The sequence below is a fragment of the Chanodichthys erythropterus genome, chromosome 11 (assembly GCF_024489055.1).
Source record: "Chanodichthys erythropterus isolate Z2021 chromosome 11, ASM2448905v1, whole genome shotgun sequence".
Classification (NCBI taxonomy): Eukaryota; Metazoa; Chordata; class Actinopteri; order Cypriniformes; family Xenocyprididae; genus Chanodichthys; species Chanodichthys erythropterus.
The window spans coordinates 22109060-22181148 of NC_090231.1; the positions used below are offsets into that span (position 1 = coordinate 22109060).

Below are 72089 nucleotides of genomic sequence, written 5' to 3' on the forward strand. Positions count from 1 at the left end.
ACGTGACCGCACGTCACTCACGGATAACTGAAAATGGGCAAAGAGTAGTTGGAGCCCATGCGACTTGTTGCTGAAACCACGCCCGCCCTAGCTATCTATCTTACATACAATCTAAAATATTAATAAAGATAGCAATATCACTAGAAAGTACTAAAGGATTACTGTCAATCTACGGTGATTTTTTTACGATAACGTTATAGATGCTCCAACACCAATAGGCTAATTAATATGTGTGGGGTTTGCAAATAACACAAATCAAATGGGATCAATAGAGATCGCGAGATGAATCCAATCCGTGGCACTTGGGTAAAATATATATATATGTATGTATATATATATATATATATATATATGTACCAGATGTATATCTCTCAAATGTTCTCTCAAACTAATGAGCACGTATCCAAAGTATAATTTTTCAAAATAGTGCAGCAGTTTTAGTTATATCCAAGCAGTGCTGTCGGAGTTGTATATCCTCCTGGTATTGTCATTGTAGTAAATCTCAGGAACAAACTTTTAGCCGATGCCACGACGATCCAACAACGTGTGTCCCGCATGCGAGCACATGTACACAGACTGACATCTGTCTCGAGTGTGCAGCAAGCCATATATTGTATAAAATAATCCAGAAAAAAGGCACAAATACGGCTGAGATGCCAAATTCAGCGGCTGAAATGAGCTGCTGAGGTAACATGACACTCACAGACAGCAGCGGCATACCTGTCACTCAAGTGACCACGCCCTTAATTATGCAGAACTTTAAGGCTTAATATAATTTAAACAGATGAGCTATAAAAAAATTCACCCCCCTCAGAGTTGTCATGAAGGGCAAAATTAGCAGTATAGACCAAAACCACAATATGAACCAGACTGTAAACATGATTTTTTCAGCTGTAAACTTGACTAATTTAACATGATGGTCAATGAGATTCTGCTCACTTTTGCAGCCTGTCCCTAGCGGCCAGTCGATGAATTGCAGTTTAATTCACTTCCGTATTGGCTTCACCAGAAACAGGGGGAGGTTGCCGCTTGGTAATACTAACTGCCCTTGTGTTATACCTCAATCATGGGCTGGCATTATGCAAATATTGGGGGCGTATACCCCGACTGTTACGTAACAGTCGGTGTTATGTTGAGATTTGCCTGTTTTCCGGAGGTCTTTTAAACAAATGAGATTTATATAAGAAGGAGGAAACAATGGAGTTTGAAACTTACTGTATGTCTTTTCCATGTACTGAACTCTTGTTATATAACTATGCCAATACAAATTCAATTTTTAATTCTAGGGCACCTTTAAAATAAAAATAAAAATATTTTTTCTCATATTTTGATGGATTAAGCAAAATTGTTTGCGATTAACAAGAAACTCTTGTTTGTATTCACTCGTGTGTGCTGTATGTTCATTTTTTTGTGCTTCCTTGTCATTAGTTTATCATCTGCGTTTTATTTTTCGTGTAGCATTTTGTTTCACGTCAGCTGTGATAAACAGACACCCACTCTCATTATGAGTGTAACAGTGGCTAGAAAGTGAGAGTTTTGCAGGTAAACTACTGCACACTGACACTCGCTAGAGAATGAGGTGTTTAACATCATTGATAGTGCATTCGCTTCACATGCCAGCAGCGATCGGGCCGGGGTTCTAGACTGACTCAGAGCAGGGTGGCGACTCAGAGGTTAGGATTGGAGTGTGAGTTTTGGAGGTGGCGCAATGAAGGGAAGGGTGGGTTTGTTTGGGTTGATTTCAAATATCATCAGTGTTTAACAACGAATTTGAGAAATCGCATACAGCACCTTTAAATGTATTAAAATGCATTAAACATTAATTATTGTTTAAGTAATATTTATTACATTTATTACATTTATTTAAAGTTATTACATTTGAAGACTTCAGATGCAAAAGCCTCTAAGTGCCATCTGAAATTTTCTTCTAAAATGAGCATTTTTATCAAGCTCGTATGTTTAGGTTCAGAAATTTCAATTAAATGGCAATTAATATGTCATTTTCATTGCCATTAAAGTGAAATAACTGAACATAAACATACGAGCTTGATAAAAATGCTCATTTTAGAAGAAAATTTCAGATGGCACTAAGAGGCTTTTGCATCTGAAGTCTTCATTTTTTATTAGGTCAGTTACAAAAAGAATTGACAATCAAGTTTATATAATTGTATCAACTCCATGTCATCATAAAACTCCAATATAGCATATCTTCATTGGAAAGTGTGCATCTCCTCTTCTTTGTTGCCATCTTGTTACTCTTAACTAGGTTAAGAGACCTCTACAGCTCTCTTAAATAATTTAAGAGCTAAGATCTAGTCTTGACACTTAGGAACCTTTATGAATCACACTTATTCTTAAGTCTAAGAATAAGAGTAAAATTATGTCATTCTTAGAATTTTGACACACTTAAGACTAAAATTTTACTCTGAGTAGCTTTATACATACAGGCCCTGGACATTTTTTACGTTCCCAGAACCAACACTGAATATATGTTCTTATAACAAAATTCTGTTAGATGGGCAATGTGGTGTAATCTCAAACCAAAGATCTCCGAACAGAAATCTTGTCCATCCTCTTTTTTTTTTTTTTTATTCTCTCCTCACACACACACTGTTTTTAGCATGGGTGAAAATCACACTATGAAATTATTAGAATTGTGATACAGTACATATAGCTTAAGGTTCTATTGGGGAATAAAAGTGCAATCAAGCTAGATCTGGGCCCGTATTTACCAAGCCTCTGAGAATTACTCATAAGACTTACTCATAATTACTCACCTCCCTATATGTAGCCTAGATTTTATGATATAATCAGCCACCATGGATTCCGAAAGAAAACTGAACTAGCGCAAGGACGAAGCGCTACTGCTTGCTGAATTAGTCGAACAATTCAGCCCAACATTAATCAGCGCTGTCAAAGATGATGCCTGCTCTGTCCAAACGATACAGTTTGATTAACTGCTCATCGTCAAACATTTCAAAACCATTCTTGCTCCCCTGAAAGATTTGTGCACGTCTCTGTCTCCTCACTGCCATCACAAGCCCTTACTGGCAACTCCTGACCTCTTGAGTCTTAAAAAACTGGGAGAGTAAGAGTGATTCTTAGCTTTAAGAAATTTGATAAGCTTTTATATTTAAGTTTGAAAGTAGGAGTAAATTTCATGAATTCTCAGCACTTAAGACACTTATTGCACTTTGAGAAACTTGATAAATACAGGCCCTGGACAAACCTTGATAGATTTGCCAAAGTCATCTTGCTTTATTATGCTGAAGATTATGAACTACTGAGAGACTTTACATTAATATTAGCATGCTACAGTATACCGTAGAAGGTCCTCTGTGTTCTATTATTATGCCAAACAGAAAGCCAGGAGAGGAAACTCAAAGGAAACTTATAGTTAACAACCCCAAGTTCACCTTTGCCAAGAGCACGGCCCTTAAAGTGCTGCCATTTTGAGGGCAGTGCTCTTGGCAAAGGTGAATTTGTGGTTCACCTCTGAATTGAGAGTCTTGAGAGTTCCTGAATTAATAAATGACAATACTAGAGGTATCAGCAATCATATAATATTCTGCAATATGTGAAGCTCTTTAAAATATGTCTGCTATGGAAAAAAGCAGTTTGGCTGAAAAGGAACTGAGCATCCTCTTTCACATATTTACAACCAGACAGTTTCATGCTATTAGCCATTAATGGACCACTCTAATTGCAATTAGAGGCCTCGTGCAGCAGCTTCTAGTAGGTCAGACTTCGGATATAACCTTTCGTATTTCTGTGGTGCATCCAGAACTTTGAAAGGATTTTTTTTTTCCCCTATAGGCACAGCAGGGGACAGGTTCTTTTAATGTGGGGGATATTGCTTTCAGCATGGCCTAATTGGCTAAATGAATAATGGGCCTGCTCTCCCTTTCACTGTCAGAGGAACAAATGAATTTGAGATGCTCTCTAAAGAATTGAATCACTGACCGGCCATCTTAGGGAGCACTTATTATTTTGCATTCATTTTTTAAATTACAGAGTTACAAGGTCACCTCCGTGCATGCACCAGTGAGTGGAGTCCTGTGCTGTTCACAACATCACCGTCTAATCAATACAGGTGGGACAAATCTGCCCACTTTATTCTCCCCAGCCAATTAAGGTCACCGGGTCAGCTTGCATCACAGTTATGGCTCATACCTAATCTACAATCAAGGGTTTGCCATTTCCTCTGCATAATGCAAATTATAAAATCATTCATCATCTGTCGGATTGCATCTGCAAATGCCACAGACACGCTTCAATTATTCTCTTTTGTTTGTGTGTTGGCTGTAAAAAAGTTTATTTGCTGAACAGCTGCTTTGTCTAATGCACCAATTTCCATCTACAAATCCATTTAGACATCCCCAATTACATGCAAACAGATAAAATATTTGAAAAATTTGACAAGCAATCATAAAAATTGTCGCATTCATTGGCATTGTAAAATTTTAGGAGGGGAAATAATGCACTGGCATTTACTACTATTGAGATTACAATGTGTTTTCAGGTTAGTAAACGTTTGTTTAAATAAAAGACAAATGACTGCATTGAAGTGTTTTATTTTTTCTGTAACTGCTGACTTGAGAAATTGAAGTGTCGTTGAAAAGCATAGAACTCAACCAAATACATATAAAAAAAAAGAAATCATTTGCAACACTGTTGTTGTGTTTCAGATGTTGAGCTCTGTGTGTATAAATAACACTGCCATTGTTAACTTTTCATTTAAACATATTTTGTGACATTTATACACTCACAGACATCAACATTTTGCATATGAAACACAACAATGGTGATGTGCTTTATGCCAGCATACAAAACACATTCATGTCTCTCAGCATGCATTGCAGCATGAATAAATTATGCAGCTGAATATTTTTTTTTTTTTTTTTTTTTTTTAAGTGTGTCATATTTAACTTCCAAATAGTTTTGGACAATCTTACATACACCACTTCAGTGTTACAAATGATTTTTATCACATAATTTGAGTTTATTACTTGTTTTTCATATAATATTTTAATAAAGAAAAACAAAACTATATAATAGAAAAGGTATTTATTTAATGTAGTCATTTATATGTTAAAACAGACATGAAGAGCTGCTTTATCCATGCAGAAGCATTTTCTGAAAACACCTTCAATTGCAGAAAAAGAAACAACTCAACAAAAGTCAAGGGTCAAGAGCCTAACTAAAGCAAACATTGATCTCCATGACGGTGACCTCAAATGAAACATTTTCAATAAGACATCAACATCTAAACCTCTGTTAATTCTCAATAAGAACTGTGACAGAAATAAAGTCAGTCTGGTTAGTAATAAGTGAAGCTGGTAATGCTGTTTGTGGAGTTTTTTTAATCAGATCTTCAAAGATTTAATGTTTTCTATATTCAGTTGATTTCATGTAAGGCTGTGGCTGAAGAAAGTCATAGTTTGTATTCTATTAACATTAAGGAAACCGGTTATTTTTATGTTCTTGGAATGTTACAAATCAACATTCCAAGAATGTTAAATTTTTCAATCAAAATTAAGTTGAAAGAACGTTTAAGGAACATCATACCTTATAAAAACATTCCTCTAACATCAAGAAAACTGGAAATTTTTTACATTCCCAGAACCAACACTGAATATTTGGAGAACGTCTTGTCTTATCTTTTAAAATTTGCGCTCAGCACTGCCGCTCCCTACTGCGAGTGCGCATGATTGCAAAAGTAAAATGCTAGTGCACATTCAAAAGCGATTTCAATACCCTGAATTTTGAAAGCGAGTCCCTGATGAATGCAACTATCTCCCAATATGAAAGCTATCTTAGGCTAAGCTGTGTAGTTGTAAGTTGTAACCATCTCTTAGCTCTTTATCATGCTTATAAAAAAAAATTGGTCTATTTGCACTTTGGATATTGAGAGAGTAAGCCTACTTTAATTATGGTTGCACTTATTGTTTACACTTAGTAAGACTAAGAGAAAACTGTTATTCATTTTTATGTATACTGTTTTTATTTCTATGATTAATTTGTGGAAAGGAGTTGAGTTAGGAGGTAAAAAGTTGTAGAAGTTCATGTACAGTTGAGTTTGTGGCAAAACCTTTTACAGTCCTTGAGTATTGTCGTCTTTTACTGCATAATTCATACTGAATTGACATTCATTACAAGATTACTTAAAACATTTCAAATGCACCTGCGTCATTGAGGATTTCTTAAAAATACTGTGTAAAAATCTTGTCTCGTCTCGTTCTCGTGAACTCAGTCTGGTGTCTTGTCTCATGAGCTACCAAAATTAGTAAGATTTTTTTTTATACAGAAGTATGCCAGTTTTTTCTTTCCATTCCAAACTATTGCTGTCAGTAGAATAAAATAAATCACAATTAATCTCATGATTTCTCACCATAGCCTTTGAAAACAAATAGAAATGGGTATATAACCAAAAATGACATTTTAAAATCAAATCCCAGTTTGAAAGCCTTTACTCCAAGTAACAGCAGAGTAAGGCAAGATTATTGTTAGGAGAGAAGTAAAAAGTTGAGTTTTGTGAGGTGTGAACAATTAGCGAGTCACATTCCAAACCTGCAGCGGGAACGAGCACGATGGGTTGAGTTAATCCATCAGATCCCCTTTAATTGCTTCACTGCTGTTTTTATAATGGGGGCCCATTAAGTTGTCACCCAGGGATAACACGTATGACCCTGGGGCAAGAAATGAGACTAAGCTTCACTGGTGTCCCACCCTCACACTCACTCTCACACTCTCTCACCTCCTGTCATTCTTTCAGCAGGGCCGTGCAGAGAGTGACTGAAGAGCACTCTGGCCAGAGAGGACAGGTGTCTTTAAGCTGAGCAATGATGCCGGGTGTGAGGACACAGCGATGGTGATTCATTTCACATTGTCGTCAAGGACAACAGCTTCTAGGGTCGCTTCTTTTTGTGTGTTTTAAATGTCACTATGAGTTTTATAACACTGATTGATTGTGACTAATTAAGGATGAATCTTAATTGTGCTGTTCACCTTGACTGTAGAATTCATCAAGCAAGCCTTAATTTTAATCTTCCTCATAATTCATAATGCTTTATCCAAGCACTCTGATGCTGGATCGATTTTGCGGAAACGTTGCAGTAGTGGCACATATGCTTGTAAACTTTCAGAGTGAATGGTTCCTCCTCTCAAGAATGATGAATTTCATATTTCTGTTTAGCTAAAAGTGACAAGCAAAGGGGAATTGTCCGAAGGAATATTCAATTTCATTCTTTTATTAAGATGGCTGTCTGCTTTGCTTTTACAGAGTACGATTTCAATTAACTGTTTATTGACTGAAACATTCACCATAAAAAAAAAAAATTCTGCTCTGTGATAAATTTTAATCTGTCCATTTAGATAATGAAAAAGAAGAGGCAGTTAATCCAAATCCATAAATATAGATCTTAATTTGGCACAGGCATGAGGATATTAGATAGAAGCTTGTTAGTCTTGTTATTGCATATAATATCTATTGAAAAAGAATGTCAACACAAAAAATCTTTTTTTTTTTTTTTGTTAATTTATTCCACACATATTCACTGTAAGCAATCAAGTTATCATAACTTAAAATGCTATGTTTTGGAATCAAATGTATGTTTAATTATTTGTCAGCGGAAACTTTCAAATGAATTTACATTGATTTAAAATATTTGCTCTTTCTCTGTATAATCATGCTTGAAGCTCTGCCAGACAACCACGCTGATTGGTAGGTAACACAAGGCAGTAGTCAGCATACAGAAGGAGACAACACAGGTAACTCAATCGAGCAGGTATTTGCAGGATGCAGATAGCAAGCAGGAGAAACAGGCGAGTGAAGCCGACTTAGCTTTAAAAGTAATTGTCTCTTTGTCTTTGCAGGTGAAGGAATGGCTTGAGGCTTTACAGAAGACGGCAGAGGATAAATTCTGAAGACAACAGGAGTCCATAGAGGTAAGTAGCTTTGGTGAGTAGTCAAGTTGAACATTGTGAACAACAAGACCAGACAATGATGGTGCGGTAGAAGACTGCTTATATACTGTGAGTGTGACAGGTGTGTTGAATTAGAATTCCGGTGAGGCTGATCGAGTGGGTGGAGCCGAAGGGTCGGGTTAATGATGGCGCTGATTCCGTGACAGCAGTAAATATTTGTTGGTCTGAAATATTGTTAACATTGGTATGTTCAATGCATTTTTTTTTTGATAGAAGAAAAGAGGATGCATGTCTAGTTTTATCATTTATTTGTTTTTTATTCCTCTTAAAATACAAAAAGTATCAGCTGTATGCAAAGTGACCCACATTTGGTTTTTGACCACTAAAAATGTTTAGAATTTACTCATGGAGCCACACTGAGATCCCCATATCTCTGGGAATTAACCATATAGGGTCTTGAAGACACAGCAAAATCCCCAGTTAAATCAACTCTGCTCAGAGTACATATGGTCCCTCTCTAAGTAGTGTTAAAATAACACTGAAGCAGAGATAATGTAATGAGATAATTAAGCAGTTAATAAGGCTGTGACTTAAGTCACTTGTAGTTCTTGTGTTTTTTCTTTTTTCTTCAGTGATTCTGCTTGTTAACAGCAGGTGTTCATCACTAATGCACAATCATTACTTAATTAAATGCTTAATTATCTCATTAAATTTAACTCTGCTCCAGTGTTATTTTAACACTATTTAGAGAGGGACCATATGTACTCCGAGCAGAGTTGATTTAACACTGGGGATTTTGCTGTGGATGAAGATTTTTTAATAGCTCTTGAGTTATGGGCATGCAAACTTTGAAAAAAAAAAAAAAAAAAAAAAAAAATGCTTTTCCCCATTTTTAACTGTCACCACTGGCATATAATGCAACAAGGATTGCTAAAGTCAACAGATTTTCCTAACAGGCATACCAACTGTATAATTCGGCTCCAAATCTCAGGCAAAAATTGACAATCTGACTCACCTCAACAAATTATTACATTACTCAGTAAATATTCATCCATATTGATTGTGGTGACTCATATGTTGCAGAGCATCCTCTCAAAGCTGTCCATAATTCTGTAGACACAGTGGGCAGCTCAAAGTAGTCATTCTCTTCTGAGCTTCTTCTTCCTGTGTATATCATCATTATAAGAAAGGCTGTAGAACGGTTTTCACGTGACAATGTAGTATCTGTACTGTTTAAGAACTGTAGGTTTTGGTTTACTAGTTTAGGAGAATATATTTACTGTTAAAAATAAATAAATGACTAAATCAAGGCAGCAGCCTTTTTATATTATTTATTATAATAAAAAGAGCTGCTGCCATAAGATTTTGAAGCTGCATTCCGCAACTTTTTTTGTGTTAAAAATTTTCAAAAATTAAATAATGAGAATATACAACATGAATCCTTTTTCCAAACCGTGATTTTGTCTTATCCTGAATCATTATGGTACACTTATAATAAGTGTTTATATTCAGACTATTTCAGACCAGACTGGTAGGACTTGCCGCAGAGTATCAGAGTAACTTCGTGACTCGCCATAGACGTACATGGAGAAAAGTAGCTCTGGCTACAATGTTCCTCCACAAGACGCGTGCAGTTCTGTTTATTAACCGCTAGAGGGCCAAAAATCGCGGACAGCAGCTTTAAGTTGGCTGTATTTCATTTAAACTTAAACTAAATTAAACTAATTTAAACTGACTTAAATGTTGAATCTTCTGTAACTTCTGTAAGGAAAAAAAAGTTTAAAATTGCTTAATTTATTTTGATGATTTAAAGTAATGCAAAAACAAATGCTGTCATGACTTACTGATCATATTTCACAGCCTAGCTTGTTGTAACTACTGGTTAGCTTGGAACTAACTTTGTAGCACTGCTTGCACCCTTTGTTCTTATAGTTGCTGTTTCACACTTATTTCGCCTCAATGTCAATGCAAATGCAGTTTCCATTAAATTGATTAATAAATCATAAGTTCTTTATATATATATATATATATATATATATATATATATATATATATATATATATATATATAATATTATAATCTAAAATGACTGTTTAGTAAAAAAAAATGGATGCAATTCATTTGCTTTGCTCTTTTATGCTGTTGCTTCTGTTTGGAGGCATTCATAAATATTTTGTTCATACGTTTACATTTAAACTATGTTTAATGGTGCAATTCTCAAATATTTAGTAGTACAAAACTTTTGTTTACTTTGTTTTCATGTCTTGTGGCCTGATAGAGAACAGTCATTGTTTAACAACCCCGCCTCTGATCTAAATCGATATCACTGCCATGCCTCCAAATGATGACATGCTCCCAATGTAAAAGATTATATTTTTCAAAATTAACGTATTTTTTGACAGGTTATTACCATGCATGTTAGTGTAGCGAATTAACTCAAAGGGGAAATATTAATAATTATTCATAACTCATTATGATTATTAATTATGATTAATTATGAATATGCAAATCCGTTAATCAGATTAACTGGACATAGCTACATTAAAATTAATATTACAATCAGTTAACCTGTTCGTCCAGTGAACGCTCAGTGTTGATTGTTTATTAATTCTAAGAAATGTTAATTTCCAAGTTATGGAAAAATAATATTTCTTATTGTACTGTACTACTCAGAGCAGGTAGTCCGGATCTATCACTTAAGCGGCAATTCATTAGCAGACGGAGTCAGAACCAAACATGTCCTGTGCACAATATTTATTAACTAACTCACAAACACATAACTAAACTAACAAACACATAACATAACATACACAAAGGGACACACACACATACACAAGGCAGAATGAGTAATGATAGAGTTGAACCGGAAGAGATGCTGTTACTAGAGCTACATGAAATGTCAAAGGCAATCTGGAAAGGAATCATCAGTTTCTTCAGGAATAGCAACGGTACATCTTACAAATTAATACTAAATTGCTATTTAGTGTTAAAATGTACGATACTTGCAAGGTGCTCTTAGGCTGAGGAGCATCGGCTCTGCCATCTGAGGAGAGGTCTTGAGGATTCAGTTCGGAGTTTTTATCAGTCTTTTCCATGTTGGCTGAGGAGCACATGGCTCGTTTGTAGGCCGAGGCCTACAGGCCTTGCAGGCCTCGCCTAGGCCGGCCGCAAGGACAGTCCTTTCGGTCGTTCAGGAGCAAGGAGAAAGAGAGAGGGAGTGGCCCTTTTCAATCGTTTTTAACCTCTGGTCAAAGCCAACCTCTTAGGAATGATGGGGGCCAATGAGGTCGTTGTATTTCCGGGTGACACACACCTCCCTTTGGTGGGGCTTTTATGACCGAGCAAGATTATACTGGTTGAGCTTTGAAGAAGTACTATTAAAGATTCTTATAACACTTATGTGTTGTGCAGGTATGGACATACCGCATACACAAACATTTAAATCTGCTCTACACGAATGCATAGACACCAAACATGGCATAATTGAAGTGACCGTGCAGGTCATAACATTTAACAATCATCAAACATGTAAATACAATGAGTACAATACAACAACAGTAATAATGGATACCATTTCCTGAGAAGGATTCATATATAGCACTGTCTGTCTATACATTAATGCCATAGAGTCTGTGTTCTATGTGGAAAATGCAGGGAAGATGCAGATTTTCTGTGTCTCTCCTCTGCTCTCCATGCGGCAACCACATTCCTCAGTGCAATAAACTTGTAACTGAAAACTTCCCGGGGGATGGGGACAGTCAAATCCCAGAGTGAGCTTAAAACTATTGGTGAACTAACAAATAATGGTGTCTGATTTGTCTCAGTCATTACATTAGCATTACTCCCACCTCCTCCCTTCTCAAACAAGTTGAATTTTGTTTAAGCTAATTATACAACACTTTTTCAGAGGCAGGACTTTTGCAAAGTTAATCAGCAGCATTAGAATGGCCAATATTGGTAAAATAAATCCATATATTTGCTCCCCTTCACTGTTGTAAAGATGGCGATCGAGACGAAAGGGTGGTAGATCCAAAAGCAAGCTTTATTAAAATAAAGCAAAGTCAAACAGGCAGGATGTCAAACACCAGCAAACAGAAGAGGCAAGGCAAGGAGTAGTCAAAAATACAGGCAATGCTCAGGGCAGGCAGCAAACGAGCAAAAACAAGGAGTGAGTCCAGGGTCAAAAACACAGATAGGCAAGGCAGAACATGGAAAGACACAGGATCCAAATGAAAGCCAAAACAATACTCAGCAACGTGTGTCTGAGGGAGTGCAGCTTATAAAGGGTTATAAATTTACTACCCAGAACAAAGGACTGGACAGACAGCCAGGTAGACGGGCTCAAGAAAACCCCACAGTGGAGTAGATGACCACCATATCAGATGGGCTCGAGAAAACCCCACAGTGGAGCAAACCCCTACGGCGAGGTGTGGCTCTGGAAGATCTGACGAGACGAGACGAGACGTGGCTCTGGAAGATCTGACGAGACGAGACGAGACGTGGCTCTGGAAGATCTGACGAGACGAGACGAGACGTGGCTCTGGAAGATCTGACGAGACGAGACGTGGCTCTGGAAGATCTGACGAGACGAGACGAGGCTCTTGAAGATCTGACGAGACGAGACGTGGCTCTGGAAGATCTGACGAGACGAGACGAGACGTGACTCTGGAAGATCTGACGAGACGAGACGTGGCTCTGGAAGATCTGACGAGACGAGACGAGACGTGGCTCTTGAAGATCTGACGAGACGAGGCTCTTGAAGATCTGACGAGACGAGACGTGGCTCTGGAAGATCTGACGAGACGTGGCTCTGGAAGATCTGACGAGACGACACGTGGCTCTGGAAGATCTGACGAGACGAGATGTGGCTCTGGAAGATCTGACGAGACGAGATGTGGCTCTGGAAGATCTGACGAGACGAGACGAGACGTGGCTCTGGAAGATCTGACGAGACGAGACGAGACGTGGCTCTTGAAGATCTGACGAGACGAGACGAGACGTGGCTCTGGAAGATCTGGCGAGACGAGACGTGGCTCTGGAAGATCTGACGAGACGAGACGAGACGTGGCTCTTGAAGATCTGACGAGACGAGACGAGACGAGACGTGGCTCTGGAAGATCTGACGAGACGAGACATGGCTCTTGAAGATCTGACGAGACGAGACGTGGCTCTGGAAGATCTGACGAGATGAGACGAGACGTGGCTCTGGAAGATCTGACGAGACGAGACGAGAGGAGACGTGGCTCTGGAAGATCTGACGAGACGAGACGAGACGTGGCTCTGGAAGATCTGACGAGACGAGACGTGGCTCTGGAAGAGCTGACGAGACGAGAAGAGACGTGGCTCTTGAAGATCTGACGAGACGAGACGAGACATGGCTCTGGAAGATCTGACGAGACGAGACGAGACGTGGCTCTGGAAGATCTGACGAGACGAGACGTGGCTCTTGAAGATCTGACGAGACGAGACGTGGCTCTGGAAGATCTGACGAGACGAGATGAGACGTGGCTCTGGAAGATCTGACGAGACGAGAGGAGACGTGGCTCTGGAAGATCTGACGAGACGAGACGAGACGTGGCTCTTGAAGATCTGACGAGACGAGACGAGACGTGGCTCTGGAAGATCTGACGAGACGAGACGAGACGTGGCTCTGGAAGATCTGATGAGACGAGACGAGACGTGGCTCTGGAAGATCTGACGAGACGAGACGAGACGTGGCTCTTGAAGATCTGACGAGACGAGACGTGGCTCTTGAAGATCTGACGAGACGAGACGAGACGTGGCTCTGGAAGATCTGACGAGACAAGACGTGGCTCTGGAAGATCTGACGAGACGAGACGTGGCTCTGGAAGATCTGACGAGACGAGACGAGACGTGGCTCTGGAAGATCTGACGAGACGAGATGTGGCTCTGGAAGATCTGACGAGACGAGACGAGATGTGGCTCTGGAAGATCTGACGAGACGAGACGAGACGAGACGTGGCTCTGGAAGATCTGACGAGACGAGACGAGACGTGGCTCTGGAAGATCTGACGAGACGAGACATGGCTCTTGAAGATCTGACGAGACGAGACGTGGCTCTGGAAGATCTGACGAGACGAGACGAGACGTGGCTCTGGAAGATCTGACGAGACGAGACGAGAGGAGACGTTTGTAGGACTGGAACAAACTCTGGACTGGACTCATAGATTAAGGCAAGGTCAGGAGCAGATTCAAGGGCTAGAGCAGGCTCTGAAGTGGACTCATGGTCTGGAACGGGCTCTGGAGCAGACTCAAGGACTGGAGTGGGCTGGGGGACTGGAGTTGATGTGTGCGTAGCCCATACACATTCAATAGCGGTGGCAATAATGGCCAACGCTGCAATCTCTGAGGGCTCAGGCGTGGCAGCCATCTCGGCTGAGGGCTCTGAGATAACTCTAGGATATCTGCTGAGACGTAACGAGGCTCTGGAATGATTGCAAAAACAGGAACGGAATCCGATGCGGCCACCATTCTGTTACCAGGATCTGTTGAGGGAATTTCGGGATTTGGAAATACAGAGAGTATATCCTGGAAGGCATAGAAATTTGTGATGGTATAAGCTCTGCTGCTGTCGGAGCTTCCTCCACAGTAAACGGTGAACCACACAACAGTAAAGCATAGTCCATAAAGTCTCTCAGAGTGGAACTTAATTTTCCCTCAGGAGACCAGGATCTTAACGGTTCATTAAGTCCAAAATTAAAAATGTCCTTCAAAAACACAACAAAAGGAACCAGAAAATACAACACAGAATTGATGGACATAATCATCAACTGATAGATCTCCCTGTTGAAGATCCAGTAGCTGGTTGACTGGATCCATAATAGAACTGGGAAAGCTCAAAAAGCCGCTGGATCTTGACGGAGGCTGAGTATTCTGTAACGATGGTGATCGAGACGAAAGGGTGGTAGATCCAAAATTAACCTTTATTAAAAGAGAGCGAAGTCAAACAGGCAGGATGTCAAACACCAGCAAACAGAATCAGAAGAGGCAAGGCAAGGAGTAGTCAAAAATACAGGCAATGGTCAGGGCAGGCAGCAAACGAACAAAAACAAGGAGTGAGTCCAGGGTCAAAAACTAGTGATGGCCGATTTCGAAACACATGCTTCATGAAGCTCCGAAGCTTCATGAATCATTTGTTTCGAATCAGTGATTCGGAGCGTGTATCAAACTGCCAAAGTCACGTGATTTTAGTAAACGAGGCTTCATTACGTCCTCACTGTTTCGAAACATTTCAAAACAGTTCGAAATTTCAGTGGTTCACCGGTAGAGGGCGATGATAAAGTTAACCCATGAATCATGCAGATTCACTGAGAAGCATTGAACAAGTGTCTATGGGTTTTACCTGATCTCTGATCAGTTTTATACATTTGTAGATGTTTTAATTAGACATTAGACATTAAAATGAATAATGGCAGTTATTAATCCCTTACTGGCCTGTTTAGCTTGAGCCATGGAACAGAGAAAGTTGATAAAAGAACAGATATACAGTCACTCTATATGTAGCCTAATCTTATTAGAGAATTAGTTAATTGCATTTAATAGATTTTACTTTCAATAAAACATTTGCAATATATTTGTAAAAGGTGTTTTTACTGCATGTTTAGTTTGAGTTTTGTTGCATTTACACTCTTTTGACCACTAGGGGTCACCGTGGAGTCAAGTGTCAGATTGTTTCAAAGCCTCGAATCATCACGGCACATTTGATTCAACTGCTTCAGTGTTTCACGAAGCCTCGATCTGCTCATCACTATCAAAAACACAGATAGGCAAGCCAGAACACGGAAAGGCATTTACTAGGAAATTAACCAACAACTAGGAAAAACACAGGATACAAACAAAAGCCAAAACAATACTCAGCAACCTGTGTCTGAGGGAGTGCATCTTATAAAGGGTTCCTGATGGGAAACAGGTGTGAGTGTGATCAGTGCCTAGCTGGGGGATTGTGGGAAATGTAGTCCAGAGTGAAGTGACTGTGTGTGTGTGTGTGTGTGTGTGTGTGTGTGTGTGTGTGTGTGTGTGTGTGTGTGTGTGTGTGTGTGTGTGTGCAATGAAAAAGTCTTAATGGTGAAACGGAGACCTCTAGTGGGGAGTGGAAGGATGAAGCAGTGGGTGGAAATGTGACAACTGTACTATTTTACTGTATTTATTTACATATTTGTACATTTCTGTCCTCACTATTGCCTGTTATTAATGATCTTGTTTTGCATTTGGTATGTACAAAATGCAATGAAATATAGTGGTTCCTTAAATTTGGAAGCATGAAGCTTAAAGTGTGTACTTGAACGTGCATCAGTGACCTATTTGCTGAGGGAAGCAGCATGAGGTGTAATTAATTTGAACACCTTGACAAAGCAGCCTCGACTTAAAGAATTACCTCTCATGAATAAGAGCCCTGCTTCTCATAAACCCCATGTCCGGCCTTGGTGAGCTCAAAGGCACAAAGTATTCTCATCAGGCTTGTTGGATTTGAATTTGGGTTGCTTGACTTACCATTTATACTGTTTTCTAAGGATTTAAGGATTTCTTAAGTGTATGTGCCAGAGAAACAAGAAGAATTTTGTCTTTTTTGAACTTCCGTTTGTGCGGTAGCTCTGTATATTTACTTACTGTAGAGTTAATGAAAGTTATCATGAGCATTGTAATTTTTCAAGTGGATGTCATAACAAATGTCAGTAGAATGGGAAGAAAACAATAAATCCTTAAGATCTGACTTTCATGCTGTGGAAATACCGGAAGACAGAACATTCATTGCTCAGCTCAGTGCTGAAAAGGGGCAGAGCAAGGTCTTGGTTCTAAACCAGACAGCCTGGGCAGCGTTTCCCAAAAGCATCGTAAGCCTAAGTTGATCGTAGCTCCATTGGTTTCAATGGAGGTACGATCAACTTAAGCTTACGATGCTTTTGGGAAACGCTGCCCAGGTCTTTAATTTTACTTCAGACATCTTGTTTGTAGCAAATTAGCTCAAAAGGAAATATGAAAAATTAATTATAAATATTTTGATCACTTAATAGGATTGATTTGATGTATAGTAGAATTAATATTACAACAATCAGCTAACCTGTTTGTCCATCAAACATTTAATTGTCTTTAATACCTTCAGAAATACTTTAGTAACCTTCAGAAAGTGGCCATAGAAAAATAACTATTTCTTATTGGGTATATTGCTACTCAAGTGCAGCTGTGATCACATCATTAAAGGGACTTTGCTTTGCAAACAGTGACCACAGAATCATCACTCATGTGAATGTGCACAAAGGTTTTATTTAACTAAATCACAAACACATAACTCTTCTAAACAAACACGTACAGAATCACAAATCCATGGGTAAAACAGAAAGAGAATGAATGAAAATGAAACAGAAACATGACTATGGAAGAAAGTTATGGAGTTATGGAGTCAGTAAACCACCTGAACAAACCGTCAGTTTCTAAATATAAAGCACCTTGCTATCAAGGGGTCTACAGCTTATACTAAACCACCTTTTAGGTGAGATGGTCCGCACTGCAGAACACCAGATCCAGGTGGCGAGGTTGGATCCAGATCCAACTCCTCCCACTTTATATATCCCTAAACTTACCCGTCTCTGCCCTCTGGATCTGGATCCAACTCTTCCCACTTTATACATCCAGTTTTGTGTCTCTTTATACTCTGCATATACTATGCACAAATGCCTAGGAAACTAAACGAGGATTATTTTGATATTAAGCATAATAACATTAAGGTTACATTATCTAGTAGTTCTATCCTGAGGCATGCGTAAAACAGTATGCAATACAAAAAGACAAGTAATAATACATGCAGTGTCCTTGGGATATGCATGTTCATTCATAGAAGTCAGTTTTATGGGCATAATGTGTCTTTTTCAATAGGTCATGCAGTTGGGGGCAAACTCTCCTGACATTCCTTTGGGTCATAAAGCACTTTGGGTCATTATCTTTGCTGGTTTGCCTATGTTGGCATGGTAACTATAGCCTGTTCTGCCTTTTTGGGGGGTTGTCACAGGCACCTTGGCAACTGGTTTTGTTGTTGGGTGAGGGGTCTGTTGGGTTATTCATTAAATATAACAAATAATTTTCTGATTGGTCCAGCTGCTAAATGTTTCATGTGACAGGTGCATGTGATGTGATTTAGAGAATAGTTTTATTATTGTATAATTGGAGGATGACAGCAGTATGTTGTCTTTTGCATTTTCTATCTAAATGCATCTACATCTCTCTCTCACACCTGCCTGGGCTTAAAATGATAATAGATTCCTCAGCTTTAAAAGCTATGCCCTAAACCATTTGTCATCGTTTCCCTGTTGTGGAAAGACACAGCCATTTGGAGACAGGTGGTTCTCTCATCGATGAAGACATGCACTGAGACTATATAATTCATGTGCAGCCTCATCTTTCAGATATTTACCGAGCCCAAATGAACAAAACATTTTAATAACAAATGCAGCATTTTCCTACTACCATATGTTCAGGTATTCTCTAGACTGTCTGATCAGTCTCATGTCCGTTGGAGTGTGGAGCTTGAAATGGTAAATACAGAGGGTATACAAGGTAAAAGAGGTTTAAAAGCACAGACAGACATGCTTTTTATACTCGTGAGCTGCACAGGCTTTAGTTTAGCCATCTGTAAGGCCACAATAAGGGTGAGATAGCAAAATGCAATCTGTCCTGCTGAGAAAGATGTACCTTTTTTTTTTTTTATCTTTGCAATTGGAAGGGAGTGGTGGTGGTGAGGATATAACATATTTCTATCAAACATGCATGGAATGAATAGTTGTCTCTGGTGCATGTTAAACAATCTGTTATGCATGTTCACTACATATATCACAGCTGGAGGTTTCCATTAATGTTTCTTTTAAAATGATAAATAGGACATTGGTTTGGTAATATATCATGTGTAATGCAATTTGTAATGCACTGATATATAGAGATACTTTTATTTCAAAGGCAATAACCACCCATGCTGCACACACACATATACTTCTATAGTATGACCATAAAGCAACAATAGATTCATTAAAAAAAAAAAAAAAATCTTTAGTCTTTGTCCTAGTCAGTGGTGTTCAGTGTTGTTTTGGACCCCAATTACTGTTTTTTCCAAACAATGAAAGTCAATAGAGTCCAAAAACACATTTTACCCCACTGACCGAAACAAAAAAATAAAAATAAAAAAAAAATACATTTTTCAGATTATCTTTTTCAGTGTACCATAGAAGCATTAAAGTCATGCAGGTTTGGAACGACATGAGGGTGAGTAAATGCTGCCAGAATTTTTATTTTTGATTGAATGATCCCTTTATGAGCTGTGAGGGGAATCTGCTTGGTGGGTCTCAGAGGATAACAATGTTAAAATGGAACAATTTAAAACTTTGACTTGGTTAGACAAATGTTCTTCTCTCACCCACCTCTTTTTCTGTGCCTCTGTTAGAGTGATGCTCTGAGCCGGTGGTCTAGACACATTATTCCAAATTCTCTATTTCCCCTGCTGCTGGTTTCTAAACCTCACAGCCTCACATTAGGTGATCATTCACCCAAAGAAAGTAATGAATTGGTGAACTGTGTAATTACCTCATGCACAATACAGGTCACTTTAATTAGCAACCCATGTGATATGTGTGGTGGTCTGATGGCCCAGAGCGGCTGATGAATGCTACAAGATATAATTTATGAGATAATGTGGCATGATCACTTCTTTATGCATCCTTGACTTCAGGTTTTGACTTGACTTCATTACAGGCCCAGTCTCTTTTATGTCAAGCTACAATTTGCAAATAAGCTGCTACATTTAGTTTAATGCAAATGACCCCCTCTAATGATCACATTAGGGATTTTTCAACTCCGTTTAGGAAATGATTAGTATAAATAGACATGCCCATGTTTGAATTTTAATGACACACATTGTCTTGTCGCTGCACAGAACATTGTTCAGATGTCCCGATGTTATGTTGCCATAACCGGAGAGATTCATTCCTCCATAATGACCTGACAATTAAGAGAAGTTCTGTGCAATGGCCGAGCAATTATTGTTTAGCTGCTTTGTCTCACAGACTTAGTGAAGGTTATTGTCATTGCGTGCCTTTGCTTTCTCCATAGTCCTTGTTTACTACTGTTTACCAGTTGGTAAGTCTAAAATTGGGTCCATTAGGTTTTCTGCCCTGAATTTTGAACCTTTAATGGTCGTCAGCTTTTTGTTGCACAAACATATTACAACCCCAGTTAGTTTCTAGTTCATGGGTTTTAGTTAACCATTATGTTGTGCGTATGCATTATGTGCATTTTCTGTCTTTTACTTATTTAGAATATTGAAAAAGCTTCTCCAGGCAGCCCTTTACAATCAAGACTGTTGAGTATACATTTATTGTATGAGATGTTTTTGTACTAGCACAAGAGGGAATAATGTTCCGTTTTAGAGGGAAAAATAGTAAAACAGCTGTTCAGCGAAACATCAGAACATTATGTGCTTTCCTAGCCCTCCCTCTTGCCACAGCCAAGGCCTGTCATTATGACCAGCTGGCCTATAGAGTTGATTTATGACTGAATCTGTTTTGTGTTTTACTGTGGTCCACTTCTGCCAATACAACAACCTGTATGCAGGTGGTTCATGTGATTTGAGCACATGAGATGAAAAAAAAAAAAAGAGAGTACTAGACAGCAGGTGTTTTATTAGCTGTTACATTGATAGAAATGTAACCTCATGTCCTGATATATTCATTTAGTACCCCACTGTTGGTGCCTGACAGTATAGTAATGCTCTCTCTACCAAATTTTGTGTTTAGTATTAGCAGGAAAAATAGTAGCAGTCTAAATATAATATCATTTTGGAACGGGATGAATGACTGTATATCACGCCTAAAGCTGTACTGATACATTTGAAAATCACATGTGTTTAGTTCCGTTTACCTTTTTCGCCAGATGAATAGTAGCTCCTCAGAGCCTGATGTGATTCTTTAAAGTGGTTCTTGGTTTTCTTTTTCCTTTTTTTAAATCTCAAGTTGTTTTTCTCCAATTTCTTCACTTATAACTGAAAGCATTTTAGATAAGTTTCAGTCTGACTTTAGCTGACTGAGCTTAAATCACAGAATGAACCCTTCTAAAATTACAGTTGATTTGCTGTTGACTTGGAATTAGATGTGCAATCATAATTTTGCCCGAATACCTTGTTGATTTCGACACAGTGACAGTGATTCATACTTCTCAGCTTTTGAGTTTGTGTGATAGTTCTTTGTTTGTTGGTTGTTTCATGGGTTTTTCTTCATTTGGTTATTCATCTTTGGTGTCTTTAGTTTATTCTGTTAATTGTATTATTGTCACATACAAGTAGCTACCTATTCAGAGAGTATTTCAGATGCAGCCATCGACTACATACACAGTATAATAAGACAAGACACAGGTGCAAACAGTCGGGGGTTAACAAGAGCAACAGGAAGCTGGAATAACAAATGACAAGACTGCATTACAAAACAATGGCACACAGAATACATAATTTTTTAAATTGTTTTAATTTTACATGTAATGCATGTGCTTTTAATGAATTTCAGTTTACTGAACCCCCTTTCTTGTAATCCTGTTCCTTGAGATCTACCTACCTGCAGAGTTCAGTTCCAACACACCTGTTTGTAATCATTGAGTGCCCCTTAAGGTCTTAATTAGCTGGTTTAGTTGCATTTGATCAAGACTGGAGCTGAACTTTGCAAGAAGGTAGATCACCAGGAACTAGGCAGCTCTGCCTTGTGACATGAAGCTATTGGTGGAAGGTGTGGTGTGTGTGTGTGTGTGTGTGTGTGTGTGTGTGTGTGTGTGTGTGTGTGTGTGTGTGTGTGTGTGTGTACACACCATGTAGTGCAGAGCAAAGGTCCAGCAACATCTCTAAATCGATGGCCAATGTCGTTATTGTAACTCATGAGAGATGACATGGCCAGTTTATTCTCTTTTGTTATCTGTCCTCAGGTAGAGATACATGCCTGGATGTGTCAAACACAGAGATTGGAAGACAATTTAATGGCCAATGATTGTTTGGACATTGGATGGTAAAACAGTAATAGAGGGAACTGATGTCATATTACCAAGCTTTCTGGGTCAGTGGAGACTGCTGACCCATTTAGCTCACAGTAATAATATTGCCTGCCTCATGAGAAAACTCTGCCAACAGAAAACTGAGTTGTTATTAATGTTTATTGAGGAGAATTAGAAAATACATGAACTGTCAGTCATTCCTTCACTCCATTTATTATAATTTTTTTTTTTCGCTTGTTCCTATAATTTAATTGATCAATTTACCTTGTTATTTTTCTGAGTCAAAATATATGTTGCTTTTAAGCCTTAAGTTTCATTCAGAGTATCTTTGCCAAAAGTAAACTAATGGAAAACAGAGTATACTAATGTAGCATTTTAGTACTTAAAGTAGGCCTATTGAAATAAGATTTTGTTAGCTAATCATTCAATTATCGAAACAGAGTCAAACAAATTCTCTATGTCCAAATGTCCAGACTTTGGGATCCAACTATTAGTTTTTAATTTTGTCGTGGCAATACAAATTACCCAAATACTTAAGTCTAATGTGATCCCTATAAAGAAATTAGTTTTGTGCAGAATCTTACCACTTTTATCTTGCCCCAAACGTGCTGGTCAGAAAATCCTATGTGCAGATTTTGTGATTCATTTTGAATTGTCTTTGAGTTGCAAACCCTGCTTTTATTTAAAGTTAAGATGTCTGTAAATAATGCATAGGTATTCAAAATTATTATTTTACTTTTTTACATTTATCTTCATTTCATTGTAGTTTTTATCTTTATCCTGGTCTTTATTCTGTGTTGAATGTTCTATACAACTTGCTCATTTATTTGGTAGTAGAATCTACTCTTCTTTAATAGAATATAGAAGTCTCAGATTATGCTTTCATTATAAATAATTTACTACAAATATTACTTCAAGGAGAAGCGATTTACTCCACTCGGCTACATGAGGTGGCCTGAGGTGATGACCCTCCTTTGTGTGTATGAATCTGATATAGACAAAGCATGCAGTGAGATGTAAGTTTGTGACATTCTGGGTGATATAAATTTAGTTTAAGCAGTAGAATTCATTATTGCAGAATGCATTCATAGAGACATTTCAGTTGGTACAATATCTGAGATTGAGTAATTTTTTTTTTTTTAGATTGTGACAAATTGCTGGATATCAGTTAAAGCTTTTTTCCATTTTCCAGTTGGAAAATAGGCCTGCATTACATAATGCCACTCACAATTCTGCTTTCTTACAGGGTCACAGCAACCTTTCTAAAAAACTCGTTTACTGTGCAGCTGAATTACTATAAGGGTGGAAGTGTTATCTGTCAGTTGTGTGGGCCTGTGGGATTGTTCTGTCTGTAAATGTCGACTCATGATTGGCAGCTGGTCCATTGAGCTTCAGTGCAGTTGTATTAATTTTTCAGCACAGGGAGATGCTTAGAAAAGCGTACCTTCTAGGGTGAAAAAAAGAGAAAAAAATCAGGTAGAAGAGTGGGTGGAACTTAAGCACAATCCCATAAAACGTCTGCAGATCAACAAGTGCAAGTTTCAGGGCCAGCCAATATATGAAATATGTTTAGAAGTAATATCCATCAGTTGTGTGGGCCTGTGGATTGTTCTGTCTGTAAATGTGGACTCGAGATTGGCAGCTGGTCCATTGAGCCTCAGTACGGTCCTATTGATTTTTCAATAATCGGCCACAATTTAGCCAGGTGTTTAGTGATGACGAGTATGGATTTGTACTCTAGAGTGACATGCTGCTCTCTAAGATTACTAAAACTCGATGCTAGTGTATTGAGCATGCTGGACAGACTAATCAGTAAAAGAATATGCACCTTATGTAAGTCATTCATAAAGGTCACCTGAAGGATTACGGTCGTCTTGTAGTAATCCATTCAGCCTTTAATTGATTGTATATACAGTGAGTTCCAGTTTTCACCACTAATGCTCAACAAAATTGGCCTTTTAAATCAATATACTATTTTTAAAAAATCCTACTAAAGAGAATCTGAGCCATAATGACATTCCCTTCGACTTGCAGTAGTCATATGTCAGACTTATTAATAGTCTGGGAACGCCTCTGCAGTGCTAGCTCCTCTTTAATCATCTCCTCCATCAGCACAGCAACAACGAGGGCCTGACTTCATAACATCCTACATCTGACATTGTGCTGGAGATATTCGCTTTTCCTCTCTTATCTGCCTGAGTCTTATGCAAACTGATAAGTTTTTGAAATGAGTGGATGAGATTAAAGGAGAACCTAAAAATTCCAATTGTGTTTTTGAACTGAATCAGTTGCATTTGGATGAGTAAGTAACACCTAGTATAATAATCCACTCAGACAGAAAAAGAACTAACACATTTTGTAATAAATGACATGCCAATCACTTAGTTAATGACTAAACATGCATTAACTGTGTTTAAAGTTAAGATGGAACTGAAGCAGCGACAGAACTTTTCTTCCATATTGTGATGTACATTGAAGGGAAATGGATTATCGAAATAGTATTAAATATGACTTGGTTCTATGAGTTGTTGCTTGAATGGCAAATCTAAATGTGAGTTTGCAGTCAATTGTTAAAAGGGCTGGTGGTTTTTAGTGGACTGAATAATTATAGATATCATAATTCAAAGGATTCAAATGAATATTGTGCCAGACATTTCATTCCATTTCATGTCGATTCTAAGCATTTGTTGTATTGATTTTCTTGTAATTAAAACCTACATAATGCTGGTTTCTATAGTCTATTTGAGGGTCATTCAACATCTTGAAACATGTAAATACAATGCAAGAGAGTGTACATACTAAATGCATAGAAGAGTACAATATTACAATACTAAAAGTCATTCTGGTATCAAGTTTCACTTTTTCTTCTGTATGACCTTAAAAGTTGTTGTGATTACTCTAGACAGAGTTATTATTGTTAGGGATGTCCTCTATGGTTTTGCTAATAAATTTTAGATGACTAATAGCTGAAGAAGACTAAGAACTGACCCCACTGTGCAGTCTCAGTGATGAATATGTATTATAATTGGAAGGTCAAGCCCAAAGTCCTGGAACTGGTGTACGAATACCAGTTGTTTACCCAACTCTGTTTACCAAACTGGATCTTAGCTCAGTGCTGAGAGTGGTAAAAGTTTTTTGATTTGTACATTTTCAAAAATCTCTCTATTCTTATTAGATTTGTAGCATATCAGTATTGTCTGACTTTTATTGATTGCTTTATTAATTTAGCTCTTTTCAATATGAAAAATGGTTCAGAATTTGATTCAGAAAAGCTTGTGTTAACAATCTGTTAGGTATAACTCTTAACTTACTGAGGGTAAGCAAGAAATCCTTCAAGAATCAATACTGCACCTCTCCTCCAGGTCTGCCTCTAACATCATGGGAATTCAAAGGATTCTAGTTAATTAACCAGGAATCATTGAACTGCATTCTTAATTTTTCAGTTAATTCTTAATTTTTTGTTCAGTTCTGCATTTTTAAAGTCTTCAGGAAATATTGTTGCACTCACTACTTGTTGACAAAGGATGGTGTGAAAGTTGTGAAGTTGAGAGAGGAACAAAAGCATTAGATCTTAAATTTAGCCACAAAGTATTATTTGTGGGCAGGAGGTTTGTGCTGTATGCTAAAATAAATAAAAATGTACAGTATCAGAATTGCACAATTTTCAGTATCTGATGACAGTGTGTTCAGTCAGCCTAAATACATAGGTTGAATTTAATCAACAAATACACTTCACTAATTACTGAATAAAATACTCAGTTGATATATATATATATATATATATAACACTTTTAAAATTTATATTCAAAGAACTGTTTCTGCAAAAATACTAAGCAGTGCAATCGTTTTCTGACGATCAAATCAGCATATGATTTCTGAAAGATCATGTGACACTAAAGACTGGACAAATGGCTGCTGCTATGAGACTTCAAAAACAAAAAAAATAAAAACAACTTTTGAATGTAGTGACTGTTGAAATGCTCTAAAAACACCTGACAACTTACAGAAAAGTTCTACCTGTAAACATTACACAGTGTGTAAAGGAGTTTGGGCTTTAAGGGATAGCTGGCTTTAGTCCAGCAGGGATGTCAACAAGAACACAGGGTCCAGTACAGTTCCATATGACCACTTTTATTATTCCATTGGAGCAGACAGAACAAAGATGAGCAGGGAGCACATCATATGATTAGGAGTACGGGGTAGGGGTAGGTATGGTTATTTGTGTGTGTGTCTCTTAACAAGAACAGAAATACAAACACTTAAATGAAGACAAGCTACACAAATTAACAATCAAATACAATATATGAAACCCAAAAAAAAAAAAAAAAACTTACATTGCTCACAAATACACACACGTTATGAGCATCAGACAGCTCCAAAGACTCACAATCGATCATGCTTCACTACAGGGATTTATAAATCAGTACTGATTAGTACATGGCTTTAGTGATTGGCTAGTTAACAGAGGGCGTATACTAGTCAATGAGCAACTAATTAGGGAGGAGCCAGGATTGATCAAGAAAGGTTGGGGCATATTAAGAAAACAAACAAGATAGCAGACCAAAAATAAACTTCCAAATAAAGACAAAATAATCTTTAATACACAGTGTGTTTAATAAAATAATTTTGTTTTTACATCATCAGTGAAGATGTTGCCTAGGATATCAATTTATGGATTTATTTTTTTTTTCTTTTCAGTTTTTAATACCAAGGTTCTGGCACTTGATATCATACTGAAGTCAAACTTTTGCTATTGATTCAACCTTAGTGGGCTGCAGGAGTGGGGGAATGATTGGTTTTAACACTGTCAAGAAAAAAATTGTAGCAGTAAGAGAGAACACAAAATAAAACATGATGCAATTAGTTTTGAAACTTGCCCATCAGTGGAAACAAAGCAAATAGTTATTGGATCATGTTAAATAAAAACCAAGGCTCTGCAAAGTTCTCCCCCACTCATTTGTTGATCTTTGAAAATATGCCTTTGAACACCAGTGCTTTTAAATTCATCCACTGTAGCCTACGGTTGAATACAGAGGCAATGTGTTCTTTTAATCAGCTTTCTGTTTGATATGTGTACAATTTGGGAGAGAAGGGGTGGACACATTGCACCCTCCTTCATGTTACAATCTAGCAGGATAACCTGCAGATGCCCTGCAAAGAAACTTAAAAATTCAGCCCCGTGAAGTTCAACCGAGGGGAGCAGAGAGGAGCACACAGGTCTTATTGTGTTGGGAATTGAGCCAAAGCCTGAGTGGTTTTACAGCACATACAGAGTGAAGGCATTGGTTATCACGGCAGACATCCCTTAACTAAAGCTGAAAGGAGAGGTGCTTGTTGTGGCAGTGAGGTTGTCATCCCACAGATAGGTTTGTAATGCTCAGGAGAGTGGAGCGAGAGGAGCGAGTGCGTGTGTGTTTGCGGGGGGAGCGCCAAGTAGTGCTGCTACATCTCATGTTGTCATTTCACTTATTTCATTTTTTATTTCTTTTCTAACCAGCTTTGAAAAGTATGAGATGAGCACCATGTTGATGGCTGCTGAAATGGTAAATACGGTGGGCGCAGAAAGATTCATTCCACTTCTGTAATTTGCAGGAAAATTACTTTACTCCCCCGATGCTGCTTCTATTTATCTTTCGCTGGCTACATATGTAGGAACAAAAATGCGCTGAGACAAAGGAGGCAAGGTCCCGCATCTAACTGACGGATGGTGTCTGGACTGGAGTCCCACAAGCACATTAGCTCTATCATAATTAATGTGCCATAATGGCCATACGACTTATTGTTGTGGTTGTTTACTGTGTTGCCCATTAGCAGGATCCACTTTTGTCAGAAATGGACAATATGTCCCTAGGAAGTTTCAATGACCATGGCTTGCCTTCACGAGGTTTCTAAAGAAAGATCCATTACTGCAGACCTCCAGCCATGCGGAACCAAGTCATGTCTTCAGATTATGTGTCCATTGGAAAGGAGATCACATGGTTTTTGGCTTATGCTAATAAAATGTTATGTTTTTATAATATAATGCCTAGTCACTGTTTGGTCCCTGATCAACCAATCACAATGAAGATATGACCCCCTAACTTTAACTTTACAGTATACATGCATACATAGATTCACTCAATGCAAGCAAAAAATCAATCAATCAATCAATCAATCAATCAATCAATCAATAAAAAGACTCAAACAAGACTTCAGCCGTATAGTTGTTGGCTGCCTCTTAAACTAATAGCCATGCAATCTCCTAAAAGTTTGAAAATACCTCACAATAGAAAAATGATTAAATCATGATGGAATTTTAGAAGGAAATGAATGATGGAATCATTACCAGTTGTAGCATCTACAGTTGCAGGTAATTGGACCCTTTGCAAATCACATTCAAGACTGGGATTGGCAATCCTAAAACAAAACATACGGCTGTCATTTCCTTCTCAGGATCACTGTTTGTTCAGCCCTCCTCTCCCAGCTGAGAGAGACAGTGTCTTGCGTCTTCTAGCTCCCACGCCATCTGGAATGTTAAATGACAGACTCACCCAGAAAAGGACAGCAGTGACGAACAGAAAAAAAAAAAAAAAGGTAAAATGGAAGTTGGTAAAATGGAAGTTGGTAAAATGGAAGGTCACTACATTAAGGAAACTAAGGTAATAGATTATCAAATACTTACATTAAGTTTATCCATCTGTATTTGTCTCTGTCCTTCAAATGCATTATGGCAATTGTTTAACATTTACATCAAAACATGGTGAATCAAAGTCATCTCAGAACACTTTGGCCAGTATCTCCATCACTTACTGAACTCTTGATACATCTTGACATACAGGGATATATTGTAGCACATATATATATATATATATATATATATATATATATATATATATATATATATATATATATATATATATATATATATATATATATATATATATATTGAGATCAAATCAGGCCAGAAGACAAAAAAACACTTGAATATGAACCTCAAAGTAAATCTTTATTTTTTTATTTATATTTCTAATATAAAGTTCAACTTTGCTTTACTTTCACAAAGATTTAATCCCAAACTTTTGAATGGTAGTGTATTCCTACTCTTGGTTGAACTTCAATGAAAGCGTTGTTTGCTATGGCTATATGAGTTAACTAGTGGATCTCAGTCATTCTACAGTAGCTGTCCATACACTAATTCATTTAACACACACACACACACACACACACACACACACACTTCAGCTTATATACCCTCACAATAGGCATGAGCGGGCATGCTCAGGCACACAAGCGCACAGCAGCAGAATTCAATCACATAACCTTTGATTGTTTTGGTTTTCTGCTCCAACTCCTTCAACTCAAATAGAAAACAATAAAAAAAGTGTTTTCTTTTTTTTTTTCAGTCAAAATGATCCAAAATTGAATTTTTCACATTTAGTGGGACTTCTCTAAACGTCATCCAAGTTCTCTCTTCTGATTTCAGCTACAGTCAGATACCTAGTACAATGATGAGGTGGCATATATTCTGAAGATAAAAGGTATACTTAAAGCATTTAGGAAGAGGAGGGACTGTGAACTGGAAGAGTTTAAATTTGCCTCTGAAATCTGCAATAACAGCTTTGTGAGTGTCCTGTCAGAATGGCTTTGATCTTCTCAAGCTATGGCTTGAAAGTTAATCAGATGAATAAATACCCCCGTTATAACTCTATAATGATCATGTCTTGGATCGGATTGTTCGTAGTTTTGTACCATTACACGGCAGCTTGTGATGTATTCAAAAGCTCTAACATGGTAGTTCTCATAGCCCTAGATAAGAGCTTATTATTGTGCACATCACAGTTGAGCTCCTCTGAACTATATATTCTGTGTTAACAGCACTTGGCGGTACAGCAAAAAGGAAAAGAACTTCAGTGTTCTAAGGTTGTGCTCCACTACACAACACCAGACAGAAAGGGGAAAGGAAATAATAAAGACTACATACACCTCTTTTCTTTCCTCCGTTTCTTTTGGAGGTGAATCTCCCTTGACCACATTTAATTTCAGTTTGGTTTAGGAGCCCAAATCCTCAATGGGGTTATAGGTTGAATGGAAGGAAGGAACCAGGCAGACTCAAAAGAAATACATTCCCAAACTCTGCAAGAGAGCTCAGGCGTAATCCTTCCTCCACCTGCCGATACCCAGGTGGGGTGACAGAGACATAACAACTGTGCATTATCAAGCCAAACTCTGGAAATAGGGTCAATGGACAGTCTATGTGGCTTGACTTGACATATGATTTGGAGGTCTGAGATCATTCTCGTTCTTATTCTGTAGGGTCTGGCCAACCTCCCCTCCTCACTTGGCCCCTGCAGCAGACAGGGCTAAAGGTCTAAAATGGTTCAGTGTGGCTTTGGCCTATTCAGATTGCTCTGTTTTCCACAGAAAGTAAAATACGGCCAAAGCAGAAAGGAAACTAAGAGAGAGAAAGAGCAGATACTCAACGTATTAGTGTGTTCACTGTAAATACAAAATAGGTTTAGTGATATGCTGTTGATAGGAGATGCAGACTGTTTATTGTTTTATATCAGATTAAACAGTAATAGTTATACATGAAAGTGTGCAACATGCATTTCTTATTCAAAATATTGAACGCTTTTGACGCATTCTTGTGTACATTTTCTTCTTCACTCAATCTTGATGAGCTATAGTTTGTTATGCTGAATTTCAGAGGACCTGGAGCCATTGATGTCAGTTATGGAGATTGAGAAAACAGCGATTTTTCTCCCACAAATAAAAGCAATGGAACTGGCTCAGTGGGGTATTTTGTATCTGAATTCTATGTGGACAGAATAAAATCCATGTGGTCTGCGCTTGCTTCCAAAACATCCGAAATTTCAGAATCATCCCAGGAAATTAAGATGTAACTTTTGGAATATGTAAGCACAGATTTTCCAAGACATTTCAGGGGAGATTAGTGAAATAAGTTTGGCAACTATGAATGTGTGAGAGCCACAGTTCTCCATGGTAACACACTCTGTTTTGCACATCAGGTACAGTACACGGAGTGCACTGTATATCGCCAAATACATAAATGTCAATGTATACATTTAGGGAATACGTGTTTTTCTTGGGAATTGAGCCCATTATCTTGGTATTGCTAACAGCAGTTGAGCTAAAGGAACACCACAGAAACATTAAAAGCCAATGGGGATGTTAGGTTGCTGGTTCAATCTGGAGACTGGTTCAATCAAGTTGGGGTTACCCAGGACCCAAGATGTACAGTGTTATGGGACTGGAGTTTGGGCTTCGGGAAGTATGAACAATTGCTTTGAATTCAAAAGTCCAAATGGCTAGTCACGACAGAACTATATCTCTGTAATTTCTGCTTTCATATCCTTTCTCTGACAGTTCTTCTTCCTTTTAACATCCAGATTTGAATTATTAGACACACTGTCAGCAAACATTGACCATAACGTTTTCTGCTCTATCTACTCAGAAACCTCTTTGTTTGACAAAAAGCTCTTGTTGTTTGTATATCACATCACGTGTTGTATGTGTTCCTGGGCGAAGGATAATGTCACATCCTAAATCCACTCTGTCTTTTGTGCATGCAATTAAGTGGAAGAGCAATAACTTGCAAAAATGACTGAGTTTTTGCTGTTTATGGTGGATGGACAACCACAGATCCGCAGTGATGTTGCAGTCATAAGAATAATTGTAACCTCTTAACATACTGTGAGATTTCCCATTTGTGTAAGAGGCTGAGAGAGATAAAAAGGCCAGCAGAGGGCACTGTGACTCTTAACCATGGGCACGGTACCTCTGAGAATGTTTTAGGATAGGCTGGACCTATACAGAATGTGTGTCTCTGTATATGAATCTCTTCCTGCTATTCAGGATGTTCTCTTTGTGACTGACATTGCAATTATAGGTTTTGCATTCGCAAGGCCTCTGCTCTGTGTAAGTTCAACTGCAGAGGACACTCAGTCTGCCTAGATGTGTGATTATTACACCTTTTCCTGTAGCCTTACAAGTCATAAAGCTTTTCCCTGTGTCCCTGTGTTCTTAAATATCATCATAGGATGTAATCGACAGTTGGACATAATGCAATTACAATCAGTCATGGATTGGCCCTAACCTTCACATAGGTTTAAAGCGGATGAGCCGAGAGGCTGCCTTCTCTGCTGAAAGAATACAGAATGCGGCTTTCACTCGGCACAGGGGAGGGGCTGCACTTCCATAAAGGAGCACCTGAATTTAAATTTCCACCAAGGACGCATCCCTCCCTCTTGTGAAATAACATGACACCCAAGTGTCAACTCTCAACAAATCCCACACACATTCCCTGCTTCTCTCCTGATGACTCATTTCAATATTTCAGTTCTGACTAAGGCCTTAGAAAAGCCACCACGAAGGTAATCCACTTTACATGTGGGCTAATAACTGAATCTTGCTTTCTCTCCCTGGATCTGTGGTGACGAGCGGTTTTATTCAGATATGAGCCATGCTCAATCCTCGTGTCATTTTTTCCCTTTGTTTTAGTCCAACCATTGCTTTTTTTACCCCCTTTTGCTCATAATTGCATTTAGCATTCGAGGGTTTCTGCTGTCCATGGCTGTCAAATGCTTGATTGTCTGCGAGTATGACTTTGTAATGTTAAAACTATCCACTGATCCTTTCATCTTGTGGAGAGAAGAGGTTGATATTGACTTTAATGTGGATATTGATATTGACGGATGGCTGTAATACCTTTGAAGGATTATAAGTTTGGTGTGTATTTATCTTGATGTGTGTATTGTGTATGCAAGATCTTTTCCATTTTAGACACAGGCTACACAGTACAACCAAACAGCACCAAGAAAGAAACGAGTGTTTTACTACTACTACAATCAAATCTTTCCTTATCCTTGTCCATCTTTCATACTGGAACTCTCTCCCGATTGCTTGTCCTCCCACATTCTCATTCTTTTTTTTGTATTTCTGTTATATATTTGTGCAGCATTGTGTAAATGCAGAGAGACATCTGGATTGTGTGTGTTTGTGTATGTGTGTGTGTGTGTGTGTGTGTGCAGTTGCTCTCTGCAGCACTGAAATTCAAAATGCATATTGTGACTTACAATATATTTTTTTAATTTATACATTAATAATCACATTTAATTATCAGCCCAGAGTTATGAGAGATCAGGATATAACAGTGATAAAGACTACTTTATATCAATTATTTATTTTTTTACCAGTTAAAAGCTACATGTTGTCAGAGCCGATAACCTTGTGGGCAGTACTTTGACATGTGGTACAATTGCACCTCGGGGGACTCTAGTTCGATTCCTAAGAAAAAAAAAAAAAAAAAAAAATTAAAGTCTCACAGGTGTCAGCATAAACTCCAAACCCACCAATGCTTTAAAGGTTCCATAGAACGTCTTTTTAAAAGATGTAATATAAGTCTAACGTGTCCCCTGAATGTGTCTGTGAAGTTTCAGCTCAAAATACCCCATAGATTTTTTTTTAATACATTTTTTCAACTGCCTATTTTGGGGCATCATTAAATATAAGCCGATTTAGGCTGCGGCCCCTTTAAATGCTCACGCTCCCCGCCCACGGAGCTTGCGCTTGCCTTTAACAGCATAAACAAAGTTCACACAGCTAATATAACCCTCAAAATTGTTCTTTACAAAGTGTTCATCATGCAGCATGTCTAATCGCGTAAGTAAGGTATTTATTTGTATGTTTACATTTGATTCTGAATGAGTTTGATGGTGCTCCGTGGCTAAAGCTAACATTACACACTGTTGGAGAGATTTATAAAGAATGAAGTTGTGTTTATGAATTATACAGACTGCAAGTGTTTAAAAAATGAAAATAACGACAATCTTGCCTCAGTGAATACAGTAACTTTAACCACATTTAACAGTACATTAGCAACATGCAAACAAACATTTAGAAAGACAATTTACAAATATCACTAAAAATATCTTGTTATCATGGATCATGTCAGTTATTATTGCTCCATCTGCCATTTTTCGCTATTGTTCTTGCTTGCTTACCTAGTCTGATGATTAAGCTGTGCACAGCCACACGTTTTTCCCTTGTCTAATGCTTGAACATGAGCTGGCATATGCAAATATTGGGGGCGTACATATTAATGATCCCGACTGTTACCTAACAGTCTGTGTTATGTTGAGATTCGCCTGTTCTTCAGAGGTCTTTTAAACAAATGAGATTTATATAAGAAGGAGGAAACAACAGTGTTTGAGACTGACTGTATGTCATTTCCATGTACTGAACTCTTGTTATTTAACTATGCCAAGATAAATTCAATTTTTAATTCTAGGGCACCTTTAATGTGTTTGATCAAAAACTGCATGTGGAACAGGTGAGTGCATTAGGCACTGAAGAAAATGTCATTGTTAATTTCGTGTGTGTCTGTCGAGCCTGAAAGGAGCACAGCCAAAACAGTCCAAATTCTCAAATCACTGCCAGACATTAAGTGACATTTTGCCTGAGACCTAGAGGGATCTGATATTGACTGTTGCATGAAAGATTATGAAGTGGGCTCTGAAATGTATTACCTTTATATATATATATATATATATATATATATATATATATATATATATATATATATATATATATATATATATATATATATTGCATGCATTATAAAGCAAAGACAAAAAAGCACCAATGAAATAGTTCATATTTAGTAAGAATTTCATTTATGTCTTTTTTCAGCAAGAATGCATGAAATTGATCAAAAGTGTCATTATTAAAAGGCAACAATTGCAATAAAAGGTTTCTATTTAAAATAAATTATCCTCTTTTGAATTTTTTATTCATCAAGATCACGTCTTCCACAAAAATATTAAAGTGCCTTGGACCACACAGCATTATTCAGTGTTGACGTAATTTCCACTTGAAACGGGAAAACAAGGGGGACATATCGGACAGCTCCTCCCCTTTTTTAAAATAGCCAATAGCGTTTCATTTATATCACAGCTTGGCCAGAGCTGTTGAGCTCGGTAAAGCCTCAGTTTCCTTCTAATCTCTAACCATTTCTCCTCCTTTCGCATCTCTGGGCCGGAGCAGTCTGTGCGTGCTGCGGCGGTTCGTGTGACACTAACGAGAAACAAGACGTCATTCGTCTCAGTGAAGAACATATTTACTAGGTGTGTAACAATACATCGATATAGATCGATACATCGATCTAATGTCTAACGATCCGTTGCATAGATGCAATGCGTAAAAAATCGATACCTGTGGGCTATTTATAGAGGCACCTTTGTTTTAACACTCTCCACATTTTTACACAATATCACTTTATGCAATATCGCCAACGCGTGCATTCTCGTTTAAAGGGCACCTATTATGCCCCTTTTTACAAGATGTAATATTGGTCTTGGGTGTCCCCAGAATGTATTTGTGAAGTTTCAGCACAAAATACCCCACAGTTAATTTATTATAACCATTTGAAAATGTCATTTTTGGGGCCTGTTTTAAAAGCCTTAAGAGCTGTTTTGGTGTGTACCACTTTAAATATAAATGAGCTGCATATCCCCGCCCTGCCTTTGGATGAGGGCGTAACTTGCATACCTATGGCAATAAACAGTTGGTAGAAGCAGAATGGCTGAGAGTGAGAGACCCGCTGTTTTGTATGGCATTCAGCCGTACATGTTTGAACCGGAATCAGACCCAGATGATGAAGAGACTCCGGCAGAAGAAACACAATTGAGAATGGAGCAGGACGTCTCTAAATGGTTATTTGATACATTTATGTACTTACAGAGTTTTTAGTCTCGTCCCCTTTGCAATTATGGATGTGCAACACACACACACACACACACACACACACTGTGATAACGTTCGTGCATTTTTTTGAAACTACAAACACAAATACTGTGATAACGTTTGCTAAGTACGTTAGATACACACTATACAAATAAGGTTTAAATTATATACACAGACATTCTACGACGACGACAACAACTTTAGACGCATTTGTTATTGAATTGGCTGACATCGACTGAAATGACTATTTGCTCAAAAAACATTAAATACACTTACTTCTTCTGGAGGTGATGTTGGATCGCGAACAGTAGGCAACGATCCACACTGGAGGATTAACTTTGAAGCAAGACCTGCTTTGAATTGACCCTCGTTCTCAAACAGTCAGTAAAGAAATGATTCGCGCAAACATAAACGTATTTTGGAATTTTGAGTGGCGCCTTTCCTTCGTAAATAAAATCCATCCACTGCGTTTTCAGTGGCTCTGATGTCGGAAGTAAGTAAAACCTACTATGTTCATTATTACATCCCACAACAGAACACTTATGTTTCTTAGGAGACCTTACCGGCTGTCGTTGAAACAATGGAGGATGGTTGACAGATCACCGACGGCGGGGTCTATGCCAAAACCAGATTGTCAATCAAACCACATGGGTGGGGCTTAGCGCAATTCTACGTCACAGTGAGAGCAATCTTAGAACAGGGCGTTCTGAGACAGTGCTTATGAAAAAAACACTGGGTGGATTTTTCTCATTCTAGGGTGGTTTTGCTCACACACTGCCAACACACATTTATGGTCAAACACCATGTAAAAGTGAATTTTGCATAATAGGTGCCCTTTAAACTAACTTTCAGAACCTGTGAAAGACACTCGGGACAGTACGTTAGATGAAGCTGTCACTGGCTGATCGGTTTGCTTGTTTTTAAAGCCTTGCAAAAAGCAGTGCGCACACATCTCAAACAGTGCCCGTTAGATCACAACACTGGAGAATAGAGTGCTATGAATCGTTCTTCACACACACAGTAACTGAAATTAAAACTGTTAAAAGAATATGGTCAATAAACTGCCGCATAAGAGCGCCACGCGCTATTACTCTGTGTTGCTTCAAGCACATCATTCTGCACACGGGATGCGCATAAGTGCTTTGTGCCGCTCTGTATTGGAGACTTTATAGTAAATTTGCACAATGAAAGAATATTAATAGCTTGTCTTGTTTTGTCCTACCTATAATACGTTGTTGCTTCATTAAAAACCTGCGCTAGATATTTAAAATAAATGTCTTTTAACTATGTATGTGTACGTGTGTGTGTGTGTGTGTGTGTATTCCTTGTTTATCAGTTTTTTGACATTACACACTGAGCACAGAACTAAAATACTTTCTTGACTGTTGTCATGTCATAAGCTGTCATTAGATTACTGTGTGAATTTTTTATTTGTGGATGACCCAATCAGGGTTCAGGATGTGAAATTTTGAAATAAATGTTTGTTATATATTTTGGTTGCAGTTATGAGTTAATAATTTATCTGGTTGTGTAAAATGGGCTCAAAATATCGAAATATTAATCGAATCGTATCGTAATCGTATCGCAAAACTTTCTGAGGTATCGGAAAATATTGAATCGCTGGCTATGAGAATCGATATTGTATCGAATCGTGATGAACTGATATATACACAGTCTGAATCATTCCCTATCTCTATGGAATTACTTTTGATCCAAAAATAATGAACGTAACTTTTCAAAAAAACTAATAAAAATAGAAATTGAAACTGAATAAAATGTCTTTGAAACTTAAAAAAAAATAAATCGCAGACAAAAATGTTTGACTTTGTTTTTAATACACTGCATGTTTTGCTAACAGTTTCTTTTCTTTCTTTCACTGATCTTTACTTACAAAAGCATTTCCAGAGTTTTCATTTATGCTTCTGAAGTTTTCGTTTACGATCCCAGAGTTTTCGTTCGTCTTTCTGACACAAATCTCTCGCGGGGGCGGGGCCAGCAGTGGTGTGTTCTCATTGGCTTACTTAGTTTTTGATTGACAGCTTCTTCTTGACCTGGAAGTGAAGACGTCAGCGTTGTGTTTACAATTACATGTGTGGAGGTGAGCGTCTGTAAGCGGCTTCTTATTTCATTTTAGTGATGTAAAGATAGGCGTTTTTATTATTTTATCTGTATCTGCTGCTACTATAGTGAGATGATTTCTTAGGCCTAGCACAGACGAATGATATAATCATCATTATCATCAGTCATCGTCGTTATCTGGATACTCGCGGTAAGTTAGTATTTTTTACGTTTACAAAATCAATATAAGTAACATTACTTGCTTTTGCTTTTTCAGATGGAGAGGTATTTTAGAGCTCATTTAGAGCCCACTTTATACAGCAGTGTTGTCTTGATTTAACCCAATCATTACAGGATCTGGTTATGTACTGTACATACAGCCTTGGATTAGATCATATTTAAAGGGGAAAAGGTAGTCTTTAATAATAATTCATATAAAGTACTGTGCAAAAGTCTTAGGACACCATTAGATGTGTCTTCTTATTAGAATATGACCAGGAAATACTTTAAATTTGTAAGCATTATTAAAAAACAGGGAAAAAAAGACTTCTACAGGCTAAAGTGGCAAGTATTCAGTGACCTCTCCTTACACTTGAGTAATAGTGAGAACCTGGCTCTCTCAAACCTAAATGGAATGGAAAATGTCTGGAAGGCCAAGAAAACTTTCAAAATCTGATCACAAGTTTCTCCTTTGAAAAAACTGGAAGTCTAGGAGGTCACATTAAATACTGATTTTTGCTTATAGAATCCATTTTGTTCTGATTTTTTTGTGTGCATATTTCCTGTTTTTTATGTTTGCATTGTAATAAAGACCAAAAAAATAAACATGGGTGGTCATTAAAACATTGCTAAAACAACAAAGCTAAGACTTTTGCACAGTAGGCCTACTGTATGGCTAAATGCAAAACCTAATACATGAAAGTAATTATGGCTGAAATTATATATAATTTGTTTGAAATAAATATTTTAAGTCTGCATGATTTGTTATGTGGGAATTCAAAGCAGTTTGTATTGTTAGATTATAATACATCTGATTTCTTATTTTCCAGGGAGTGGAGCAACTTTTCCATTAACAAAATTCTGATGCTGACCCAGAGGAGGGAGTGGTAGCCCCAGAGATCCACTGTCCCCATCAGACAAGAATCTTATTTTGTTCAGACACATCACCTTTGACTGACTGGGATCTTGATCTTCAGACACCTGATATTATGCAAATATTTTAATTTTTTTGGAGCTCTAGATTAAAACAAGACACAGTTCACAAACACACAAGAGGTTGTACTTTATTCTTACTAGTCCATACTGATCTTGGATTAGCATACCAACAACATATGAATGTTAAAGTGATAGTTCACCCCCCAAAAATTCTCATATATTTTACTCACCCTCATGCCGTCCAAGATGCGTATTACTTTCTTTCTACAGATAAACATGAATTAGGATTTTTAGGAAAATAATATATGTCTGAGTCCTAAAGACACATTAATCCATGCGACCCCAGTGGATGAATCAATGTCTTCTGAAGTGAAACAATAGATGAGAAAAATACTAATAATTTAAACTGTTTTAATTATTAACAATCGTTTCCCACCAACCATCATACGTGTATGGGTTACAGTCCACTTATGAGATGGACACAGAGATGGACTATTTTCTTAAAGATATTTGTGCTTATGTGGAGAAAGTCATACAGTCAAACCAAAAATGTATTCAGACAACATGAACATTTCATTCCAAAAAATGGTAATAAAATGAATTTTATGAATTTTACACATGTATTCTATAATAGGTGCTTGTGCATTTTTATAGTAATGTACTGTATATCATGAGAATACTGCATTACATGAATATGCAGTTAGTGTTTTGTGGATTCTGGTCGTTCTTTTCACAACATAATTGCATCCAACACTTTCACTTTTATACTTGTGTGTATGCTGTAGTGACAATAAAGAATTTAAATTTATTTGAATTGATTCATATTTTCATTTATTCAACTGTTTATATATATATATATATATATATATATATATATATAAGTCACAATTGAAACTGTTGATGATTGTTAAAAAAATCTACTTTTATATGTTAGATGATAATGTTAACTAAATAAAATTATTATAATGATAAAAAAATGGCAACAAGATCATTCTTTATGTGGAGTACTGAAATGCCCTTTGAGGTCTATACCGTCTTACAGCAAGCCACGACTGTTATTTTCATATTTTAATCCTTCAGAATTAAGTGATCATGTGCATATGCTAACAATGGGTAGAGTGATGGCCATGGTTGCCAACCTTGATTACCTGGTTGGAGTGAGACTTTCTTGACGGCTGAATATATACATGTATATGATACTAGTACTATTCTCTTTAAACTGTAACAGCACAACCTAATCAGACCCAACAATAGAGAAGAATCATCAGAAATAATCAAATATTCTCCGAAAACATTGCACATTATGCAATATTTTCAGTATTATAACCTTTAATGTACAATTAAACCTCAAGACATTCATTTTCTCTCGCGTTTGATCTCTCACGCTCCTAAAAGTTTATGTGACAAAGTAGAAGCCGCAGATAAATACAGATAAAATAAAAAAAAAAGCTTTAAATGAAATAAGAAGTCGCTTACAGACGCTCACCTCCACACATGTAATTGTAAACACAACGCTGACGTCTTCACTTCCAGGTCAAGAAGAAGCTGTCAATCAAAAACTCAGTAAGCCAATGAGAACACACCACTGCTGGCCCCGCCCCCGCGAGAGATTTGTGTCAGAAAGACGAACGAAAACTCTGGGATCGTAAACGAAAACTTCAGAAGCATAAATGAAAACTCTGGAAATGCTTTTGTAAGTAAAGATCAGTGAAAGAAAGAAAAGAAACTGTTAGCAAAACATGCAGTGTATTAAAAACAAAGTCAAACATTTTTGTCTGCGATTTATTTTTTTTAAGTTTCAAAGACATTTTATTCAGTTTCAATTTCTATTTTTATTAGTTTTTTTGAAAAGTTACGTTCATTATTTTTGGAACAAACGTAATTCCATATATCTCCCATATAGTGCATTACATGCCATGTAGAAAATAGTAAATGTGTGAACAAGCCGCAGCTTCAGTGTCTACTTATAATGTAGGGGGTGGGACGCTTTAGATTATAGAGAGAATTTGATTGGACAGAAAATCTGAAGTGCAGCGTGATGTCATCAAAATCGCTGATCTATATTGGTGGAAGTGAGAGACTGTAAGTTTTGAATGTTTATATCTTCTAAATATGAATTTTGTCATTGTTTTGGAGCACTAGCTTATAGATAAGAGTAAGGCTAACATGTTATTACTAAAAGCCAAAAAACTTACATTTTGATTTCATGGCGACTTTCAACAACACACACAAATGAATGAATGAATGAATGAATAAGTAATCAGCATATTAGAAGTATTTCTGAAGTATCATGTGACACACTGGAGGCTGCTGAAAATTTTGCTTTGCCATATTTTTTTTTGCCATATTTCCACGGGAATAAATTCGATTTTAAAATATGTTAAAATACACACACACACACACACACACACACACACACACACACACACACACACACACACACACACACACACACACACACACACACATGTTTGTTTTTGTGAATTGTGGGGACTTTCCATAGACTTCAATGCATTTTACACTGAACAAACTGTACATTCTATCCCCCTACCCTGCCCCTACCCCTAAACCTAACCCTCACAGGAAACTGTGCAAACTTTTACTTTTTCACAAAAACTCATTCTATATGATTTATAAACCCATTTACATTGTGGGGACCGCTGGCTGGTCCCCACGATGTAGGTGAACTCAGGTTTATATTACATCATGGGGACATTTGGTCCCCACAATGTAATATAAACAAAAGCACACACACACACACACACACACACACACTCACACAATATTACCCTTTTACTCGATTCAAATAAATGCAGCCTTGGTGAACGTAAGAGTCTTATTTCAACAGGATTAGAAAATCTTACAGACCTCAAACTTTTGAATAGCTTACAGTATATTCTGTATATAAAACATCCACATTGCACATCTTCTCACTGTTTTTTATTTTTCCCAAACGTCATATTTATTTCATTTTTTTTTAAACTGTCATAGGCATCATTGGGTAATCAGCCCTCATAATTTTTTTTGCATTTCTCATTATTATGCTGCTCTGAGAGTGTTGCTTTTGGGCAGCAGCACAGAGCGGTCTGATCTTCCCCTGACTCAGGCCTCCCCGCAGCTCTGCTCTTCTCCTCATCGCTTTTTATATCCTGATGTGTGCTGGCTGCTCATTTCTGAAATATCACTTTCATTGGCAGAATAATACCGCTTTCTGAGTCAGGGGTTAAATACTGGAGGCTCTGGAGGGATTGATTGGTGGATTGAGAGGTTGTGATTGCACTCTCATTTCTTCTTTCTTTTCTGTCCCTCTCTCGGTGTGTCTGTCTGTGTGAGGTGACTGTGTGTATAAAATGTCACCAACCAAACATTCTCTCTCCTGGATGAATTCAGGCTGGATTAAAAAAGTGCTCGCCTACTCTCTGAGCTCTTTTTCCTTTTCAGGACCTTAATTTGCTCTTCACCTTGTTTGCCTACAATTTATTTTAATGCACTTTCTTTTTCATGCTTTTTCTGTTTGCCCATGAATATTCATGATTATATTTTCAAAATGCAACATCCGAAATAAACATTAGTCAGAATGAATTCAGTGTAGGTCAGTATTTTCAAAAGCCTCCACATATGAAACTGGAGCAAACTTGAACCTTACACGCAGTGGGGGGAAAACGTAAACTAAATGCAGGCAGATCCGAAGTGCAAGATTCTAGTCAGTTGTGGTGTGACAGGTTCCTGGAGGGAAAGAAATGAAACTCGTCTAGGCATTTGACAACCTTATTGCTCAGAGCTGATGTACACATAATCAAGGAATAGTCATCAAATCGTTGTGAGGGAGAGGGAGTGTTAATGTTTGTGATTAAAAATTACTGAATAATATGCAATATTTATAATAAATGATTTATCCATGCAAATTTGTATCTTTTTTTTTTTTTTTTCAAATTAATGTTCCCTCATAGACTTAATCTTTAGTCAAAATAACTTTCCCTCCCTCTTCCAGCAACATCTATTCTCTTCTCTGTTGATGAGAGTGGGGCAAAGTGTCACTCACATGAGAAATGCAAAAGACAATAATCCAGTCAATTCCCGGTGGACAAAATCAAGTCCCCTACATTTTTTTCTTGTTTTAGAAGATGTTTCACTCAGATATACCAGCCTGGTCTCACTGTTAATTTGTAGGTATTCATTCGTAACTTTCAAAGACATAAAATGTAAATTTTTGTATGGTTGAATAGGTGCTGAAATGTACAATATGGATGTGTTGGCAGCATTTAAACGTAGCATTACTGCGTTTTTACAGCGAAAAAACGTTAAATATTTACGATTTTTTCATGTCATAAAGATTTCCATTGTGTTGTGGCTTTATTTTGTTGTGTTGTGAACTTATGTTTATTTATTTATTTTTATTTCATTGTGTTGTGCACTACTTGGCCACAGTAGTTATATTTATTATCATTTTGTAGATACATGTAAGATGATCTATAAAAGAAATAACAGACAAACAAGCATAATCACTATAATTTATTTATTGCGAAAATGTCAAAAGTGGTACCAAAAATAGTTAAAATGATGATGAGTGGCAGTTTCAGTCCTCTCTGGCAGTAGTAGTTGTTTTTATTGGGTACAGAGAATAATTTAAAGGGGGTGGTTGCATGCGATTTCACTTTTTTAACTTTAGTTAGTGTATAATGTTGCTGCTTGAGCATAAACAGTATCTGCAAAGTTACAGCGCTGAAAGTTCAATGCACACGGAGATATTGTCTTTTAAAGTTATGGCAGTTTAAAGCCTACAAAAACGGGTGGTTTGGACTACAACGAGCTTCTTCCCGGGTTGGTGACATCATAAACCCTTGCTATTAACATAAACACGCCCCAGGGATCACGCAACAAAGTGAGCGAGGCCATGTGGCGCAGCATAATGAAAGCGGAAGAGTTGTTTACACCGAATGCGAGCTGCGCAACGCGACGCATCAAAAGACATAGAACCCATTATAATCTGTGATATTTTCTACACTGGATGCGGCGCTGAAGACAGCTTCCTGAATCTACATGAGTTTAATGCTGGATTTACACAAAGACTTTTACTGAAAGATGAAGCAGTTCCCACTTTAAAAGCAGAAGCAGTTGTTTATCGCTCCCAAACTGTAAGTACGTTTTATTGTTTGTCTTTTAAACGTAATGTTACAGTTCTGTTGCTATTTTTAATGCATCAAGGACATATACAAAGAGCAACTCGTTTTTGCTAGCCAGTAAGCTAAATTCTAGTTAAACAAACACCAACAAACTTCTATGTTCATAGACAAACAGTTGTTCATGCTATAAATTAAAAGATACCTTTACAAAAATGCGACTACTCAGGCATGTAACGTATTCGGCTACGGTAAAGCTTTAATCAGGATAACACTTTATATTGAAAGCTACCAAACAGCAGTGACAGCAAATAAACACTTTGACACAAATACTAAATGAAATACCATTCATAAGCGTCCTTTAAAAGCCGCGATTGCAGAGGTTCTGCTTTTTCCTCTTCATCTGGGTCTGATTCGGCTCAATTTGATACAGCAATATAGGCGCTATTATTTACTTTCCACCTAAGTGCGTAACTACGAATGGTAAGGGGCGTGGCGTTTCCGGATGCTTCAGCGAATCACGGCAGACTGGGCCAGTTACAAACCTGCTAACCAATCTGAGCACATTGCGTATGTCGGAGGAAGTGGCTTCATAGAAACAGGAAGTTAAACGAGCCGTTCATATGACAGTGGAAACTGAGGCGTAGAATTAAGATAAAATATATGAAAAATACAGCATTTAAAAAAAAAACGAAGCATTAAGACATGTTAAACTGTGCCCCCAAAACACAATCAAGCCTAGAAAAAAAACGCATAACCACCCCTTTAAGTTATTAATCCATTAAAATATGAATCTGGCATCTCTCTGTTTTTTGTCTCTAAAGGCTAGTGACCAAGCCAGGCTGATGTAAATAGGGTGAAATCAATTTCTCATTCAGCAAGACCTGATTGTGCCTTCGTCACATGCTGACAATCACAGCAGTGTTTTTAAAATCAATGTAAATGAAAATCTATCAAATTATTTTCAAGACTTTTGGCCTACATTTAAATTAGCATTTGCTAAGTGTTGTAGTATGATCTTTGTGAAGTGAAGAGCTTTAAATTTTACATGAAGACAGCCTGAAGTAGCAATTACTTCTCAATATCTCAATGGAAGACTATTAGAATTCAGTCTGTGTAAACTGAAGCCTCGCAAATGTAATGTGTCTGTTGCTCATCTCTCGATGTGGTAAGCTGTACTCATGTGGGGTGATTACCCAGCTTGCAGTCCTGTCAATAAGAAAATGGGGTTGACAGAGCTCCCAGTTTCCAAGGCAACCACACAAAACATGATAAACTGATTGGAATATGTCTGCAAATTATATTCACAATACAAGAGGCCGAGGAGGACACTGCAGTACCCGTGGGATTGATTGATTGTTAGATTTATTTATTTATCCTTTGCATTGTTATTGTGGATGATTTCATCTTAGGAAAGGGGATAGAAAAAATCCTACAGTCATCAAGTTAGAGTTGAGTGATGTCAAGAAAGGAAAAAGCTAAAGCCCGGCAGCATGCAGGTCAGGGCAGGACTTCAAAGAGCATAGCAGATGGCTGTCACGAGAGGGGCGCGTGCAAGCGATGGGAGAAGGACAGTGCCAGCACTCATAGATGTGATGACTGAGACATGGTCGATAGCTGTCACTTAACCTTATGAAAAACACTGTTTGAGAAGGGCAAAAGAAACACGCTCGCACACTTGTGGTTTCACTGAAGTTGATTGACGGTTCACATTAATTATGCAGTTTTGTTTGATGATGATCTGTAAGAATGGGTTGGACTAAAGTAACAGTGGTCTCATTTATGGTATTGATTACTGCAGGGTTATTCACAATTCAAAATGAAATGGAATTAAATTCCTGAAATTGGATTGCAGTAGTAAACAGGATGCAGAATTGACATTCAAATTTGAAAGAAATTATTAAAGTTAATTGAAATTCATATAACTAAATTTTAACTAGAAACATTTGTCAAGATAAACTAAGGTCATACTTTAGATTAGGGTCCAATTCTCACTATTTACTATGGATTTTGCATCAGTAAACTCCTAATTACCTCTTATTAATAATTAGTAAGGTAGTTGTTAAGTTTAGTTATTGAGTAGGATTAAGGGATGTAGAATATAGTCATGCAGAATAAGACATTAGTATTAAACAGCCAATATTCTATTAATATGCAGGCTAATAAGCAACTAGTTAATAGTGAGAATTGGACCCTAAACTAAATATTGACTTGACAAAGCCTTGTTTGAAAGTTTTGAAATGTTTTAAAAGCCTTAGGTTTATAGGTAGATAATTCAACTTCCTGTAGGATGTTGCCAATTCAATTTAAACTCATGATTTGAAAGGGACCCAATTCTTCAATTCTGAATTATGCACAACTCTGTTGTACCGAATAGTCCACCCAAAATTATAAATTCTGTGATAATTTACTACCCTCATGTCGTTCCAAACCTGTATGACTTTCTTCTATGTAAAGCCAGTTACACACTCTATGATTTTGGCCACTGTTTGGCTGTCTGAGACCAATTTTGTTGAATCTTGAAAGATTCCTCTGATCCTGGTCCAAAATCTGAAGTCTTTGATAGCTAGTTTGACATTTTCACTGACAGGCAATTAATGACCATTGCGATCAAGTTTTACCTCTAATAAAATTCTGGCAGTCAGAAACTTTTAGGCGCAGTCCTGCAGCGTGGCTTCTCCAACAACAACCGTGATGTTGTCCATATCTAACAATAAAAGTCTGTTTGCAAAGCTTGGGCCGAATTGCAACTGATTTACCAAAGAATTTACAGTGAAATGTACCAAACAAATAAATAATACTCTACTGAGACATTCACATAGTTGAAAATAAATGACCACGTTCCTAATATTAGGATCCTTTAACCCTTCCCTTACACCTTAACCCATCTTTAAATGTAACCATAACCTGTCACTAACCTTACACTCTAAAAAATGCTGGGTTGTTTTAACCCAAATTTGGGTCAAATATGGACAAACCCAACCGTTGGGTTAAAAATGCATTTAAAAATGTAACCCAGTGGTTGGGTTTGTCCATTTTTGACCCAAACTTGGGTTGAAACAACCCAGCATTTTTTAGAGTGTAGCCGTATCCCACCTCAATAGCAGCAAAAGTATTTTGCAATACAACATGAACACAATAAGTACATTGTACTTAACAATTTTTATGTAAGTGCATATAGTAGTTAAAGACACCTAAAATAAAGTGTGACCAAAAAAGTAATTAAAAATCATGAAAAAATAGTCCATATGTCTTGTGTGCTGTAGTTAGAGGCTTCACCATCAATGATGAAAACAGCGCTACTTGTCACAATAAACTTGCTACAAATAACTGAAATAACCAAATAAAACAAAATGCACCAAATCTCTCTGTCTACTTTTAGGTAAATATTTCATAAATGTCATGGAAATTAAGTGCTTTTTATCAGAGGACATGGACAGAACAGAGGATGTTTTTTTTAATTTATTTAATTGGCTTTACACAAATATGCTTCTTAAAGACATGTTTTGATTCTGTGCAGGTCTGGGCGATGCTCCAGTAGCCCGTCAGCAGAATGGCAGAAGGCTAATACTTTTTGGCAGGTATCACTCACCTGAGAAAAGAGAGAGCGAGGCAGTGAAAGGTCATAAGCATAGGTGGAAACACACATTAAGTAGCATAGGTGATCTACACATAAAGTTGCATGTACTTTACCTTAAATACAGTGAAATGACGGAAATGACAAAATTTATAGTACATTGTGGATTTTTTTTCTTTTTACTCTTTCCCGTTTCTGAGAGAATGTGATGGAGTGAAATGGAGTTCGGGGGTTCGTTGGATGATGCAAAAAAAGAGGAAAAGCCTCTCGGCTAGTAAATCTGTTTTGCTTGATTGATTTTAGATTAGCAGTTTAATGAAAACAGACTGTGTTTGGTGAAAGTGCTCTACTGCTATCACTCTACACTCTAAAAAAAAATGGTTCTTCAGCGGTTCTTCAGCGGTTCTTTGGGGTGGTTAAGGTGCTATATAGCACCGCTACCTTATAAAGAACCAGTAAAGCACCTGTATGGTTCTTCAGCGGTTCTTCAGTGGTTCTTCAGCGGTTCCTTGCTGTGGTTAAGGTGCTATATAGCACCACTGCCATACAAAGAACCTGTTAAGCCTCTGTATAGTTCTTTAAAGGTTCTCTAACTCTCTTATTCTCTTAGTTTAGTTGGGGAAAGGATTAAAAACAACATTAAATTACAGTGTATTTTCTAAACATAACCTGGTTCTCAACCTTTTTGTCCCCAAGCCCCTCTACACTGTTAGTGAATATGGGTGTAAATTGGATTGCTATAACTATTTGAGTCTGATTACTTCGTCTTTCTGCGAATTGCTCTCAATATTATAGTAGGCTACACTCAACTGCTCAAATATCTCACTTTCAGCCAAAGGATAATTTCTCTTTAAGGACCCCGTGACAGACGTTTTTTTTTTCTGACGTCATGACTCACGAGACTTTCTGGAGTTTTCTGCTCGGCCGCCATTTTCTTTCCCCTGGACTCGGATGAAATAAGGTAGGTTGGAAATGTTTTAATTAATATACTCGAAAATGCAAAGGTTGAACATGTGTTTTAGCGGTTTAGAGTTAATTAGCGTTGTTTGTGAACATGAATACTAACGAAATCGTAACTAACCGAATTTTTGAATTTTCGCGGCCTGCAGTAACGTTATAAAGGTTAGCGCTAATTGAATATTTCTATTCTATACAAGATGTTGCATTACTTGTTTTATTCTATAGAAATGTATTGTTGTAGTGTTTGGACCATGTAAATATGTCTCTAAATAATTTTTAAAAGAAACGTCTCCTTTACCGTGTAAGCAGCGCGTGCTATTTGAAATGATGCGGGCAGGAAGTGCGTGGGGAGCGGGAGAGACGCTCGAGTCGAGGCTGAGGGGATCCTCGCATTACAATTATTGAGTTTAGGTTTTTAAAGTAATGTTTGTCAGTTCTTTTAGTTGTCTTTTTTTCACGTTAGCTCTGATTTGTTCGACCAAAATGACGAATAAAGTGTGTGAGTAAAGACATATTTAAGGCTTAACGTTACTTCATTTGACTAGCGCGAGGTGTTTTTTTTTTAGTAGAATGAAATGGCACTAAATGAAATGGAAGTATTTACACTACTAATTAATTACTTGTACTGCAGCAAACAAGTTTTTTTTTTTCCATTTATAAACACTGATTCCCCTCTCCCTTTTAGGATCTAAAGCTCCTCAATGTTTGACGACTAAGGACACTTTGCAATAACTTTACATGGTAAGTAATTTCTATAAAAACGGCTATAATTGTTAATAGATAATATGAATTACCAATGTTTGACATGTTTGAATAAAATCCATCTAATGTGGTCTATTGACTTGAATGTCATCCTCATTAACAAACTTTAGACTAAGAATTATCCATTCCAAAACATTCATCAACTCCCTCTTATGCCATCTCAAATGCATGCGACTTTTTTTCTTGTTGTTTTGTATTAATTTTTTTTTTTTTTTTTTTTTGACAGTAGCCATTGACATTAAATTAATCACAGTTCCAGCTAAAAATCTTTACTGTTCTACTGAAGAAAAAAAGTCAACTTGGTTGGCCTGATGGTAAGTAAATTAACAGCTAGCTTTCATTTTTCGTGAAATATCCCTTTAATCAAGAATGATTAAATATATTAGGGTGTAAAGCTAATTTATTAATTGATGCATGTCTTATTTTCAGACTTATAATTATATATTATAAATTCATAATTTTAAATGAAACCAATGACTGATTCAGATGCATTTCTTAATTGCAAATCTGTAGTATTTTAGCACTGACGAAGGCCTGTGTGCTGAAACGCATTGGAAAAATAAAGAATTGATTTTTTTTTTTTAGCTCCTTTGTATTTATTTATTTATTTATTTATTTATTTATTTGTTTGATCCCTCAACGCCACAAGTGTTGCTGGTATTGTCCATAAATATATTAATTGCAAATTTGGCCAGTCATTAATATGAATTATTTTCTTTTTCTTGTCCTTTGCTATTGCATATCTGCAAAAATTTGTATTTCCTATTACAGATTATTGTGCTTTTTTTTTAATTAAGAAAATTAATCACAATTGCTTTATCACAGGCTGAAAACATTCACCTGAGAGAAAGTCCTGAAGACCTCATCAAGGAGTACTTTCTGAGTTGAACGTAAGAATATTCTATTTTGGTTTATTTTCAGAAAAATAAGTCTAAATTTGTGTATTTTGTAGTTATGCTAGCAAAAGGTGACCGAATTTGTTTTTTTTTTTATGTTTACTATTTAGGATAACCAGACAGATGATTGAGGAGCAGCTCACCATGGCGATGTTCATTATTTGGAAGGAGGGGGAGAACTTCATGAACCATCTGCTGACATTGAGGGAGTTAAAGTTTTGAATCAACTTACTTCAGTTACATCAGCTTGTGCCCTGCTTCTAGGTATGACATACATCATCAACCTGGCTTGTCCGAAACCCCTTTGATTTACTTTGTATGTATATGTTAGAGCTGCACAATTTATCGTAGAAAGGTCGCAATCTCGATTCAAACACCCACGCGATCCTACTTTATTAATGACAATGATTCGCCTGCGTCTGTTAAACCTTTGACAAAAATCCTACCGGAACATTCGGTGTTCATGCTGCCACTGATCCAGAAACAGCAGTTTTGAACCACACTGTAGTTATTCAAGGATTTGGTTATTTGATTTCTTTCACAAATATTAAAATTATCACATAAGTAATAAGACAAAAGTTTACAGTTAGGATATAAACACTGGACATCAGATAGTGATCAAAATAGAGAAAATCGAAACTAACATGGTGCTTCAAATAACTGTTGTATATAAATTACCTTGTTAAGCCACTAGGTGGCAACCAGTGACGTTGTCATTGAATCATTCATTCAATAGATTGGATAAGGTTAAACCCTGATTCATCCAGTAGTGAAACAAGTATTTATTAATGAGCCATTAATATATTCAAAACCATTTTTTAAAAATAATTCATTCAAATTAAACATTTTCCGGCAATTAGAGTCCAGCTATTAATATTTTGCTAGAACTAGTAAAATAAATGTTATTTTTAGTTGTCTATTTAGAATCGTGGGAGAATTGCGATCTCTATTTGAAACCAAAATATCATGATTCTCATTTCATCCAGAATCCTGCAGCTCTAGTGTGTGTCTCGTACAAATGTGAAGTTGTATGAATATCCAGTTGTGTTGTTTGAGAATTGCTTTGATTTGTGCAAGGGTAATCACCTTTAAAGGATTAGTTTACCCAAAAATGAAAATTCTGTCATTAATTACTCACCCTCATCATTGGAGGAACAGAAACCTCTCAGACTTCATCAAAAAGATCTTAATTTGTTTTGAGTTCAGAAAAAGCATACGCATAAAATACGAAGTATACTTTGGGCTTTACACACAGTAATGAATGTTTAAAAAGCAAAACAAAAAAGTATTGGGTAAAAGCATCCCCCGTGTTATGTTAACCTAATGATGTTATTTTGTTGAAAGGCCTACAGTTGGAAGCAGCTGTTCTCCTCTTGCCTGCACTGTTCAAGGTGGACCTGGGGTTGCTGTTTGACATTGAGGTGAGCCATGAACAGGTGACTACAGTGTGTGAAGCACAATCTAATCAAAGCACGAAGTACTTATTGCACATTTTGTTATAATTTAGCTTATAAGGTTTGCCTTTCAAATAAATATGTGAAGATGGTTAATGCTATTATCCCCTCTTCTCCAGGGCCATGCTCAGACCAGCCCTCCTGTCGTCCCAACACCTAAGATAGTGCCTAAAGCCTGCAGGAGGATCATCTCATGCAGTATGACCACATTTTGTTCACGTTGGATGGCCAGTTAATCACAGAGTAGAGTGAGGACATCTTGATGGCACTGGGCCTCCTCCTGTGTGTATATTTTGCGTTTGGAATCGAATCCAATCCAGTGCCCGAAAGGACTGAAAAAGACACTGACCTTTTTGAAGTATGTTGTTTTGAAATTGAAGGATGCAGTCGGACTTCCTGTCACTGTAAAATGAGTGTACAACTCAATCTGTGAGTAGACTTTTGGAGTCAATACTCTCTCTTGCTCCCTTTCTTATGGTTTAAGTTCCAGTTTCTATATTTTTTTTGAAATCCCGAAGGACAAAAAAGAAACTGCAGGACTTCAGAGCATAACTCAGTATGTAAAAACAGGACTATTGTCTTCAAAAATGTACATATTTCAAGCTTGTTGCATTATTTTGTATAAAAGGGGAGTATAATGTGAGTTTATTTGCTGCTGAAAGAAATAAATTAAAAGGTTTTGAAAGTGTAATGTATTTTGTTTTTCAGTAAGCATTTAGTACATGATTTTGAATCTTTGAAGTCATGATTTGGTAAGAAATTATTAATTATCGTTCATAAAAGTGTAATTTAGAAGCATATTGACTCATCTACAGTAGTACCTGGCATGATAACGGGCCCTGCTAGCTCAAAAAACAATATATGGCACCTCTAATTTGACAAATGTGCTAGAAAACTATAAGAATAGGTGCTATATAGCACCAGAAAAGGTTCCCCTATCATAACGAGCCAAAGAACCACTGCTGGTGCTATATGGCACCTCTTATGGTTCTATATAGCACCATACGACAAGGTGCCATATAGCACCTTTAAAGATAGGTGCTATATAGCACCAAAAAAGGTTCCGCTATGATTACGAGCCAAAGAACCATTTTTGGTGCTATATAGCACCATTTTTCTTTAGAGTGTATCAAAGGCACTGTCTTGGAGGGAGCCAAATCACTCTGTGCTCCCATTAGACAAGGCAAAGAGAAGGTAGGACGTGCTGGGCTAATAGCAATTTCCCCTCAGACAGATAATAGTACAATTATTTTGTTCTCCATCGCAGAAAGTATTTGTTTAAAGGATACCCACAATGGCACACAATTAAAGGTTAATTTTCATGCACATGTGGAGAGGAATGTTCTGTTATTGGTTGTTTGTGTGCGTGTGCGCTGGTATTGCGGGGTATTGTGTGTACATTCCGAGAGAAACAAATTCACAGTGTTTAGAAGAACTGGTGTGTATGTGTGACATTCAAATCCAAACTACTTTGGATAAACAGTAACACACATTTTGGGTTGTGTTGGTTAAAGTGATACTTCACACAAAAATGCACATTTTGTTCTTACTCTCAAGTTGTTCCAAACCTTTATGACTTTCTTTCTTTTTGAAATATATATATATGAGAACTGTCTACTGTCTCTGTCTTTTTTATGGAAGTCAGTGATAACCAAATCTGATTGATTACCAACATCAAGTATATATAAGAAGAGAAGAAGCAAAAATCAAGGTTACGGTGAGGCACATACAATGGGGGGCAATTTTTTGAAGTATTTCAAAGCAGAAATGTGAAAGCGGAAATGCGGTGTCAATGTCATGGTATTGATTTCCAGGAAACATAGGCTGATAAACATCCTCCGAAAATGCTGTCAGTTGCTTTGGATAAAAGCGTCAGCCAAATTAAAAAATGTTATGATGATAATGATGATTAATTTAAGTGCAGAGAGTCAACCCAACTGTGCAGTTATGTTTTTGATCAGGACTGCATGAGGACCATGCAAATTGCCCCACAGTTTGCATGAAGCACTGAGGAAAATGTCATTGTTAATTTGGTGAGGGTCTGTCGAGCCAGCAAACCAATCTCCTGAATGGAGCTCGGCCAAAACAGTCCAAATTCTCAAATCACCACATTGCCAGATATTAAGTGACATTTTGCCTGAGACCTGTAGGGATTTGAGACTAGGAGAGGCCCTGAGATCCCCAACAAATGGGCCCTGATCTGGATAATCTCCTATGCTTCCCTAACAAATGGGTCCAAAGCTGTCCAAAAGCCCTGTGCCTGTAGCTCCCATGACTGTGGATTTGGGCCTTACTATGCAGTCTCTTCATAGATATTGGAAGACAGCGGGAGCATAAATTCTAATGGCAGATGCATTCTTTCAGTGATTTTAATGTTTCCTATTGAGTTTGGCTCTCTTCTGCAATCTTAGGTATATGCATTGCAGAAATGTTGTTTTTTTTTTTTTTTGGTTATTGATATATAGTATTTCCTTTTCTGTGTAAATGTGATATGACTTTGAACGTGTCTAGTTTCTCTCCTTTTAATGAGCTTTTTGACTATTTCACCACCAAGCATGCAGTTTATTGGGTTCTTCCTTAAAGGGTGACATGGACATATAAAATTTCATAGCACAGTCTTAAACATATTGTATTCAATGAATAATTTTACACATCTCAGAGATTTAGATGTATATCATTTCTTCCATACTGTTTATATGAGCAGTAAGCTACTGTATGATGATGGTATTACCATGGTACATATGTTAAGAATTATTTGCAGAGAATCAAGGTAATAATCAGGCAAGCCCACATTTCTCTGTGGCTCATTAAAGACTCTCTTCCTCTCTGAGCATTTCAACTCCAGCTCATTCTAAACTGTTTCCTTTGAGTCTTGTTTAATGTGTACTGTTTGTCACCATCAATAAGTAAACAGAAATCAGCGTTGAGTGGTGCTTCAGAAACAGCTAATTTATTATTTACATGAATGTCTGAATAAAACATGCACTAAATGGTTTTATCAGCTTCACAGCATCCATACCTGCAGAACTCGGTTTATATTATTATTGACTTTAAAGACATAATTACCTTTTTAATTAGCTTTTTTTTTTTTTTTTTTTACCATTTAGTTACCTGATTTTATGAACAAAATGTTTTAACTTAAACAAATATGTCCTACAGTGAGTTTTATGAATAGGTGTATGATACACCCTGCTATGCTGTCTAATCCCACCTTTCTAATGCTTTCTTTTTTTATTTAAATTCAGTGTCCTATCATCTTTGCTTCATAATTGCTCTGTGGCGTGGGAGCTATGGCTCATCAAAATTTGTTTCATTGGTCCAGCAGGGACTGAATGTTTGGATATTTTATTTTTCCACTAATTTTTCCACCATACTCATTTGGTCAAACACATTCATACCATCAGTCTGGACTGGGCTATGGACTGAGTTATGACCTTTAATGTGAATATCATGTATGTTGTCATATTGTTTGCTTTGCATGTCTTGTTTAAGCAGAATATTGAGATTTGCTTAATACCAATGTGCCCTGTATTTTTTTCTAACTGATGTTATTCAGAGATCAGACACACATGATGATGTCCGTCAGGGTTAAAGAGTTTTTTGATGACGAGCTTCAACCTGCCTGCTCAGTAATTGGTTCTGTAGCAACCACAAGAAAAAAAAAAAAAAAAGCTCTTGCAAATGGCATGTTATCAATTGCACTGATTATCCATTAGATCAAGCGTACCCCGAGGGATCTGTGGGTCACTGGGATTAAGTCAGACATTTTTTTGCTGGATGAAAGAATAGGATCATATCTATGAAAGAAACCATACAAGCTAGAATTATGATAGTCTCTTGATTCTGTACTAACTCAGCAGAAACAGCTCATGTTGGCTGATTCTTGTGCTGTAATATAAAGCCCACCTATTTCATGTTTCCATGACTTATTGATCATACAAGTTGTTTAGTGTAAATATGGATTTTGTTTATCTTTGAATAATCTCATTACATTACATTTAACATTAGTTAACTAACTTTAGTTAACATGAACTAAGAACGAACAATATTCTAATCTACACCTATTATTTATCTATAATGTTAATCTCAGCATTTACTCATACTGTACACTGAACTAACATGAACAATGAACTAACATGACCAATCAATGAACAGCTAGATTTTTAATTAATTATACCCCTTATTCGTTGCACTGTGTTCGATCCAGCAGGCAATTTTGAAATATTAAGCTAAATATATTTGACCAGAGAATAAATGCATCATGAAAGCATTGCAATACAATTCCCACCTTTTTTCTTCCTCCTCACCATGGTACCCATCGATTTCAAAAAAGCACCTGTAAAAAGTATCTGTAAAATCAGACTGGGAAAATACCATTTTTCCTCAAGGCACAATCTCATATTGCAACAACCCCTCTCATTGATTGGCCTGAGAAAATGTCTCTTTGAATGTCTTTAAAAAGCTTCAAGGCCCTTTTAGAGACTCTACTATAGTTTTCTGCGTGCAGTGTAACCGAGTCAGTGATTCCAGTCACACACTGACTGCGGTGCTACCCAGGGCAAGAATTGCTCTAATAATCACAAATCAAACTTCAATCCTGTTCGACAAGTGCACCTGTTGGCCACAATTTCAGATAATGCTCTGTGCACATGCGATGCATGTTCCTCCATCAGGTTTGTCATGTGCACAGTTGTTTGCGATCTTTGGTTCCATATGTTGCAGTTAGTCTGCACCTGCCACCGCAGCACTCTTAGGCTGGAGAGTCTATGAATATTCAGAGAGCTTGTCAAAATGGCATAACATTTAATGTAGGCATCTTAAAACTTTTAATTCAACAAAAAGGACTGTCACTGAGGTTCAGTTATGTGATCAGCACTATGGTTTCTCACTAGTTCAGTTGCTTTCCTAATAGTGCAGCTTTCAAGTAACAAACTACTTTTTTTTTTAATTTTTTTTTTTTTACAACAAGTAGAAGTATACAAACTTTAGAAAAATATATTATTAATAATTATTATTAATAATTATTAATAGAACTGTCCACTGAAAGATTATTTGGGAAATCCAAAAAAAAAAAAAGGTTCTTCTATGGCATAGCTGCAAAAGCCCCCTTTTGCAACCTTTATTCTGAAGAATGTATAACAAAATGTTAAAACTGTTTTTATTATTATTATTATTATTTAATGTCACATAATATTGCGCACAGACATACCTTGCTAAAATGTTCTCTGTACCTTGCACGCAGTGTTGGAAAATCTGATTTGTTGTAAAGAAGTGTTTGTTCAGACGGTCTGTGTGAAGCCAAGTGCACATTTGTGCATTTATTCATCAAGGATGCATTAAATCAATCAAAAGTAACTGTAAAAACATTGTTACATTATGTAATGTTATGAAAGATTAAAATTTTATATAAATGCTTTGACATTTCTAGTCAATTCATCAAAGAATCCTGAAGAAAATATATCATTGTTTTCACAAAAACATTAAGCTTTTTTCAGCATTGATAATACTAAAACATGAGTAGCAAGTCAGCATATTAGAATGATTTCTGAAAGATCATGTGACCCTGAAGACTGGAATAACGGCTGCTGAAAATTTAGCTTTGCCATGACAGGAATAAATGGAATTATATCAAAATATTTGAAAATAGAAATAGAAAATCAAATAAATGCAGCCCTGGTGAGTATAAGAGACTTGGTTGTATGTAAATCACCATATACAGTTCCACTGTACTTCCACTGTACCTAAACTACAGCGTTATCCTACTAAAAATAGATTTTGGTATCTGTGAGTACTGGAAACAGTATTGGGACACATACTGAGTCTCTATAGATGGTGTTGATGCATTCCTAGAAAATTGGATTTGCCGTAGACTGATTGAGCTCTGTTTTTAATTCACCTCAACAGTTGACCTTTGACAGGAATTGCATGACCAGTAATTGTTAACTGGTAGACTTCAACTAAAAAGATCCTCGACCTATGTCATGACTTTCAAGAATGAACCCAAGGGATATTTAAGCTTCAGTACTTTAATGAGAATAGTCTTATTTTAGGTTGAACTAATGAACACTGGGAACCAGACATTTAATGTGACATTTGTGGTTATGTGTTGGTTATGGTTAAGTGCTTTTAAAATTGTTAGTTTGATTTTGACATTTCTTTATTTTTTAACATTTGAGGAGAACACTGTCCATAGAGTAGCAATCACCCTGCCCTTAATCAGCTTCTGCCCTCATCTAGCTTTCTTACAGGAACACAGCACAAAATACTAATTGGGGTTCTGGGAAAAATGCCAGCAAATGTTGTTTGTGACTTGACTTTAATTTTACAAAGCTGGAAAGCCATTATGTTTATCTTTCTGAGATACTGTCACTGCTTATTTAAGTTGGAATCAGGCAAGAAAAAAAACTTTCATTTAAACTCAGACTGCAAATATCAATAAAGAAAGTTGTATGCTACCGTAAAAACAATAATTAAATAATGCTTGTGTATAAAAAGAATTTATAAGGCACCAACTTTTTATGCTAGTATACAAATTGTAGATTTTCAGCGAAAATGATACATGCTGTTTGCAGTTTGCGGTTTCATACTAATTATAACTGCAATTAAATAATACATTATTTTTGTTGACCTTAAAGCTGAAAAGAGCTATTGAGAGAGAGAACAACTTACAGTTTTTTTTTCAGTTGCTAACATACTTTTGTCCAATCTGTAGTCACATTTTCAAAACTCTAAACACATTTAGCAGAACATCCGTCTGTTGTGACCATACCATTAACACAATTCATGTCGTGTTTACAAAAATTGCATTCAATTAACACGTTTCTATAATGCTTCAATTTTCTTTTCATATAAGCTTACCCTAAAACAAAATCATGGATCTTTCTCATCTTATTTGCAAATGCTTAAACACAGCAAGTCAGAAATGAAGACCTAATGTTCCAGTCTTTAAATATAGTATAAAACCTGTACTTTTGCAACAACAGCAGCTCAGAAATATTTAAAAAACATATCAAACAAAAACTGAAACAATTGATAAGCATTTTTAATTAGCAGATCATTGAAATATTGAGAAAGAGGTATATGGGCGAGGAGTAAGAATGTGTGCTGGATTGTGCATCTCTGTGGTTTTCCCCCTTACACATGTGGAACCTATGAAAGCTTATTTCTGCCATGCATAGAAAATAAAAAAGTAATTGTCATTTTATCTCACTATTCTGTCTTTTTCTCTCAATTCCTATAGTTTATATTTCACAATTCTGAGAAAAAAAAGTCAATTGCAAAAAAATAAGGAAAATAAAATTAGATAGATAGATTGATTGATTGATTGATTTGTGGGATAAAAAGCCACAATTACCTTTTATGCTTTTATATTCTGTGTGGAAAAAAAAAAAAGATTCCATAGTAAACAAAGACCATGTATGTTGGATTTGTTGTTGATCAGTGGCAGAAATTTCATGTTTTCATTGAGAAAAAGCTTCATACTACAATAATTTTACTACAATGATTCCAGTACCACTGTTCTATATATGCAGAATATGTGGCACTAGCTAGCAAAAGGACACCATCCCACCCTCTACGGAAGCACCATCAACACCACACCACCTCCAGAAAGAGATTTCAACCAAGGGGGCAACTGAAGTTGTGCATAGGGGACTCATTTGACCAGTAGCTGCCCTGAGCAATTCTGTTATTTTCTTCTTTTTTTCTACTGCACATTCTATAAAGTAATGACTCATTCACTTTTAGATAGTATGTTGCCAAGAATGCACACATTCAACACTAAACCAAAAATGTAGAATGGCTTACATGTAAGGAAACTGAATTTTAAAAACTATGCATTTCATATTTTTTCTTTTGGTAGAACTGAAACATGACAAGTAATGCAGTTTTCGTAATGCCATCAACTGTTAGTATTTTGACAGTCATTGCACTTTGATTGACTATATGTTCATGGTGGATAGCATGAACATATAGCATTTTATATGTTTTTAGCATTTTGAAATGTAGAGTTTGTGTTTATTTAGCAAAAGTAAAAGAAAATAAGAAAATTAAGAAACTATTTGGCCTATTCTGTGATGTAGGTGTGTTGCTGTGTTAAGAGTTTAGAAAAAGTATTCTAAGTATTGGTATATGCTTGTTAGCAATTGTAAAAAAAAAACTGTAATAAGCCATATTTGCTGTGGAGAAAGGGTCCATTAGTGATTGTGATTTGGACTTCAGTGAAAGTTACATTATTACACCATTAGATGGCCACAAAGAGTGTCTTTATGAGTCAGCAAATTGAAAAGGGGCAGGTTGTAAACAAAGTTGTATTAGCGCTGTCATGCGAAATCCCCTTAACTTTTAAAAGGACAAAGACAAAGATATCACTTTCCTCAGTGGACATTCAAACTGATTTTTTTTTATTTTTTATAATGGATATAATATTATGGACATCGGCCTGAAGAATGAATGTTATCAGATGCAGGTAATACAGTCGTTTAGTTGCTCTCTCTCTCTCTCTCTTGTAATGCCATCTGCATAATACTATAAACTTCAATGAAGCGACTCAACGTTCCTTCGTTACTAGTTCTGAAGTGACGTTTTAGAATTAGTAACGGAGGCTTGGTCCAACTGTCAACTTGAGATTTGAATCCGTGGCGAAAGGAAGTAGTTCTGCACAAAAGAGAGTTTTTAAAGACACTCCATTGTTGTTGTTGAGATGGCACAAGTGAGTAAATAAATGTCTTTAAGAAAAAGTGAGTGTCTTAAATAAGTGTTTTTTGATCGTACCCAGTGTTTCGTTTAAAGAGCGTCATCGCATCGTACATTTGCGTCGCTTAACCGCACTCATTGTGAAGGCACTTTTAAACTCCATGAGTGGGCCAGCAAGCAGGCAGGTGGTTGTAACAGCGTTTATTGGGTTAGGTACAAATCCTAGCAGTGTTTGGCAGACAATAAATAAGCACGCATTTGGAATTAGCCTTTGAGTAACTGAAGTGCAGTAAACCGAGAGATGGTGCAAATGAGGTCTGTTCCAAAGATCAGTGTGATCTGCAATATGCAAGCTTAGATTATTGCTGCCAGAGGCAAAAAAACCCCAGCTTTGATACTCAAGCTGTTCATGTGAAAGAGTGAAACGCCTGATGAAACACACGTTATGATATGAATTGCTCAGAGACAGTGTGGGAACATTATTTTCTTTCAAATGTTTGTTTAAATGTGCAACTTGTCTTATACACATAATGGGTTTTACTTGCCGATTGCACAATGTACCAGCTGAGCCAATCCGTGTCAGTTGAAGGCAGATAGTTAGATATCTGAGCATTTGGAAACTCTGGGGTTCAATTAAAGTGTTTCTAATGAATAAGAGATGTAGTCTGGCTATCACCAGACCAGGCTCAATTTAAAATTGAACATTGGTCTGGGGAGTTTGCTATGTATTTCCTACTGCACAAGAGGTGTGATCAACGATTGGATAGTCCTTCAACCAATCAAATCAACGATCCGGGTGACGTACTTTGCAGAGCAATGCGAAAACTCCAGACAGGTTTACCGTGTGTCTCAATCAGCTCCCTAGTTCAGTAGTCAGGGCACTGATCAGGGAATCAGCCACATTCACTTGCATGATATACTGATTCACGACTAGGGAACTAGGGAGCTGATTGAGACGCAGGTTTAGTTTGTATTGGTTTGTAGCATTGATCCTCGGTTTGCAGAAGCAGCAATGGCATCGAGCGATTTTTGCAGGTTGTGCAAAAAAACATGAAAGTGAGTGGTATTTACACCTGCTCAAGCAGTTTGTTTGCTAACTAAAGAAGTCATTCAGCATCTTCAAGAGTTTAAAAGGCGACTCTGATACTGTTCTGGTTCAGTGTAAATGAATGCGGAATATAGCCGCCCTAAACTACGTCATTGTCATGACAACCAAAAAGAATTCCAGTCAGCTCAGGCGGCGCGAGATTCAAGAAGCAGGGAGACGAAACATATAGAGCAAATAATAAAAATATTGTCTGCCATCAAGGGGCACTGAAGTAAAAGAGTCCTGTACTCACATTGTGAAGCAAACCACCAAAATAACAGCAGAGAATCGTTGTGTGTCATTAATCGCTGTTTACAATCTTCCTATGAAGAGACTGTCGGATCAATGCTCTGCTACATTTCTCTCAGATAAGGTAAATGCTTAACACAATCAGCATCACTGTGATTGTGCATTGTTATTTTGGAGTGACGGTCGTGCGAGAGACGGGTAACGTTAGATCAGATAGAGTTTGAAAGCTGCTTGCCGTCACTTCTCTATCGTCATCGTGTTATACCCACCAATAGCGAGCAAGGTGGATAAGGCAGTCTGTGATTGGTTCCCGCAAAAGTGTAACAGCGCAGCAGAAATGAATGCACGGGTTTCCAGACTGAGTTGCCGAGCGAAATCAAAACGCCGGCAGATCAGGCTGGGTTTACCCAGACTATAAGAGATGCTGAGGGGGGGGAATCAATCTGACATGTCTTTAGCTCTGTTGCACATGTCTCATTTCAATTAAGGCCAAAATAAAGGTGAACAGACTGAGAGGTGGGGGGTCACTCACACGTTAACTACCTGTGCCAATCACAGGTTGGATCTATAGACAGGCATAACTTGTCAATCTCAGGAAAATCTTCCACCAAAGTTCGAGTATTGCCTTCTTTGCTGCACTAAGGCCTGCAAAAAAGAGCAGGTAGCTGTTTTCTAAATTAGAAATGGAATGTGATTGTATGCGACAGTGTGTCAAAAAATAAATAAATAAATAAAAATAAAAATAAAATAAAACCCCAAAATGATCCATTTCCACTTAGCTGTGCAATACCTGTGTAAGCATGTGGATTTGTTTCTTCTGTATTTAGAAGAAACAGCTGTGATCTCTCAGACCAATGAAGCGATTAGTCGATATTTATTTCCTCATTCACAGAGAGTGTAGAGAAGTCTAAAAGAGGGATTATTGGCTGTTGTCCAATATCGGGGTACCATCTCCATTTCTAGAAGCCTCTTTTTTTTCTGTCAGCTGTGTTATGTCATAATCTGCTGTAGTCTTATAGGAAGAAAATAAGATAAACGGATGCTGGCACAAAAGACGTTCAGTCAGAATGAGAAAGAATAATTCAGAAGAACTCTGCTATATAATTTGCTTTCTATGTAGTGATCATTGATTTTTTTTTTCTTTTCTCCATCATTATTATTGATTAAGACAGTATAATAGAGTTTTGGGCCAGACTGTCACAAGAGCTCTGAAACCATTAAAATAAATAACAGGAACAGAAACAGAAAAAGGATAAATAGAGGATATACAATACTCAATGCTTTGAAGATAAATGAGACCTACATTTGTATTTAATTTTCATTACTACTACATTTAGCCATTTTTGAGTGAATGGAAGTTTTTCTTCATGGAAGACAAGAATAATCAAAACAAGTCAGGATGAACTGGTTATTAAATTATAGCACAATTTTAAAGTGTGATACAGTTGTATACCATTCTACATTTGTTTATCTCTATAATTACTTCCCTGGCCTTTGCACTGCACACGAAGTGGTTTTCAACGACGTGGAAGAAAAAGATATCCCATTTACACCTCTCCTCTGCTCCCTATCCCTTTGTATGTAGTTGGTTATTTTTAAGGGCAACCGAGCTGTGAACAAAATTCCAGCCTTCCATCCCACAAAAGCTTGACAGTGGAATTTTCTTTGGTTACCTGAGGCTTCTGCCTTGGCTGTGGTTACCTCCATGTCTTCATTTCACATAGTGCTGGTTTTGTGTTGGACAAAAAACTGCACTAACAGAGTCCCATAATGTGACAGCTGTGTCCTGAGGTAGCAAAAGACAGAATCAGAGCCAGTAGTTGTGTCCTTGCCCACAAAGACTTCTACAGTAGTAGTTTAGTTTCATGGAAATTTCTTCAACAAGGGTGTTGGATTTAAGTAATCTAATTTAACAAGCAATAGTGAAGACAATGACATTGTGTGGAAACAGTCATGTACAGGCTACACTCATTCATAGAATATATTTATTGTAATTTGTGGGAAGATGTTTTTGGTAAGCTTAGAAATAAAAGTAACTGCTTAGATTGGAGGTTGACACCTCTGTCACTGCTTATTTATTTATTTATTTATTGATAATCTTGCATTAAATGAGTAGTTCACTGCTGGCAAAATGGACTTTCAATAAAACTTAGCTGCCTATAGAGTAAAAAGATGAAAATAAATAAATAAATAAATAAATAAATTTGGTGCTACCTGACTGGAGAAAAACAGAGAAAAAAGGCTGTTGTCTTCTCTTTTGCCAAATGGGTAGAACAACTTCAACACCCATAATGCACTGGACATGTTGCTGTCCAAGGCCACTCTCACCAGTCTGCCAGAAATGGTCTTATTACTAGGACATTTAAGTAGCTTTTATAAATGTGCCTTAGAAAAAAACATTACTGGTGTGAATCTTGAGACAAAACAGTGGCACTGATGTATTTTAAGATATGTCAGTGCAAGTTGCTTTCAGTTCAAACAGCTCAAATATGAATTTTAGTCTGAGACTAGCTTAAGCCTTGTCTGTGAAACCAGGGAAAAGCTAGTAAATAATAAAGAGAGGGGGGGAAACATATTACAAGCAATAAACAAACAAACAAACAAAGTATTGTATTGAGTATCTGAACATTTTCCTTTCAAGAGCTGAATTTTTCTCTTTCTCAGCCTTACTGTTGTTGATTATTATGATGACATCATTGAGAGCGGGAGATCTAATAAGCTGCATCCACACTAATGCGCAGGTTTCTTTTGAAATATAAGATGTGGTTTGTCCTGTCTGTTTGATCCCTTAAGACATAATTGACTGTGTTTACATTCATTTTGCATCATAAAAGCATTCTGAGATGCAAGTACAACCAGTTAATCAGAGTCACGCACAGCCGTATGCGCGAGCACTTTTCACAAAACGCGCGTCAGCATTTGAAATTGACATGAAATTAGGCTAAATTCTTTGCCCATAGGTATTAGGTTAGCTAATTTGGCTTGCTGTCCACTGATGAGGGGCTCGATGAAGCAGCTTCAACTCGAGCTCTGATATACCCCCCAGTGAATAAAAGTTATACAGTATAGTAAATATTGCTGCATATATTGCTGCACATATACTATTATATACTGTAGTTCCCCCTCATACACAATAAAACATAAATACTGGCATTCTGATAGAGCAACCACATTTTTTTCTGGTCTCAATATTTGTTTATTCTTTTCAGGAATAATGAGGATAAACAAATTAGAAAACACTTAAGCTGCAGTAGCAGTTGCACCATTGCTTACAAATAATTTGTAGGCCTTTCTTGAAATAGTGATATTTATATATCAATTACAGATTCACAGAAGACACAGTTTTTTACTGACTTGTTTTTCAGATAACTCATTCTCATCAGCGACGACTGCTTTATCATCACTTATGCTGGCACTCTACAAAGTTGTTAGACCTTCCATAATTCCCCAGAAATGTGGCTGGCAGTGTCCTTATATTGGTCCTCATTTTCATGTTGTGTACTTACTGTTTCATACCAGTGTAATGTAATGAATCAAATAAAAACTGAAAAAAAAAAAAAAAAAAATCTTTCTCCTACTAAGCACTGCACACTCTTATGCAGAGATATTCTGATGACATTAATTCTGTTAGGAACCATTTGTCTGCTAAGTTTGCCAAATCTGAGTGGTTGTTCAAGTGTGAAGAAAGCCAATTAAACTAAACTAACAAGTGTAAATACAGGTTACTCTGCCCTATGTGAGAAATGACTTTCAGTACAATCTGAGTTGAAGAGTCAAAAATAAAATATAATAATAGTGTTGTGGTGCTCTCAGGAACTGTTTACAGTTAATATGCAATGCTGCCCCATACTTTTGATTCAATGAAACAAACAAAGCCTTTGGCAATCTGGAGTGCTGATTAAAGAAACTTGACAGAAACCTGCACATTCCAACTTATTCAATCCTCCCCAGCACACCAAACACTTCTCAAAACAGCCAGACTCTTTTGACATTCCTGTATTTCTCAATTTAATTTTGCCTAAAGTTTCTTTGCCTCAGAATCAGGCTCAAAGTAGACAATAAGTGAGAAAAGTGCATGTTGCTTCAGGAGCTTTCTGAGGATGTATTTTTATGTGTGCCACTAATCTCATATGGGAGGAATAAACTGAAATGGTGGCCTTTGTCTTTTCATAGTATGGCACAGAGAAGTACCAGCGTAAGAGAACGAGAATCACTATTACTCTGCAGGAAACTGAAAGTATAGTGTTTCAGTGTATGTGCAACTAAATGAAAGTCTACCTCATCATTATGGGTTTCTTTCCTGGATTTTTAAGAAGAGAAAGTATTTCAAGAATTGGAGACCGAGTTACTCCTGTGCAACTTTCCATCTCAGCTATCAGAATCAGAAAGTGGAGAAAGCATTAAAGGAATTAATTATTAATTAATTAAAGGCAACAGTTTCAATGTTGATCAGTTAAAGGATTAGTTCAATTTAAAATGAAAATTACCCCAAGCCTTACTCACCCTCAAGCCATCCTAGGTGTATAAGACTTTCTTCTTTCTGATGAACACAACTGGAGTTATATTAATATCCCAACACATCTAAGCTTTATAACGGCAGTGAACGGGTCTAACGAGTATAAAGCTCAAGAAAGTGCACACATCCAAAGCAAAACATATTCCACACAAAGTGATGCATTTGTGTAAGAAAAATATCCATATTTCACAAGTTATAAAGTAAAATATCTAGCTTCCGCCAAACCGCCTTCTGTATTAAACTTAGGAAGAAAGTGTAACACCTCTCGCTGTTCAAAACACTTACACTATGTCCTACGCCTTCCCTATTCAACTTACGGAAAAAGCTTAACTGACGCAATGCCAGTTACGCTTTCTTTAATATGGAAGTTGGTATGGCGGAAAATATTATACTTTATAACTTATTAAATATTAAGTATTTTTCATACATAAACACATTGCTTCGCTTCAGAAGGCCTTTATTACCCCCTGGAGCTGTATGGAATACGTTTTGCTTTGGATGTGTGCACTTTCTTGAGCTTTATACTCGTTGGACCCGTTCACTGCCATTATAAAGCTTTTGTGTTCATCTGAAAGAAGAAAGTCATATACACCTAGGATGGCTGAGGGTGAGTAAAGCTTAGGGTTTTCATTTGACAATGAACTAATCCTTTTTTTAAACTAAATATGAGTAAAAATCTGACTAAATACCATTGTTTGTTGATTTTCTAAAGTGAAAAGAAGTATATGTCTACTTAAACATCCAAAACATCTAGCCTAAATCACAGTGTGACGAGCAGGGCGGGCGAGAGCCGTGAGGGAACGGCGCGAGGCCGGTGACGCGAGTGATAATGAGCGTCACCTGCGAGGCGTGCCGGCCTCGAGTCTCTCACGGAGGAGCTCCGGAGGCATAAAAGGAGGAGCGACATCAGTGAAGGACGAGAGAGGACCAGGCCTGGACTTTATTTTATGTTTTATTATGTTTGTGTGGCCGGCAGACGTCCGCGAGGGTCTGCCGGCATTACTTTCGTTTTGTTTGTTTATTTTATATTAAAGTTTTGTTGAATGTTCGCCGGTTCCCGCCTCCTTCTTCCCACATCTACTAACCTTGTTACACACAGATTAAACTATGTTTACTTGGTAAAATAACTTTTTTTTTTTTTTTTTAAAGAACATAATATACCAGTTTAGACCTTAATGCCAGTCAGCTAATAATTGTTTCAGAGTTGTCTCTTCAAACCACATGGGGTGATGCGATTAAAATGCTGATATTAAAGGTTCCTTATTTTGTTTTGGAGGTCTCTTACAATAGGTTTACATAGATTTACCCTGTTTACACCTGGTATTAAGATGCATTTTGGTCGATCAGATCACAAGTGGATGACACTAAATGCAGATGTAAACTGTCTAAAATGTTTTGAGCTCGTCCACTTTCAACCACTTCCAGAGGTAGTCGAAAAAGCATTCGACCAGATTGCTTTTATAGTATAAATCCCCATGTGGTTGAATGTGTTCGAACAGCCACAAAAGACTGTCTACTCTCCACCCTCTGACCGAATGCATACACATTATGGGAAGCATGCTAGCCAGATGGGATTTAAACTTTGCTGACTGGAGACCCAAGTTTGGTTGGAAGACAAAAAATGTACCAAGCACAATGTTCTCTCACCATTCCTGATTTCTAAAGGGTCTCTCTTAAACCCCTTCTTTCCAAGAGCCTACTCTGCTCTGTTTGGATGGATGGCCCAGTCTGTTCTTTAGAATTGATTATTTATTTTAGGAGACAATAACTTTATTTGTTGTACACTTTGATCTTTAAAACTTTACAGACCTTTTACTTTCACAAACAGCTATATTACACACTGCATGAAAGGTAATATCCGAAAAAGCATAATAGTGGCACTTTAACAACCACAGGCTCTTCAAAGCAGCTGTTAAGATAAAATGATTTGACTCTTACAAAGCAGGATCTAAAAAATATCAAAACACTTTCAGTTTTCACTGTCCAAAATAGAAGTTAAGAGGAACTGTCAAATCCAAAGCAATATCTGGAAGAGCAAAAAAAAATAAAAATAAAAAAATAAAAATACATAAATAAAAAAATCTCCAATACAACTGCTGGTAGACTGGTCAGGAATACAAAACAAACCTCCATGTCACTGCAAAATACCAGCAGGAAGGTTTAGCAGGCACATGATTAATGCTGCAGGGGTCCAGTGTGCCTCAATGCTTTCAGACACATGAAGGGAATGGAAAGGTCATCATGAACAAAACCTTGTCTTTCAATCATTAAAAGTTATATTTGGACTAAAACATGTATTTTTATGTATTAAATCAAATGAATAGTAACAATATTAAGATTTGCAGAAATATCAAGTTTTTCACTGCATTTTTTTTTTCATTTATTTTTTTACTTGCATGTTTATTTGCTCAGGGGTTCTCAAATTTTCAGACAGCTATACAATAATGATTTTGATTAAAAACATTGTTTTTACCATACAGTGACACAAATCAATGTGTCATTGTTTTAAAATGTTCTTTTAGATGAATTGATTTACTTGAATGAATAAACTATGTAAGAGTGAACCGTTTTGTATGAACCAATTCACTAGAATGATTCAGACTTATGAGAGAAAGAACTGTTTAGACAAGCACATTCGATTATTTCCTCACAGCTCACTTGGCAGTAAAGCTGTGTGCGCAAACAAAGTGACATTAAAAGATGTGACTTTCGGTTAAGCTTTCCATGCAACAGTAATTGTTGAGCAAACGCTTTTTATTGGAAAAGCTACACTATTTTGAAAGCAGCTGAAAGATATGGTAGTTAAGTTACATTCCAGAATGGCTGTCTATGAATATGTGAAACAGCAATATTTCTTCCCCATTGAGGGTAATGACAAAATTTCTGTTTTTGAATGAGAGATGAGCACAAAGACCAACCGCTTCCAGTTAACCAGCAGACCATAGATATGCCTACACGCCCGCTGGCTCTGCTTGTTGGCTGCGTGTTCATGGCTGCTTTACTTTGGTACTTGGCAAAAAAAGAAAGAAAAAACAAAAACATTAAAATGGACATACGATTTCTGTTTGCTGTCAGTTTGTGAATCTTTTTCCATCTACTTTTTCTATCTACAAAATTTCAAGACTCATGTGAGAGAGTGCAGAAAAATGGAAGTTGACAATCTGTGAAACAGACATACTGTTTTGTACTGGTGCAGTGTTCACAGAGCCTGCAGTAACTGTGCACATCAAATCCATCATCTAATGTATGCATCAAGAAACACACTTTGAGGACTATGTACACATAAAATCAAGAATTTTTAAAGTTTTAGTAAGTCTGTGAAAAAAGTCCATGAAAAAAACACAACACTTTGTTTTTGACGTTGCATATTTTTGTTAAATTTCATGGTTCTCCTTTTGTATTTTTTTATTTATTTATTTATTTTTTTTTAATCATGCCACTCTAGAGGTTTTGTATTGACGTTTATATTATTAGCTGTGGCCCAACATTCCTCTCCTTATTGAAAAGGCTGGTGCCCCTCACCAGGAGATTAGCTACTCAACACTGAAATGAGATCTTTCCCCATGAGGCTGGTCTTCACTTTTCATTAGTTTGGGGTCTGGACATACCACTCTACTCAGAGGGATTAGAGTGATATCTGAAAGAAAAGTGGAAAAGAAAAATAATTAGTCATGTGCAAACTGAACACATCCTTTAAAAAAGAAATGAGCAAAATTGCATTTGTGTAGGAGGGGGTTTTGTCTCCTGAGAGTCGTCACCACTTTTCTTCCCTGTAGCAACGTCCCTGTTCGCTTCTAATGTTAATAAAACCATTTTTTACACACAAAAAAAAATATGATTGTCTAACATCATTACATAGGAAAAAGTATCATGGACCCTGCTATTGCACATGAGTGAGTGTTTTGAAAACAATGTAAAATCATTATTTACAGTCAAAGCATTATGAAATTGATTACTCTTTTTGATAGTTGCTGTCAGAGCCAATGTTTTTAGCGGTTGCTTCTTTCAACAAAAGTTTCTTTGCAACCTCTGTCATTACACTTACAAACACCTCTTATATGTATTATATGTAAAAGTATATATATATATATATATATATATATATATATATATATATATATATAAGAAGTCATGCACTTGTAATGTTAATGATTTTTACATCAAAAATGCCCACTGCTGTGATTGGCTGACCTATTTGCATATGAAATAAGTATTGCATGTGGAACATTACTACGTTTTTCCTATTACAGCTGACAAGATTAACTAATCGTGAAGCAATGATTATTGAATTTAGATCTAGTCCTCCTGTCACATGAAAGATTGCAGATAAGAGCATTGAGCAGATGATAGTCTTTTGTGTGTGTGTGTGAATGCAGTGATTTTTGAGTTTCTGCATTCTCATGAATGCTTTCATCATTACTAACAATGTAAACACAATGTAAGAGCTTCGTTGTGCAGTGTAACAACATCATTGAATACAGAACGGGAGTTTTGGTGAGTGTTCAGATAAACTTGTTTGATTGACAGCTCCAGCTATTATAAAGAGAGATTTGATTGCTTTCTGTAAATTAATCACCGTGTAAATAACATATTATTTTCATTCTATTCAGAGAAACAATGTGAAGTTGACCGTTTAGTCATTGGCTTGATTTACTGATGCATAAACAGCTTTTTGAGACTTTTTGAAATTATTTTGAGACAAAGAAAATCTGACTGAACTTGAATAATCACACATCAGAAATCACTGATCACAGATCAGGCATTAAAATAACATGGTTACTTACATGTTTGTGGCTTTACTGTTGGATTCATATAAACAAAAAAATAATCCACAGTGAAATGCACTGAATACAAACAATGCTCTGCAGAGACATTCACAGAGTGGAAAAAAAATGCTTTCCTAGCATTAGGATCCTATAGGAGGTAATCTTATTGAACCTGTGTCAATCTTTTATTGTTCTCATGTTTCTGTTTACTAATGCGCCAGTGGGCGGTGCCAAAGACGCAGTGATGTAGGAAATTAGTCCACACTATTCAGATCCTGTTGTTTTCTGGCTTTGGTTTCAATAAAAGCTGTTTTTGGAACAACAAGGAAGAGTTTTGAAACTTACAGGATATTTTTTTTTATTGTATAACGATCTCTTTAAAGATCAAGGAAAATTTGAATTTGCAGTTCATGACCCCTTTATAGAAAATTTGATTTCTTATGTTATGACCCCTTTATACTTTTACTTTTAATACTTTAATACTTAATACTTTTTTTTTTTTTTTTTCATTGCGGAGAAGAGAGAAGTCTGGATGCTTCAAAGGTCTAAAAAGGCTGTGTTCGAAGGGGAACACATTTTTACTGACAGAGACTGTTTTGAATGTGTTGTTCAGTTTGCACTGTGTCGGCTCCTCAATCTCACTACTGTAAATAAGTTTCACTCTGAGGTGAATGTGACAAAGACAGTGTTAAAGGAAAGAAGGTATACCATTCTCAAGTACATTCGTTCTAAAGCTGTTTATGCATTAGCCTATCTAGGCAAACCTTAACTATTAGGACCCAGTCTAAATTACATTGCTATATGCAGATGGGGCTTTGTAAGGACTATTGATTTGTTGTGACCATGTGCACTCTGATGATGCCTCTTCCATGCAAAAGCAGGACCCGGGCATTTGAATCTACCTTTGGTACGTGTGCTGCAATCAGTGGACAAAATGGCACCTTTGGGTTGTTATCACACACCTCTGTTGACTGCATCAGAAACTCATGTGCCTTTCTCCTTATCATTTCCATGATGCTTGCACAGGTTCTAAGGGAGCAATTAAAATGTATGCTTTGTACCTCTGATGCAGAAGATTGCATGGGCTGAGGAGTG

The 72089-nt window shown here is 37.0% G+C and overlaps 1 long non-coding RNA gene across 1 annotated transcript; it reads left to right on the plus strand.

The window, feature by feature from the left end:
* The first annotated feature begins 48480 nt into the window (after positions 1-48480).
* Positions 48481-52691, plus strand: LOC137030353 (uncharacterized). The gene is made up of 7 exons (XR_010896401.1): positions 48481-48571; positions 49256-49311; positions 49559-49646; positions 50158-50222; positions 50339-50492; positions 51573-51649; positions 51802-52691. It is a non-coding gene; the product is annotated as an uncharacterized lncRNA (long non-coding RNA).
* Positions 52692-72089: the final 19398 nt, after the last annotated feature.